A 58377-nucleotide genomic window follows, 5' to 3' on the forward strand; every position below is an offset into this window, starting at 1 on the left:
CCTGCCTATATCATGCAGGTAAACTTGAACTGATCTTAAAAAACAAAAAAAAAAACCCCACCAACAAACAAACCTTGAGATTCAAATGTGCCTTTTCATACAGTAGCAGTTCTGATTAAGTTCAAGTGTAGCCATGATCTCTTGCTAATAAATACTCCACAGCCTATTAGCAATGTGTTACTACTTCTCATAAAAAGTGTGGCAAATTCTTCAGTGAATTCATTTAGATTTTCATTCAGCATACATCTCAAAAGAAATGTGTGCAGCTGTTATTTCAGAATTTACTGGATGGATTTTCTGGGGAGAGGGGAAAAATAGAATCTTTCCTTGTGAGCTCCAGACTGAATTTATTATGATTTAGGAATGGGTTTAATCTTGCCATTTTGGATGGAAATCTGCACATCGGATTTTTTTTTTTTTTTTTTTAAGCACTCTTTTGCTTAACCAGAGGTTTTCATGGCTACAAGGGATCCAACAATAATTCCTACAGATTGTACTGACACTTACTGGTAGAGGGCAAAGCTGATAGGAGAATCTCCAGCTGCTGTTGTACTTGGCAGTCATTAATCGTAAATTCTTCTGCTGGTCTTTTTGCTTACAGACATCTGACAGATGCTTCTTGCAATCTTTAAATAGTTGCATTGCCAAATAAACTACCAGGTTTTGAAACAGTTACTAGAGTTCTCTGATTCCCACAATCTGGGAATGCATGGTGTTTTTAATTTCCTTGAGTTGATAGGTCTAATGGCATCAGCACTCTTTGTAGAGAGGTCTATGTACCAAAGGCTGCATCCCACTGAAGTCAAGGGAATACGTTGGAAGGGACCTTAAAGATCATCTAGTTCCAAACCCCTACCATGGACAAGGACACCTTCCCCTAGATCAGATTGCTGAAAGCCTCACGTAACCTGGCCTTGAACACTTGCAAGGATGCGGCAGCCACAGCTTCTCTGGACAACCTATTCCAGTGCTTCACCACCCTCCGAGTGAAGAATTTCTTCCTTAGATCTAATTGAAATCTGTCCTCTTTCAGTTTAAAGCTGTTGCCCCTTGTCCTGTCATGTGTATTAGTAGAAGTTTCTGTTATCTCAGTGCTACAGCATATCACCTCTGCCTCTCGAATGGCTTTGTATACGCGTGCTAAACCTGTGTTTTACATCTGCAGAGAAAAAAACGTAAATGCCTATTTGATTAGCTGTTAGGGAGTAAATTACCCTTTTGTAGAAGACTGAGAATGTGTTTTTTGCAGCTCATTCTGGATTTTTCTTTTACTGTGTTCTTTTCTTAACTCGAGTGTGCATGCTATGTTGCTGTTTGATGTGCATCTGCTGCTTTTTCAGTCTGCGCTGCCCGTATGCAGTGGCTGTTTGGGTAGCACCGCAGCATTCCATCTGCAGGGTTGTGGTATCTGTAATTATCTGTTTTTATTCTTTCAATCCTAAACATCCAAGGTATCTCATTCCTGGATGAAAACATTCATCTTTTATGAACAGCTCCTAGGCTCTGGGAGGCTGTCCTGACAGTGGCTCATTGCATGATGAGATGCGGCGTCGGTGACTGTGGGGCTGCCCTTGGTGCTGTGTGCCAGCTGCAGTGGTTATTGAAACGTGCTGGTTGTGAGGGCAGCCTCAGCTGGCGAGAGCCTGATTTTTTTCCAAGCCAGTGCTAAATCAGACCTGTATGTGCTGTGTCACATGATACGTGACAAGAACAAGCCATTTCTATTAACTGCTTTCCAGAGCCCTTTTTTCTGTCTCAGTCATCTGCACCTACAGCAGGCTCAGCTCTGATGTACTGTTTCAGTCCTCCTGGTGAAACAGTCTTTGTGTAACTGGCATGATCAGATCCTTTGTTACCAGCATCGAATATGAGGCACTGTGGGAAATGTGGGTGAGATCCTACTCTCATTTGTAGTTGTATGCGTACAATGCAATGCCAAGATTTCAGAGGTATTGTAACTGGGAGCAGCGTAGGAAGCCCTGGGTGATATAGGACAGTGTTTTCAGGATAGCAGGATCAGTATGGAGAGGAGAAGTGAATCTGTTTTGTTCAGTTTACAATTACAGTCTTTGCTGAGGATTGTGCTATCGTCTCAAAGGATGTGTGTCATTTCTGCAGGTTTTGAGGATGTGGTAGGAGTGTCAGAGTGACTGTGTGAACATGAACATGGCACCATCTCAATTCCTGGTCAGCGTTTAGACACATAGACAGAGACATTTTTAGAGAGCTTATTAAATCCATGTTTATTTTGCAAGTAGATGGAATAACTCTTTGTCAGAGGCTGTCAGTCAGTGCAAATAACCAAGACAAATACTAACAAAAACCAAACAAACATTAGGTCTATGGGACAGAGGGACACTCTTGTTCTTAGTGATATGGAAAAACCCCTTGGCTTCCTGATCTGCCTATCTTGGTGATGTGCTTGGGTTTAATCTTACTGTCACTTTGGCTTAGAACAGAATTTTCCCCAAAAGATTCAGTCAGTGGAAACTATTCGTAGAATTTTTATGCATTGCCTTGGGAATGGCAAAGGGAACAACTTCTAGTCTGATAGAGGCTTTTGCATGTTGTTAGTTCTCTGCTTCTGCAGGTACCCAGAAGATGCTGGTGAGGACTTCAGCACTTTGTTTCTCTTCCTGGTGACAGATTGTAACTGTGTTGTTACACAAGTCTTTTGAGTTTGGCACAGGATCTTGGGTGGGAATCCAGAGTTGGGAAGGGTAAGAGGAAGATGTTGTTTGTTGGTAGACCCTTGAGACTAAAGTGCCTGCTTTGTGGTTACCTCAGATTGCAAGGCTTGGATTAAATGACCTGTCCTTTCTAGTCCTGTAGTCTCAACAGCAGCAGTCCTTATGGTAAACTCCGATGTTCATCGCATGGTGCCCCTTTCTGAGAACAGGAAAAGGGTGTACATGGAATCTCCACTAGTACGCCAGACTTATATACAGAAGCCTGATTGTGCCGGGACCTCCCTTGCAGGTTTTCAGACAAGGATTGCAGTGTTTGGAGAAGTGAGCTATCTCTTGTGTTCTGTAACCATGTGAGCTGTCGTGCTGCAGTGTCCACTAACAAATAATAGTATGTCTTATTTCTCACAGGCCTTCCAAAGCGGCTGAGTCCAGGACCTTAAGGAATGTCACACATTAGTTGCTGAACTAACTGGCACTGAAAGGAACAGAAAAACATGGCAGTGCGTATTTGAAATAATTAAACACGTGGACTCACTGATAAGAAACCATGTCAAAAAAAGGACGTAGCAAGGGCGAAAAGCCTGAGGCACTGATTGTTGCCCTACAGGCTGCCAATGAGGAGCTCAGGACCAAGCTAACAGACATTCAAATTGAGCTGCATCAGGAGAAATCTAAGGTGAGTGAGGGTTTGGTTTTAAATAATAGTGTATGTGCTGAAGGAGAGAAACACATGGAAAAATAGTATCACAGAAATCAACAGATGCAACGCAACTCTTTCCTAGAACAGTGGTCTGATTCTTTCCCCGTGTACAATGTTTTTTACTGTGGATGTCCTGTTACTTCCATCTAAAAGACTCCTTTTTACTGAGGTACAAGTTTAAGAAGCCTCTGGCCCTCAAATAGAGCAATGTGTCTTTTGTAATGTCTTTAGCCGTATTCCAGTTAGTAGGTTTCATCCTATCCACTTAGTGTTTGGAAATTGTGTAGTGTTGCTGTTTTTTAAATGGCCGATATTTCAGCAAGACATGCCTTGTTTCAAAATTGAGTGAAGTATGCCTTAAATGTATAGCATGACATTCCATGTCAGCCCTTGTAATCCACCTGCAGTGCAGCGGACTGCATTGTGTGCAATAGGGTATGCATGCATCGTTTAAAGCTTGTTCAGGTACCAAGGATCTGCCCGAGTTACAGTCTCAGGTCTGTAAAGTTAGGCTAAAGCCAGCTGAGGATCACGCACGCAGGGTATAGCCCTGGCTGTGTAGTATAGACTCACCTGTGAAGGTCTGAGCTGCCTCCCATGTACTTGGTGCAACTTGGTGGCTGTGTGCTGCAGCTTCAGGCCTCCATCTTCTGCTGAACTTTCCGCTCTCTGCGTTGTCTATGCTACAGCAGCCCTTGCGAAACACAATATCTCTTTGCACTACTACAGCTTTTGTAGCGTGTAAAAAGGTGATGGGCTGGGTTTTACCCAAGTGTAAAATACTGGCTGTTGTTTTACATCTACTCTGCACGTACCCTGCCCACGTTCTATTAAAATCCTTGCAAGCAGCATCAATTTTCCCACAGATGATGCTGAAGTGTCTTTGCAAAGAAGTGTACTTTTTGCTCTCCACAGTGTTGCTCTCTCTTCATTTATAGAGATGTTTCTAGCAGCAAGCATAATTCATCTGTGTTTTACAGTCAGAAGACAGCTTTCGTGCAATAAAATCTTACATGATAAGTGCTAAAGTTCCCTGAACATGGGTGAGATTAAGGCAGTCGTCAGGTTTAGCCGTGTGTTCTTTATGAGCAGTGAAGATAACAAGTATCTGTTTAATAGCTCCTGGTGATTCTTATGAAGTGGACTGGAGGCAGTGCTACCTTCAGCCAGGCATCCCCCACCTGCAGTCTGGTGGAAGCCGCATTTTCAAAGGATGATGCCTAGTGATATATTGTTTTTTCCAAATGGAATATAATTTAAGTCCATCAACCTGGCTTTTTGAGTTCTTCAGAGATAAGCATATATCCTGGGCAAATAAACCTCAAATGACTTGCCTCTAGCTTCCAAACCTGAATAACCACAAATCCTTCAGCCTCTAAGAGGTCTTTTTGGTAACTTCTTTCGTTTAGAGACAGATGTCCATGCCAATATGTCAAGATTAATCATACTGGTAGTCTCAGGCCACTATTAGGCAGTATAGTGCAAGTTGGTTTGTGTAATTTAAAAGAAGCTAAATGAAAGCAGGAATAGCCAGTTCTGTGTTATATGATGTTCTGAGGATCTCTGGGGGCATGATCCCTTTGCCTACCAGTGAGATTTATAGCCATTAATTTGCAACCTTTTAAAATAGACAAGATTTACAATCTGCAACAAAGCAGACATCATCACTTTTTCAAACTCATTCTGCATCTTTTGCTTTCATAGATGGTTGGTGGCAGTCTTGGGAAGCAAAAATGTTTTTTGATTCTTTTGTTTTCTGTGCAAGCTTTGGCATTTATGTGTTGCACACAGGCAAGACTTAGTTATTCTCTTAAGGAGCCACAGGCTGGCTGCCAGTAAACTGATGACCCAGGGAGCTTCTGTAATGCTTTCCGCTATATCTGAGTCTTGCTGCTTTTGTTATCACTGCAGCTATGGAATTCCAATATGGAAGTTGCCAGTGCAGATTTTTGTTACTAGATACCACTTCAAGGGTGGCCCAAAATAATGAGAGTTAGGAGAGTAGGAAAGTCTTGAAAACAAAACCAAGAAAAGCTTATCTGAAATATATTTAAATGTGCTTCACTAACACTGGAAAGGAAGGAGGCATGACATGAACAAAATCATGAAATTGCTTGCATGCTTCAGTACTTCTTGGGATGCCCATCCATAGGTGCTCTGGTCCATTCCTATGACTAAACCGGGCTAAGTGCTCAATGTATTAAAGAAATTGTCGTCATAGAGTAGTGGGAGACTAAAAACTACAGTCTCAGGAAGTAGATCACACTTCTGAATGGTTCTGCACTTTGAATTGAGAGGAGCAGACATCATTGCAGACTTTGTTTTAATATGGAATTCAGATTTTAGCTCTTTCCTCCTTTTACCGTAGACATAAGCAGGTTCAGATTGGATATCTTGGTACAACCTCATCTGTAAAATCAGGTTAGAAATAGGATGCCAAACTGGGCAGTCACACTCAACGTCAGAAGGAGCCTTAAGAAAGTGTTCATCCCACGAAGGGGTCAAACAAATAGGATCTTTGGACTTTTCCCATCTCTACTAGCAATAAATTCACTCTACTAATGAATCCAAAGCAGGTAGAAACCTCTGGGCCATTGTGGTCTTTTATTGAACAGGTCTCTCTTCTTTCACTTCAGATGTAGTAATCTTTTTCCCACAAGGCCTTCATTCACTTTCCCTTTCTTCCCATCAGAATGGTACATCTACAAGTCAGCCTAAAATCTGATGGTGTTCCAGTTTAATAACTAGGCAGCCTGGAAGCTAATAGCCATAAACCCAGGGATCCCAAAGCTTAGCTAGGGTTGTCCTCAGGCCTTCCCTGGGTCTGCATCATGCCATTGTGGATATCCAAACTACTTTGTTGGAAGTTTAGATGTATCTTTCTATGTCATGCCAGAATGGATCACTTACACTAATTGCACCTTGTTTTGAAGTGCATTCAACCCCCTTTATAATAAACAGGAAGAGATATGTTACAAGGAAGAAAGAGGGCATCAGGCTCATTTTTAGTTATGAGTATTCAAAATCAAGGATGAACCTGGAATGAAAAAGGATTGAAGGCAAACCAAAAACTTGTTCTAAGGACTTGGGTTTTAGGGGGCTAAGGTTATGTGCAGCCTTCTTTTCAGAAGTGATCTATATAATAAAGACATTTTAATATCTCGCATGAATTGTACAGATGTAATTAAGAGACTGCTTTTTAGTCCCTGGATGCAAAATCTTCTTGTTGCGTATGACGTGTGTTATTGCATATAGTTATTGCATCAATAGCCTCTGAAGTCCTCCAGAGAAGTCAGTGGCAGTTGCAAGTGCTGACTCCCTTTAAAAAAAACCATGTATATTGAATACTTTGCTTTGAAAAGTTTTTGTGCATCCTAGAGCCCTGTGGAGGGAGTTCTAGGAGAATCTTTCAGATTTATTTTCCATGGAGCCTTCTGAGGAAGATGCCTCTCATTTTTAGAGTCTGTTACTTGTCAGAATGATTTTGGTGTTGGAAACTGAAGTAAAAGTATGCTTTTGAACTCTTCTAATGGCTTATTTTGGGAAAAGTGTATCTGAAATAGGATGAGGATAGCATGAGAGGAAAAAGAAGAGAAGTCAATCAGCTCTGCATGTAGCCAATAGCACTTCTTACCTTCACTCAGTCCTCTCCAAGTAATCAATTAGGCCTGCGGGCTAGACCACCAGTGTCTCTTGGAGGGCTTTCAGATGACCTGCTACTATATTTATTTATATTGATTCTTTTTTCCTCTGTTTTTTTTTTTCTGAAAGATTTTCTCACTCTTCCTTGTTTTTTGTGGTCTTTATTTAAAAACAAATTAACAAGGAAGTTCCTATCATCTTTGAAACCCCATTCTTTTTCACTGCAAATAACAAACCTACCAGGTTTGCTTTGAACTGAAACCACTCCTTATTTGTTGTTTTCCTTTGGTGTAGGTTCGCACAGGTTGATACTGTGGAATTGCTCAGAGGTGTGAAGTTGCACCTAGAGATGTATTAGTGTAAGTGTACTGAGAACTGGTGGTTTGCTCTGAGACTTTGATTCCAAAGCTATGGACAAAGTACTTTTAAAACTGTTGTTAAAGAAGAGTAGCAGAGGATATAGTTTAAGTAAAGCTAGCTGCTCCATACGCCTAATAACCAGTGAAGCATGCTTTTTTGTAGATATGTGTCTAAGAAGTGACTGTAATTGCCCATTAAAGCTCTATGTATGGGTAAGAACATCTGTAAAAGATGAAGTCTTTCCTGGACTTTCAGACTTGCACCTTACCTCAGTTGGGATCACGTAGAGGCAAGCACTGCTCTCATCTCATTGACTGCCCATAGTCACGAAGGTTGTAGGAGCCTTGCGATTTCTGAGCCCTCTAATTTTCTGGTGAATTTGACTGATGTGTTAAAAAGTTATTAGACAAATGCACGCGTATACGCAGAGTCTTATTTCCTAAGGAAATATTGAAAATACATGTAGTGTCCCTGTGTGAGGCAAGACACCTGGAGAATATGGGGTTGTTTTGGCTTGAGTAAGGCCAGTGTGAAATCTATGTGAATGCCCCAGGAGTTGGCCCATAATTTGTTCTAGGAGAGTGGAAGGTCATCTAGGATCTGCAGCAGGGTCTTCCTCAATTTGACATGGCTGTGTGTCTGGGTGGGCTTGTTTTGATAACATTATGTTGGTAGCAGGTGACTTTCTTTTATCTAAACACAGGTTGCTAAACTTGAAAGAGAGAAGACTCAAGAAACTAAGCGTATCCGTGAGGTGGAGCAGCGCAAGCAGACTGTGCAGATCACGGAGCTGAAAGCCAAGCTCCATGAGGAGAAAATGAAGGAGCTGCAGGCCGTGAGGGAGAACCTCATCAAACAGCATGAGCAGGAGATGACGCGGATGGTGAAAGTCCGAGACAGCGAAATCCAGCGGCTCAAGTCAGCGCTGTGCGCGCTGCGGGATGGGAGCAGTGATAAAGTAAGGACAGCGCTGACTATCGAGGCTCGGGAAGAGGCCAGAAAACAGTTCGACTCTGAGCGCCTTAAGCTTCTGCAGGAAATTACTGAACTGAAGTCTGCCAAAAAGCAGGTAGATGAGGCCCTTAACAATATGATCCAAGCCGATAAGATCAAGGCCGGGGATCTTCGGAGCGAGCATCAGTCCCACCAGGAAGCCATTTCCAAGATCAAATGGGAGAGTGAAAGGGATATTCGCCGCCTGGTCAGTAACCGAAACAGTGCATGTGTTCTCTTACGCTGTAGGGAGTTTGCCTCTGCTGCCTTTTGGCTTTCATGAATAACAGAACTCTGCAATGCACCTCAATTTGCAGAAGTATTGATCACTTCTCATTGTCATTTCTTAGCAGTAAATGTTCCACATATTTTATCTTTAGCAACTGCTAAAAGGCTTTTTGAAGGCTATTTACTCAAATAAGAACCTTGAACAAGGCCAGAATTACTTTTTTCTTACTTACACAAGTGGTTTCCAAATCCATTGTATTGCTATGGGAGTGGAGGAAGTTACATCAGAGTGACATCTAGTTAATGAAGATCAGAATGTAGCTGGACTCATTTGAAAAATATTTTTGGGAGGATCTCAGCAAGCTTAGAAAGCTGCAAGACCAGAAAGTATCTTTGGCAGCCTCAGGCAAAATTTAACATTGATATAACTTTTGTTTTCAGGGAATGATTCATATCGTTCCCAGCTACTAGTACCTTTATTCTGCCAGAGTGATTTGCAAATTCTGGCTCACCAAATCTTCTTGAGCTCTGTGATGTTAGCAGCTTTATACCAATTCTCATGGTTGCAAGGTTTGTATGGGCTGATCTTATTCTAAGTTTTAATCTAAAATTTTTCTCTCAGCTATCATTCTTAAAGTTGCTGTGAGGTGATAGAAGAGGCACTTCTTTTTGTCTTGGATAGTCCTGGGATATTAAACAGAAATGAAGTAACAATAAAATGAATGGCCTTGAGTTTGCACTCAGCAAATGATAATCAGATTTAAGAAATACTGTGTCTGCATAGATCTTCTGTTTGTGAGAATCGGACCGTAACTTCTACTGTCTCAGCTAACGTAGCTCCATTTGCACGAGCAGGAGCTAGGCTAAACTCTTTTGAGTTTGTCAAAGTCTGTGCTTATTTTTCACTAGTATAAATAACTGGCCAAAATGCAGTGTGAAAGGTTGAACTCTTAATCCCATTATCCATTAGCACATCACACCATGCTTATAGTTCCTGGGCTTCGCTCTGTGTAAGGCTGGTGAATGCCAACGTACGGTTCTGGCTGAAGCCTCAAAGTGCATTGTTTTACAAGCCTGATGCAGTATGATATAGCAGATTTAAGTGGTGAACACCACTATTAAGTAAATCGTGTACTATTAGATTGCAGAAGGCTGAAATGCTGTTGTCTCTACACGGTAATATTGTTGTTCTGGTGTTTCTCTCATTCAGATGGACGAGATCAAAGCTAAAGACAGGATCATATTTTCCTTGGAGAAAGAACTGGAGACACAGACAGGCTATGTGCAGAAGCTGCAGCTGCAGAAGGAAGCTCTGGATGAACAGCTCTTCTTGGTGAAGGAGGCAGAGTGTAACATGAGCAGTCCCAAGAGAGAGATTCCAGGAAGGGCCGGAGATGGTTCAGAGCACTGCAGCAGCCCTGTACGCAGGTTTTACTGGCCTCTGCAGAACAGAAACACGACTGTTCCTCTTGCTTAAATATTTTCTCAAGCCCTGTGAAAACATCCCCACTCTTACTCATTGCAGAGGAGCTATGTCCATAGATTCTTCAGAGAGAATGCTAGGGGAACAAAGCTTAAAAGGCTGTTTCTTCAGTTGCTCTTTTTACAAATATAAAATATCTTAAATACTTAATACCCCTTTGAAAGAATCATTCTGTGAACGTAACTACCTGGATAGCATGCATCCTCAAAAACAAATGGAATTGGGAAGATGGGCATGGAAAAGGCTGGGGCAGGAATCCAGGAGGCTATTGGGAGATCCTCCTCTGTCTTATTCTCCACACGCGCAGCCCTTGCTGTCATTCACAAGCCGTGCAACTCACTGGTTGTGTGACTAAATATATGATGTTTACACAACAAACGTGTGTGTATACATAGAATGGTTAGGTTACCCACATATTTATGCATGTACAAATGAGGAATAAGAAAGGAAGTCTCTAAGGTCCCTTCCAACCCAAACCATTCTATGATACTGAAAGAGATGTCCTTACTTTTTCACCTGATACAGTGGCTAAGCAAATAGAAGCAATGTATAGGAGAAAGCAATAAAAATTAGAATCTTTTAGCTTTTTGCTTTTTCTTCCTCATCATAAAAATCAACATCTGTTTGGTTGTTGTCTCTTTATTTTTTTAAACTGAAAATATTCAATAAAGTATCCCCCAAACCAGATACTTTCTTACAAAAATATATATATTTTTGCCAGCATATTCATACTGTAAAAATCCATAAATACGATTTGTTGATAATGACAGCTTAAGTTGACTGGTGTGTGGTTTTTGAGGATTCTTCTCCCAAGCACGTATTTTGAAAAGAATCAGTAACTGTATTTTGTTGTTGCCAGGACTTGCGCAGAAACCAGAAGAGGATAGCAGAGTTGAATGCCACAATCCGGAAGCTGGAAGATAGGAACACGTTGCTTGTTGATGAACGAAATGAACTGGTGCGTGAAGTTTGCGCTGTCAAACGGAGGAGGTCAGGAGCCATGGGGAAAGGCAAAGAGAGGAGTATCAAAGGATGATAGACAGTCATGAGTATGCCTTTTTCATCCATCAGGCTAGCCATTCAGGAAACTGAGGATGATTTTTATCCTAGAATTAAACAGTAATTTCATTGAAGTTATACGAGTACAAAATCACAACAAAAGTTGAGGCAGAGGCTTGTAGATTTCTATATGAATGCTTATGTTCCCTCCTTGACCTTTTGAACATAGAGCAGTGTATGGTGATACTTATCTTGTAAAAGAAATATTGTCTGTAGTCTGAGTATTTGACTAGGTTGAGAACAGTTGAGAACAGTATCTTTCCCATAGATAAAGCCATCTTTCAGAAACAGATATACAGAATTATGCTTTGAGATTTAGATCACTTTGGCATTTTACTGGGACAGTAGTCCCAACAGGGAAGTAACAAAAATACTTCTAACAAAAGAGGGAGAAAAAATATCTTTTATTTGGATTGTTTACAATTATTAATTGCTGTTATCAATCCAGTTGAAGCGTGTCCGAGAAGCTGAGAAACAATGTAAACCTCTTCTGGAAAAGAACAAGTGCCTCACGAAGAGAAACGATGAACTTATGCAGTCTTTGCAGCGCATGGAAGATAAACTCAAAGCAGTCACTAAAGAAAATATAGAAATGGTTGGTACTGAAGAGCAAAATGAGGATTACTGTATGATCTATGTCTGTTATGGTGGCCACATCTGCACAGTGTATGCATGTATATACATAGAGAAAATGTGTTGTGTATAGTGTGTAATACCATAGATAAGATATAGCCATGCTTAAATCTGTATATAATAGCCTTACATACTGTAACATTGTGTATTATGCATACGTGTGCAATATATTTAAGTGAATGCATAATCACAGTCTTTAATACTCTCCTAAAAATTAGAATTTTGAGTTTCAGTTGTTTTTTAAAAAAGAAGAGAAAAAACAATAGTTGTATCATTAACGCCTATCCCAGGGGCTATTTTGCATCTAGAACTCAAAAAGCAAGCTGTTAAGAGCAATGTTTTCAGCCAGCATGATGTTGATCTTTGAATGTCCATGCCCTGTTAGGGCTAATGATGGCAAAGGAGAGTTCTGGCCTGCCACTAAGCTCGTACAATCTTTCCATAAAACATATGCATGGTAGGCGGATGTGGGAAAGGGAGAATGGTGGTGTTACAAATTTGGCTACGTTTATAAATTTCACATATCAGGGCTATATGAAGCAGGATCAAATCAGTTATCTCTGTAGATCATTCAAATGGAATTGCCCTGATTATCAGTCAGAATCCAGTCCCTACACATGCACTAATGTTGCTTTGGCATTAATAAAAAATAAAGGCGGTGGAAGTTTTGGGTTGCCAGATGTAAACTGGCAGGCTGAGAAGACTTCCCCTACTAAGTATGTTTCTGTGTGTTGTCTCTGGCTTGCAGTAGCCACTGTGCTCATCTTGAGCAGGCAGATTGTTCTGCAATGGATGCAGCTTTCCTGCTGATTAGGATGAGACAGTCAGATTCACTTTCTTGTCTTAGAGAAAAAAGGCTTTAGTGTTACAAGGTTAATCCACTTTAAGACTCTGCAATTCACCCATGCTAAGATGACAGATAAACTTGTTGCAGGTGTCACGGGTCAGAATTCTTTGTCTACAGCTGTGCTAGTACAGATCACAGCTGGTCACAGCCCGTTGGGCTCTCCCACAGCAAAGAGAAGGAACGAGGGAATCTGCATGCATTAGACATCAGTGGGCAGCACCACTGGTGCGTGTATGTGCACACAGCACATATGTTCTAACTTAGCTCCCTGATGTCTGCTCTTTGCAGTATAGATGCCCAAATTATGGAAGTTAGCAAGCTGTGGGTGGGTAGAGTAATTCTCACGGGCTGTAGCCATCTCTCTCCCACATTTGCTCAGGAGCAGGCAGGATGTAGACTTCTAGTTAAAATAGATCTGGTACCACATTTTTTGCCCTTCCTCTTCTTCCGACTGGATGCATGTCTTTCGTATGACTAAAGCATGTCCGTTTCCTCACTGTGTTTGGCCATATGATGAGTATCGGCAAGGGCATGGGGTCACGGGAGGAGATACTGTTTGCATACTCACTGGACAGGTAAGGTGCTCAACTGTATTTGCCACATGTTGGGGCATCTTGGTGCGTGGCAAAGGATGAGCTATGGTATATGACCTTTAAGGGCTGCTGTAGAGGCTATATTGCCACACAGTAACTAAATAGATAAAGCTTTGTTTTTCTGGTTGAAGAACTCAGCCTTGCTGTGTTGCTTTGTGGTTAAGAAGTACTAATGGGTATTAATAAAGTTCTAAAAATGATATATCTGAAGCTACATGGGCTGTACAGCTTAAATGAAAGACAATATCTAATTTTTAACTGAAAGGTCATATTTTTGTCTTTCAATTGCTAGATCTTATTTTCTCTTTTTCTTTTTCTTACCACAGAGAGAAAAAATGACGTCACATCCTCCTCTAAAGAAATTAAGATCTCTCAATGACCTGGATCAGGCTAATGAGGAGCAAGAAACTGAATTCTTAAAGCTTCAGGTCATAGAACAACAGAACATAATTGATGAATTAACAAGGGTATGTCCAGAGCACAAGGAAGTAAAGAATGATTCCTGTGTACAGTTCACCACTGATAGTATTTCTTCTTACAACTAGAGGTCTGAGGGTTAATATCTTATCTTACTTTTAACACCTGCACATTTTTTGGTGTAGGTGCACATGGGTGCAGTTTAACTGAATTTCTAGTGAGGCATCAGCCCCTACAACTCAAAAGCATAACTCTTCTGTGTGATTCAAGCTCTAGAAAGGAACACAGACTAAGAACCATAGACCCTGGGAAGATATCTATATGTTCACAAGGCAGGGCTGTGCCAAGCTGTTTACCATTATAACTAAGCTACTGTTGAAGTTTCCTTAACAAGAGGCAGGCACACAGTGTGGTATCATGTGCTGGAAAAGCGTGTGCTGCTAGACAGTGGTTCACTAGCTCTTCTGTCATTTAATACTGACCGTCTCTTTTTCACCTGACTTTGCATTGCGATGTTGAGGGAGAGGAGAAAGAGACTCCAAAACAGGCTGTAGCCTCTGCTGAGACATTGCTAGGAGTGGTAAGATCAACACTACCGTCGTTTAATGACTGAGACAGAGGCAGCATCTCGTCTGCAGGGAAGGCAGAGGCCCACTCATACAAAGCCCGAGCCAGCCTGCTGCAACAGGCCTCCCAGTGATTTTAGCAGGAAACCCATCAGCACCTGTCATTTCACAGCCTGTCAAGGCAACTGCACAGTAAGGTGGTTCTTTTTTTTCAGATATCCCGTCTTCCCTTCTTCAAGTGGTTTTCAGCTGACACACATGCAGGTTTGGGATATGAATCCTTCCTTCCACCTAGAATCAGATTCCTGTTTGAATGTATGAACAGGGAGTCAGTGGAAGCAAAATTATTTATTTCCTCTGTAGGTTTGGCCTTCTACAGCTGCAAACAAGAGGAGAGAGTAACTTTTTAATCTTATTTTCCAGGACAGGGAGAAACTCATTCGTCGCAGAAAGCATAAAAGAAGCTCAAAGCCAATTAAGGTAAGAGGAAAAAATGTTTTCATCTTACAAAAATACTAGTAGACTCTGTAGGAAGACACACTTTAGCAATCTGATTAAAGAGAGCTTTGTGGATTGTAACAATCTCCTTTAGTGATTTGGTTTATAAACACCTTAGTGACTGTGGGAGAGCTTTTTAAGCCCATTTTGAAATTCAGTTAAGGGTGCGTAGCTATTTTATTTTCAGTAAAATGAAGCGTTCCCACCCGCTCTGAAATAGTAATGATCTTCCTTCCATCTGGCTTCTATAAATATTGGTCTCAAGGTCTGTTATGCTAAGATGTGTTTACATTTCCAGAGACCTTCCTATCTCTCTTCTGCTATCTATTTTTCACAGCACATATGGGCTAAAACAAAATCCTTGTGCATCTTCAAGAGGAAGTTTCTGCCTGAGAAACTGTGTCATTCTCTCCTGCTCAGTTCCACAGGCCTTTGGCTACCCCTTGTATTACCTTGAACTGGGTCAAGTCCAAAGCTGGTATAATTTACAACAGTTTTAGAGCTGAGTAGTCAGTGATTCAAATAGCTCCTTTATCAGCTAGATGTGAAGAATGACTTTGCAACAGCTGCATCCCACCTCCAGAAAGCAGAAATACTGCGTAGGAAACAGATCTTGGTTGCTCTTTGTCCTCCTAGAACATGCCTTTAGTATGTCAACCATGTTCTGTGAAGGTAATGCAACACTTTCCTACAAACAGAGAATTTCAGACCAGAAAATCCAAGATGTGTCAGCACACTGTTTCTATATGGGTTTTGAAGCAATGCACAGTGGACAGAGAGTGGGAGACAAGGTCTAAAAAGTATTTTCATCAGTCAACTTTATTTCTAAGCCAGAGGTTATAACATGGGAGCATATGACTGTTGTCTTGACTTGGAAAAACAAGGAACAAAAATGATAACGTATGCACAAGGTTATTAACATCTTTGGTCCATGTTTTTTATGGGAGTCAAATTCCAGGTTTAGAAGGCTGTAACCTGTCAGCAAAAGTGAAAAATGTTGCACAGCAGAAGTGCATCTTAAATGCTGGTCGATCAGTGTGGCTGCAGAATTATTCATAAGCCGAGTATTTAAATGCTCAGATCTGTACCCTGAAACCAAGCCTGCATGGTTAAGCCTCTGTACCTTCGTAGGATATGACTGACAGTTTTCATTTGATATAATTCAGTTATTGAGGTTGGAGATAGTGAGGTGTCAGACATACAACCAAACTGTGGTGTGAGCAATCTCCTACAACGTGTGGCAGTTACGATGGTACTGTGCGTGAGCGTGTGCTTACTGTGCGTAAGTACGATAGTAAGTGTGAGGTAAAAGTTCCTTCATGCAGATTTTGTATTAGCATGGCTTTCACTCAGTTGCTCCAACAGCAATATCAGTGAGAGAAGCACTGAGGTATTAAAAATATCAGCAGTGTCTGTGAGTGAAGGAGGGTTCCCTATTCTGCCCACGTTTCCAGCTCTTTATGGTGTTTGCACACCAGTCTGCATGTTGATAGATGTCTTCTGAACAGCTTTGGGGTTAACAAAAGATTCTGCCTTCCTGCAAGAGCAGAGACTTTTCCTTTAGCATGTTGCTGCTCCCATTATGTTTTCCAAGTTTTAGACTGAGCCAGGTCCTCAGCTTAGAAAAATTAATCAGCAAACTCATTTTCCACCAGTGCAAGACCTAATCTTCAATATGGATCCCTTTGGGTTTGTTTGGAGATGGTAATTGCAGGAGTAGCCCATTGCTCTTTTTTCATGTCTTGCCTTTTTTAAATAACTAGCCATGTGATTTTGAACTAACCTTTCCCCGCCATGAGAAAATCATGCTACCTATTTCCAAAGAGATTCAAAAATCATGTTTTCCCTTCTTCAGAGGCATGTAGTGGATACAGTTTTTGGGTACGATGATGATTCCATGGACTCTGAAACATCCTCTGTGGCCTCATATAGAACAGACAGAACACCAGCAACCCCGGATGATGATTTGGATGAGGTAAGATCTGACTCTTTCTGTAGGCAAGGACAGATTTTTCAAGAGACTTTGACTTCCAAAACAAGTAGCCAGGCTCTCAAAAACACTTAAGTTTTTATAGTGCCTATTGAGTGATAAATTCTTCATTAAGTTTGGCCTTGATTTTGGTTACTGATACACTGAAATGCTGAGAGGCTCTTTTAAAGTCTAGTCAATAGACTCTACAGATATGACTTCATTGCGATCTGAGATGATTTTTTTTCCTCTCCTCCTTCAAGAAAATGAACCTATCACATTTCTTTTAGCCTGAAGACGTATAAAAGCTGTATAAATTCAATATTCTTATTACTTCATATCACAGCAAGCTCACCAAAAAAGGCTGCTTGAATCGAGACCTGTAAATCAACTATTGTGCTTAACAAATCAGACTTGCATTCTTTGCTTTGGCAGTGCTCTACTGTCTGATGCTTAGACATTTCCTTTCTCATCCGTCAGAGTTTGGCAGCGGAAGAATCAGAGCTGCGGTTTCGACAGCTGACAAAGGAGTACCAGGCCCTGCAGAGAGCGTATGCATTACTGCAGGAGCAGACAGGGGGCATCATAGATGCCGAAAGAGAAGCCAAGGTCAGTATTTGTCTGAGGGTAAAAGCGTTTTCTTCCTATCAGGACATGCAACTCCTCGAAGTGACACACAAGGGAATGGAGTTACAACGTCCGTACAACAGAGATATGTTTCACTCATTCGCTGAGTACATTTAAAGAGACTGACAGTTAAGAATGGACACAATCACTCAGTTTACAAGAGGCTGTACCCTACCTGAACCTGAAAACTCTGCAGTTAGGAGGGGATGCCAAAGCAGGCAATTCTGCAGTTTGGCACAGAATGACAAGGGTTTTCTGATCTTTTGCTCAGGTGTGAAGAGGTTGAGTTTTGGAGGTAAATGGAGGCCTGTGGGTTTTCACGAAGGCACATATTGCACCAGCTTTAGGAATGTTTACCTGAATGTTTCTGGCAGGCATGCGAATTACATTCAAATTTGAATGTGATGCTGTTGTGGTTTAGCCCAGCTGGCAGCTAAACTACCACACAGCTGCTCACTTACTCTTCCTCCTTGGTGGGGTGGAGAGGAGAAAAATGTAATGAAAGGCTTGAGGATTGAGATAAGAACTGGGAGGGATCACCCACCAACCATAGCCCTGGGCAAAACAGACTTAGCCTGGGGACAAATCAATTTAATTCGTTATCAGTTCATTCAGAGAGGGTAACAATAAACAAAACCAGATCTTAAAACCACCTTCGCCCACCCCTCCGTTCTTCCTGGCTCTGCCTCCTCCCCTCCAGCAGTGCAGGGGGACCAGGGAGTGGGAGTTGCATGTCAGTTCATCACATGCTGTTTCTGCTGTGCCTTCTTTAAAGAGGGAGGACTCCTTACACTCTTTCCCTGCTGAAATGTGGGGCCCCCTCCTCATGGGAAATAGTCCACGAACTTCTCCAACGTGAATCATTCTTACAGGATGCAATCTTTGTCCATCAGATTGCTCCAGTGCGAGCTTTTCCCACAGAGTCGCAGCTTCTTAGGGTGCAGCCATCCACTCCGGCGTGGAGTCCCTTCTCATGGACTGCAGATGCATCTGTGCTTCACCATCAGTCTCCAGCAGCATGGAAGGTCCTTCCCACAGAGACAATCCTCTAAGAACTCCCTTAGGTGCAGGCATCCCTGCTCTGGCATGGAGTTCTCCACAGGCTGCAGGTGGATCTCTGCTCCACTGTTTCTCTCATGGGCCGCAGAGGGGTGGCCTGCTGTCTCACACTGGCTGCAGGGGAATCTCGGCTCCGGCATGCCTCCTCCCACTCCATCTTCACTGACCTTAATGTCTGCCTAGCTGTTTCTCTCAGAGCTCAGTCCTCTCTCTGCTGCAGCCATGCCAGGCCAGACAAACCTCAGCAGTCCCGACGGGATGAACTCTGCCCAGCAGGCACCCTGAGAGTGGGGCACTTTGGAGCTCTCCAAGCCACGCTGCTGTGATCATCTCCAGCCAAGTGGCGATGCCTCAGTGTGGGTAGCCACCCACCCAGGAGGCTGAGGGGCCAGCCCTCTGCCCCCTGCCTCTCCCCTCTCTTCACTGCAGGTCCCACCTGGCTTGGGTTCCTTTGTCCTCTTCTGGAGCCGCTGATTGGCTCGGCCCTGGGTTGAGGCACATCTGACTTGGCCAGAGACAGGTCTGACTGGTTTTCGAGCTTGGGAAGCTTCTCACATCTCCTTACAGGGGCTATCTCTGCAGCCCCTCCCCTGCCACCAAAACCCCCTTACATAAACCTAGCACGGATGTAGTCTACAGTAAACCTTTCAAGGCTAAATATGTTGCCCCTCTAATAAAATCATAGAATCATAGAATGGTTTGGGTTGGAAGGGACCTTAAAGATGATCTAGTTCAACCTCCCTGCCGTGGGCAGAGACACCTTCCACTAGATCAGATTGCTCAAAGCCTCATCCAACCTGGCCTTGAACATTTCCAGGAATGGGGCATCTACAACTTGTCTGGGCAACCTGTTCCAGTGTTTCACCGCTCTCAAAGTGAAGAATTTCTTCCTTAGATCTAATTGAAATCTTCCCTCTTTCAGTTTAAAGTCATGGCCCCTTGTCCTGTCACTACATGCCCCTGTAAAAAGTCCCTCTCCAGCTTTCCTGTAGGCCCCTTTCAGGTACTGAAGGCTGCTCTATGGTCTCCCCGGAGCCTTCTCTTCTCCAGGCTGAACAGCCCCAACTCTCTCAGCCTGTCTGCATAGCAGAGATGCTCCAGCCCTCCGATCATCTTCATGGCCCTCCTCCAGACTTGCTCCAACACCTTCATGTCCTTCTTCTGTTGGGGGCCCTAGAGCTGAACGCAGCACTGCAGGTGGGGTCTCATGAGAGCAGAGCAGAGGGGCAGAATCCCTTCTCTGGACCTGCTGGCAATGCTTCTTTGGATGCATGCCAGGATATGGTTGGCTTTCCGGGCTGTGAGCGTACATTGCTGGGTCCTGTGGAGCTTCTCATCAACCAGCACTCCCAAGTCCTTCTCCTCAGGGCTGCTCTCAAGCCATTCTCTGTGCATCCTGTATCCATGCTTGGGATTGTCTCGACCCATATGCAGGACCTTGCACTTGGCTTTGTTAAATTTCATGAGGTTCGCGTGGGCCCACCTCTTGAGCCTGTCAAGGTTGCTCTGGATGGCATCCCTTCCCTCCAGCGTGTTGACCACACCACACAGCTTGGTGCCATCAGCAAACGCTGAGAGTGCACTCAATCCCACTGGCCATGTCACTCACAAAGATGTTAAACAGCACCAGTCCCGATACCCTCCCTGTTCCTCTGTGTCATCTGTTTGCCAATATTAGGGATGGCACAAAACATTGCTGAGCCAGAATCTTTGTAACACTTACTCGGCGGAAGCAACAGCATAAACCCAGACTCTGCTCTGTTTGGTATCCTTTTAATATCAGTCACATTGCTGGTTTTGTTACTGTTTAATTCTATGCCTGACTTCAACAGGCTCAGGAGCAGCTCCAAGCTGAAGTCCAGAGATATAAAGCCAAAATAGAAGATCTGGAAAAAACTTTGGCACAGAAGGGGCAGGTAAGCACTTGTGTAATTTATTTTCCTATTTTAGGTCTTACCTGCTCTGCTTACAAAACACCTAGCACAATTTCAGTATAGACTTCTGTGAGATGTGATGTTGCTGTTCAGTAAACAGGTAGGTCTAGCGAGTCCAGAAGCCTTGCTACAGCTTGGTAGACTAATACGTTATTGTTCTGTAAATGATAGCCTGTTCCTGTAGGATTTTAAAGCCTGAATATTGTGCCTTCAGTTTTCAATAGATGTTCCCAAACTCGTGGAGTTTGATTATTCTCTAATAATACTGCTTCATCCAACAGGACTCGCACTGGGTGGAAGACAAACAACTTTTCATTAAGAGGAACCAAGAGCTTTTAGACAAGGTATGTTCCCAAGTTTTGCTTATTCACTCTGAAGGTAATCTGGATCCTGTATTACACTTTTTGGACATGCAGTCTGGTGCTTGTAAGTATAGTATAAGGATAGAACAGCGTAGATTAATATGGACAGGATAACATATGGAAAGACAAGCCGTCTCCGGCTCTGCTTAAGCACTGTTGTTGCTGCCAGTTGCTGATGCACCAGGTCTGCTAGTAAGCTCCAGCCTGAGAGCTTAAAGTTTCACTCATCTTTCTGTCTCTGAGTCGCAGACCTTTGTGTTCCAGTAGCATTTCACTGAAAAGTCTGCTGCTGCACTGGCAGGATGTTTTGAGCTTAGCTTCTGGGTGTGGAACTACGGTAGAAATGCAGTCACCCTTTAACACAAGGACCCTTTCATACTCCTAGTCCCTGTGTATTCTGTATATTTTTAAGGACTTAAAAGTCATCCCTATGTTCAGTGGAACTTGTACCACTCAGTCCCCCGGTACATTTAGGAATAGCATCTGTTTGTGTGCGTATATATATTTAATCACGGAATATAAGGATATGAAAAACCCGAACATTGCTTGCATATCACCAACAGTAACAGCAGTGGCCATATATATGACTGCCATCAGCAAGAGGCCATAACTCACAGCAATAGGTCTCCTGTCTTCTTTCAACTCTCCAGATGAGGTTTCTTAGCCTGTGTTTCTCCCCTTCCATAAACACATCTAACAAGTCTCCCACCCTGTACCATCCTTCCCCACCCAGGCAAACTGACCCATGAGGGCTCGTTTGACCTCAGTCTTACCATGCTTGCTAGCTGTCGTTGTCTGGGACCTACTCAGACAACTTGACTGCAAAATACATGTCCTGGCGCTGGATGGAGACTTGCGTAAGACAGCAGGCTGAGGAGCTAGTGGTGGAGTTGTCCACAACAAACAAGCTATAGACAATTGGCCAATAGGTGGTATTTAAATCTGTCTGCGAATTGACAGAACTACTCATGTGGAGATGATTACCATGCAGTTCACACAAGCACTTGCATGGGATGGGATGCATGGGATGGGACAACTGCTCAGGTAACTGCCTCCACAAAGACAGCTCTCCCTACATGCCATCTGTGCTTCATGTACTACACATCGAGAATCTCTGATCTAGCCCAAGCTCTTCTCCAAGGCAGGTGCAGCTGTTTCTGTGTCCTTCCTGATAGAAATATATCCAACCTGTTCGCAGAGTCCTCTAACAATGGTGTCTCCACATCCCTCCCCAGACAATCTATTCCAGTGCTTTACCATGAGAGCAGTGTCTTTCATAGCTAATGTTGACTAATGTAACTGCTAACTTGACACCTCTGTGGAGTTAACTTCCCTGCTGACCTTCACTACGGTTGGATTGGTTTAGGAAAACCTCCAGCCTAAGCATTTTATGATGTTTAGGATGCTGATGAGCAGAAATTCACCTGTAAACTAAAGACTCACTGAGGTAAAATAGCAAGTAGTGAATCACCGTTAGAGTTTGGATTTTACACTGCCTATGCTACCTGAACTACTACTCACCAAATGTTCAATGTTTCTTGTAACAGTCACACAGATCCTGAATTTACGTATTTCTATTAGATAGAGAAACTGGAAGCAGAAAACAACCGTCTGCAACAGGAGCTGCAGGATGCCCGGGACCAGAATGAGCTGCTGGAGTTCCGCAACCTTGAACTGGAGGTGACGGATAAGCTCATTGCAGTAGAGCTGGTAGCAAATTAAACTAGTGCACTTGCACAGGACACCAACTTTAATCAAATGTTTACACCAGCATTGCAGTGATATAACAGAGTAACAAACAAGCCCAGCGTTTTCAATTGTGATCTGTAGCGTACTTTTATCTCTAATAGGTGAAGAGTAGAGTGTTCTAAGAAGTCAGAAACGCAGGTACAGTTCCCTCTTCAAAGGCCAGTTTCCCCCTATGAAAATCTTGCTGCCAATCTGGAAACACCACTGGCTTTGTTCTTTTTCCCTCTTTCAGCAAGGGTGATGACACAGGGGTTCAAGTTTTATCGAGAGTGTTGTTGTGAGGAGAAGTGCACCTCTCTAGCCCTGCGCTTGAAGGACTGGACGGTTTGAAGTTTAATTCAATAATGATCGATGAAGTGGCATAAAGAGTTATAAGACAAAGTATCAGGCCCAGGGCTGTTGTCATCCAGTACCATTCCAACGGGGATAAAAGGGTTGCACCTTGTCCCCTCTGACGCAGCGAATCTTGAATTCTTTTCTCTGTGGGGACTTGTCTGTGAGAGGAGAGTGGGGGCTCCCCTACCCAAACCAGTCTGTGCTGGGCAATTAGAGCACTCTTCATTGCAGAGGAGAAATGTGAACGTCAGCTCCTGCGGCAGAGGATGCTGCGGCCAGCCCTGTGACAGCCCGCAGGGTGCTCCGGCTCTACTGGGGGATGTCTGTGGATCTCTGGGGCTGCTGGTGTGGGCTGGGCTGTGCTTGAGGCTGGAGGTGTTGGTGCTGCCACCCTGCTGTGAGCACCTCAGGACAGTTAGGGTACAGAGCCAAGGTGCTCAAGGAACGCAGGCTCCTTGGACAAGGGTTTGCAACAGCTTCCGTGCTATTGATTCCTGAGGCACGTTTAGGTTTAGTCTCTGTGTATCTCAGTTTCCTGCCACTGTGGTGGAGATAGGAGGCGTTTTCTACAGGTGAATGTGGTCTTGCTCCTACAGCCTTTATCATCGTTCTTGCCAATGCTGGCATGTGTCAGAAGTCAACAGTGCCTGCCTCCGTGCGTGTAGTGCTTGGCTGGAGTTGTCCTAATTTGTGTGTGGAGACCGTAGGCCGTAGCACAATGAGTAGTGACAACCTATCTGCCCACTTGCAAGCACTGTCACTTTTGCAGACACTGGAAACATTTCCCCCTGAACAGCTTTCCTCGTGGCCTGCGTTAGGTGAGAACGTAGGCAACACCAGAGATTCATGGAGGAGCTCTAGAAGCCTCTGCAGGCAGCCAGAAGACTGAGTTGGACCTCAATCTCCCTCTTCCCAGACTGCTCCTACTTACAGATTCCTGTTATAAGCACCAACCAACAAAAACTTCCACCTGGTCTTTTCTCCAGTACAGGCTGGTGTATTTCTCAGTGTTCTTTTCCGTTGCCGCTCAAGGCCTTATATACTTGTCGTTCAGGGCTTGTAGGTAACATGGAGCCTTTCCTGGCTCTCAGGAATCAGTGCTGAGACAGATTTGTCCCTTATTTATAGATCTTTCATACAGTTTTACCTGACAGCTGTGTTTCCATATGGCATGGAGCTGGACTGATGGAGTGAATTACATGTTCATAAACTAAAGATGTATTTGAAAGTGAAATTTGATCCTCACTTATGTGCTTGCCTGAGTACCTGAAAGGGATGAGAAATAACATCTTCAAATTTTTATTTTTGTCTTTGGTCCTTTAAAACTAGGCAAATATTTGTAGATTTTATGCAATGAAGGTTTATACATAGCTAAGTTGATCAACTTTTTTGAACTTACTACTTTCCGCAGATACTAGAACATAGAACATACCAGGATGAGCAAATGTGTAATCTGAGTATCCTAGTAGTCTTCAGTCAAACACCTGTTTCTAAAGGGAGTGTTTACAACAATATATAGTTGTTCAACACTTTATTAAGCAAATCACTTGAATCTTAGCCAGGTGACAGCCTTTCTGCAGACAATTTGCAAACTGACATAACTCATCAAATAAATAATCTCCTGTAAAATAATTAGCTGGGGTTTAGGATCCTGTCCCACTTGGCACACTGTTCTTCAGAATAAGTCTAAATGTTTCTTTCTTTGACTTGTAAAATGAAGAGCTTGGCCTTGTGAAGCATGATATGAACAGTACCTATGGCATTTAATGAGTTCTGTGTGCATCTCCTTCATTCTAACGTGTTCTCTGGCATCTTTTCAATTTATTTTCAGGAAAGAGAGAGACGGTCCCCACCATTTAATCTCCAGATTCACCCATTCGCAGATGGTGTGAGTGCTCTACAGATCTACTGCATGAAGGAAGGGGTTAAGGTAGGTCAGTTTTATAAGGCAGCACTTCTAACGGCAGGAGTGGTGGATGCTGCCCACATGACCCGTTACATTCATCTCCGTTAATAACTCCACTAAACTTTAAGCTTTTAGACTCAGTCTAATGTAAGAGTGTGTGATGACTGACGCAATTGAATTAGACTCATAATTTTCACCATAATGATAAAACCTGGCTCAAAGGCAACTGAAATCAGTGTGTGATGGACTTCTATAGGATAAAACAGAATGGTTGATTTCAGTATGATTCGTAGGAGGAACAAATATTGCAGCCATGATAAAACGTGCATGCCATGCCTTTACCTTATTCTCTCTTTGCAGGATGTCAGCATCCCAGATCTTATAAAGCAGTTAGACATCCTAGGTGATAATGGGGTAAGTTAAAGTGGGAGATGTTTTCCCTTTACAAGCTGCGTTTTGTACAATAGAGTAAGTGGAATCTATAATTGCCATGACTATTTTCTAAGATATTTCTTAAATTATGTAATGTCAGAACAATTCATTTAAGGAGTGTTTATTTCCATAAGTTAAGGATTTGTGAGATTTCAATAGTCAGAGAACTAGTAATGAAGTAGCCGTTTTAACATCTGGTTTAGCAGACTGGGGAGAATGTCCAAATGCCACTGATACTTGGAACTGGACCTGACTGCACTCCAGTCATTCAGGAAAGCATGTAAATTAGTTTGGCCGTCTGAGCCAGCCACATCTTCATGAGGACTAGGATTCCTCTGCACACAGTTTGATAAATAGGCAAGAATTAGCAAATGCCCTGTGGCTTTCTAAGTGGATATTGCTGCCTGCTTTAGTCATCCAAGTAAAAGAGATCATCCTGTACCTCTGGCCAACATTAGATATGTTTTAAGAAAGTGTATACAAAATAAAAATGAAGGATCATGATTGCCTATTCACATGCTGGTGTAAATCAGCATTATTTTTACAAAAGCTTTGGAAATTCCGGCTTTGTAAAAATAGCATGAAGACAGATAACTGGACAGATAAATTTTAGTTTACATTTCTAATAAGATGTAATGAAATGGAAACATATAGTTCCTATCATGCAGAAAGGTAAAAGCAGTGTTCTTGTTAATATGTTAACAGATTTTGAAAGTTTTGATGGGAATAGAATACTACAGGGATCCTCTGAAAACTGTAGACCTAGCCTGTAGCCTGGATTATCTTTATTCACGCAGGAAACTGCTGCTTATTTTCTTCTTCCTTCCCTTTCTCTTCACAGAATTTAAGAAATGAAGAACAAGTGGCCATAATTCAGGCTTCCACTGTATTGTCCTTGGCAGAAAAGGTAAATTGTGTGCTTGCTTTTCTTATGTGTTATCTAAGGCTCATATAGCACTGGAAATATTCTGCTCTGTTGTTGTCATCAATATAGTCAAACTTTATAGTGTAGGAAGTGATTCCTCAGATGAAGAAAACTGCACCAGCATGGTCCCAAACACCTTGCTAAAGCAGCAAAAATATCAAACTCAACTGGCCCAAGCTGTGAAGTCAAACAAGCCGCAAATACAGAAAGAACGTAAAATGAAACTTGCAATTGAAACTGAATGAGAAACCATCAGATATTTAAGCCATAATTAGTTACAGCCTGGGATTTCTAGTCCTGAGATTTCCAAAGCTTCTGAAAGGATCTGTATGCAAATTTTCCACTGAAAGTACATGTCTTAAGTTCTTTGTTTTGGAAATTAAAAAGAATGTGAGGGGTAGTTAAAATTGATTTCTGTGGCTCAAATGCAGCACACAATTTTGTCAACATGACAGCTTCCAACGATTCTACTCAACAACTCCTCCTCTGCAACGAGAATCACCATCTATCCAGCTAAGCTATTTTTGAGCTACTAGAGCCCTATCATGGACCCTTATCCATGGGATGAAATGGGTTCCCTGTCCATCCAAGGAAGCGTGCTTTTCCATCTTCCAGTGATCTGGTAATGGTGATCCTCTTGCTTCTTGGTCAGGTGAAGACACACACATTGCAGCTGCCCATGTCAAAAGAGAACAGCCGTAAGACGGTCTCGGAAAACTAGCAGTAGGTTACTGAAAATAGATTGACAAGATGCTGTAGATGTCCCACTAGCCACTGCCCAGGTCCCTAGAAAAGACGGCAGGTTACAGCTCTTGTGTTCCCCTCAGTGGATCCAGCAGATTGAAGGAGCGGAAGCTGCTCTGCATCAGAAGATGATGGAACTGGAAAGTGATATGGTAAGCAAACTGTCCTTAATACGCGTTTCAGGGGCAAGACACTGAATGCGTCACATTTACTTGGTGTGCCAAAAGAGAACTGAAAAGGTCTTTGGGCAAATTAAGCATGCAGGCTTTCTCTGATCATTGGTGAATCCATAAAATTGTTACTAATCTGGTTCACATGCAACAGCAGAACAACATAGGAACAGAAACAATGAAGGTTTGAAAACTTTCTCTCTTTCCATGAGGATGACTGTTTATTAATACGTACAGAAGGCTCAGAGGTTACTCAGTGATTTTTCAGAATGTAAATGACCAAACTCTTTGTCTTGTAAGATTCACAGTCTAAACATCAGCTGTTGTATCACATTTTATGTATGTGGGAAACTAATGAATTATCACTGTTTTCTTTCATTACATTTTAAGCCCATACCATCCTAAAGGCAAAACATTCACAGGTGAAATGAAATTGCTATAGCATCAGTAAATTTAGGACCTTAGCCTAATCTTATTCCAGTTAATGAAAGTAACCTACAAGAGCTGGAGAGCTGTAGTGGTTTACATTCCGTTCCTATGGTTCGTCTGTACTGGAGTCAATTCAGCTTAAGGTAGGCTGAGAAGTTAAAGCACAGCAGCTTCCCCCAAATAATGTGAACATGAATATGCTTGTTTAGTTTATTGCACTTTTACACTTCTTCCAAAATAAGAGAAAGCACAAAAGGAGTTGTCCATAATGCCAGAGAAGGTATCTTTAGAAAAATCACACAGAACCCCTACGTTACACTACTGAAATGCCAAGCAATATCACTGAAGTCAACAAAGAGACAATGGATTTAGTTCCACGTAGATCAGATGTATTAGCATACAAAAGCAACCCACAGCTGTTTTCCCTTCCCTCCTTTCTAGCTGAGTCAGATATTAATAACTCTGCAGAGAGTCAGTTGAAGACCAGTCTCCTAGTCCTGCCTGAGTCAGATACCTGTAGCTGATTTAATAAAACTTCCTGAAGTATTTTGAGTAACTAATTATTTTTTCTGTCCAAATGATCCTTCATTGTAGGAGCAATTTTGCAAAATAAAAGGTTATTTGGAGGAAGAATTGGACTACAGGAAGCAAGCTCTTGACCAAGCATACATGGTATGTACAAAGGAAATTCTACAGCACATATTGGCCAGCACTGTGACAGGACACAGACTCCTGTTGGATCAGGAAGAGAGTTTTTTGCTTTTATTTTAGTATCTTTTCTATTTATTTGTTGTTCCTGTTCTTCTAATGCACTGCCATGCAATCTGCACAGCTTCAACATGACACCTAGCTTTTTCATGTCACAGAAAAGCATATCTCCTGAAGTCTGAAACTCTTTTGCCAGTTAAAGGCAGATATTGCTTGTTGTGGTTTTAACCCAGCCAGCAACCAAACGCCACGCAGCCATCGCTCACCCTCCCGCAACAATTTAATAATTGAAATAAAATAAAATAAAATAAAGATCATAATAATGATCATTATTTTTAAAAATACACAAGTGAGTGATGCACAGCACAATTGTGCACCGCCTGCTGACCGGTGCCCAGCCCATCCCCGGCTAGCGATCCTGGGGAGAAATCCTGAAACCGCAGTCCCAGAAGAGAGAGAGACAGAACTTCCAGGCCAACCCTCATTTATATATTGAGCAGGACATCGCATGGTATGGAATATCCCATCGGCCAGTTTAGATCGGTTGCTCTGGCTACGTTCCCTCCTGTGTTCCATCCCGATGTTTGGAAGTTCTGCCACCCCTCGCTCTCAGTGTAGTTTTTAGCCGTCTATTGTGTTGTTCAATCTTCCTGGAGGCTGGTGCATGATAAGGGCTGATGTACGCACTCAATGCCATGCTCTTTGGCCCAACTATCTACAAGATTGTTTCGGAAATGAGTCCTGTTGTCTGACTCAGTTCATTCTGGGGTGCCGTGTTGCCACAAGACTTGCTTTTCAAGGCCAAGAATAGTGTTCCAGGTGGTATTTTTAAAAATAAAAGTTCATATCCTTTTGTCAAAACACTGAACCATTTTATGAGTTCTGTTTTTCACTTTTTTGCACACTTGGGTACAGGGGCTACCTCTCATGCAGGCGCCTGAATCTGCCACCAACCCCCCAGTTCCCACTGTGCTTTAAACAATGTTTCATCTCTAATTGGCTTTTGGTATTGCATCAACCAGAGGATCCAGGAACTTGAAGCCACCTTGTACAATGCTTTGCAGCAAGAAACGGTGATAAAGTTTGGGGAGCTACTCACTGAAAAGCAGCAGGAAGAGCTGAGGACAGCAGTAGAAAAGTTAAGACGTCAGATGCTGAGGAAAAGCAGAGAATATGACTGCCAGATTCTTCAGGAGAGGATGGAGCTGCTCCAGCAGGCTCATCAGGTAAGAAAATTAGGAACCACGCACATGCATATCTACTCAGCTTTGCTGTATAAGAACATAAGTTGAAGTCAAATTTAGGCAAGCTCCAGGTCATGAGGGAGCCTGGCATCTAGTTTTTTAAGTTGTTTCATACCTTGTGTCTTTACTGTGTACACAAACACAGGTGATATTAGCTTGTGGATGATTGTTTTAGCATATTTTGAGTCTTGAAATTCCAAACCAAACAGTTTTCATCCAGAATTCTGTCTGCATAAATCTAGTTTTGTAATAAAAATGGTAATCTCCAGTTATTGTACTGGGCACAAGAGGAACAGTATGAACGCTTCTGGCTCGTGGTGCACAGGAGAGCATCTTTTTTCCAGACACTTCTGTGCAAATGTGCAAAGCTGCGCAAGCTGTGAGGTCCCAGAGCAAAATGGCAAACAGTCACAGCATGCTGATTAATGTGACAGCTGCATGATGAAACAAAACTTACTCAAATGTTTATGGGAACAAGAGGAAGCATGTGCCCAGTGGTTAGAGTTTCTGGCTCACAGGAAGACTTAGTTTTCAGAGTCCTGCCTGATCCCAAGTTGGAGACTTGAGACTGGTCCACCCTTACTTCGTTTTACCAGACCTTTGTGGTGCAAGGAGCTGCCTGATTTCAGCCGTGACTGCTGCCCTGGTTAACGCTGCCACAGCATTTCTGGCTGCTTTGAACAACTCTTGGCCAGCCTCAGCTGCAGATGGGGGCGGGAGAGGCTGAGAGGCGAGGAAAGGAGGAGGTGGTGTTTGAAAGCTGCTATAAGCTAGTCTTCTCATCTCCAGACAGTTAGGGAGGTGGTTACAAGGGTGCCATCTGCTTTCCAGGTGCCAGGGCCTCCAGGTGTCTCCTGGTTTGCCCTGTTGGATCTCTGCAGTTTGCTGGCCAGCTGTCTTATGCCCCAACTAAATAGAAAAAAGACACTGAGATTCAAGGCCTCATTTTTCATACTTAGTAGTTCTGTTACCTGTTCTGTGGGATCTCTCTTCCCAAGGGGCCAAAAGTGTAACTCATGTTACAGAATTTTCCTAGAAGTACCTAGCTCTGCTAAAAAAATACACCTTGTCTATAAGTTACATGTATCCTGCTCACCACAGAATCAATGTTTTCATAGTATAGTATATGTTTATAATTTCAGATCTAATAAAAACACTTTAATCCTTTTTCAACACATCAAACGGTGAGAAATCTTAATGAATCATTCCAAAAAGTATAACCATGATCTTATGCTTTCCATCTGTTTACCACAGGATTAATATAAAATTGATAATATGAAACAGATCCACTATCGATACTAATTTCCAGCATATAAGGATACAGTCACATATATGCAGTAGCATATTTTGAGCAGTTGTGCGCATGGTAAAGCTGTGGTTAGACAGGGTTAGTGGATGGAGTCCTGGTACCACATATTATCCCTGCTGAAGAAATGGATTTGCTAATTACTAGGCTGTTAGCGCTTGGAACGTTAAGTTGTTCAGCAGAGCAAATATACTGAGAATTCAGTCTAGATGCTTTCTTTTCTGATTTCCAGAGGATCCGAGATTTAGAAGATAAAACTGACATCCAAAAGAGACAAATTAAGGATCTGGAGGAAAAGGTGGGTTCTGTTACGCTTCTGAAGCATGCTGATCAACTTTTTTGAAAGTAATCACTTAGTTCTCTTGAACTACATGACCTTTTTGTTTAGCTGAACCAGCTGGACCTGTTGGTATTCTTCTACTATGCTTTCTTTCCGTTTGCGTTTCAGTGTATACAGAAACATATCTTATCTTACATAAATAAGACTTTAATCTTAGAGTCTCCTCTGCAACATTTCATTTTAGGAAATAAATGCCAAATGCTTTTAATTATGGTGAATGATACTGTACCAAATGGTGAAGCCTTTACTTGGTGGTTAAATGCTGCGTTGGTAGACAGGCAATGCTTCCGTGCAAGGCAAGGTGAGGCTAGCACGCAGGAAGGACTGAATGAAACGGAGCAAAGATACAAAGATTGTTTTTATCTGGCAGGATTAGGGAACTCAGGTTCTGATGCTGCCCTCTTTACTGAAGTTTGAAGTTGACTATACAATATAAATATGGTACCAGAATCTTGCCCTTATACTGAACTGTCAAAGAACTGTATATGCGCATTTTTTTGTATATACTATACATATATGTGTACACACACACACGCACACTCTGTGTCTCTCTAAAAATATGTACAGCAATTTTTGGTGAATAAGGCCGACTCCGTCACGTTGAGTTTTGCTACTTGTAGATAAGTTAGATAGGATTGTTGAAAAAAGATCATAGCATGGGTACAGAATACTGCTACCAATAATGTGTTTTCTAGATATGCCAAACTGGTGTAAGATGCATCTCCAGTGGTAGCCTTGACAATGTGCTTATATTAGTAAATATCAATGTCCGTGTGTAAACTATAATGTGAAATAATGGCTACATAACTACAATGACAGTAGTGCTAATGAGCCCTTTCAGTTTATGTGTATGTTCCTAAAGGGAAGCAAGTGTGCATAATGCAAATCTTGATACACATGATTCTTTCCACTTTTCTGCCAATATTTTTGTGATACAAGGACTCAGTGTCTTTCTTTCTAATATATATATAACTTGGAAAACTCACCCTGTATTCAGCACTGGTGAGGTCGCACCTTGAATACTGTGTTCAGTTTTGGGCCCCTCACTACAAGAAAGACATTGAGGTGCTGGAGCGTGTCCAAAGAAGGGCTACGAAGGTGACAAAGGGTCTGGAGCACGTGTCTTATGAGGAGCAGCTGATGGAACTGGGGTTGTTTAGCCTGCAGTAAAAGGAGGCTGAGAGGAGAGCTTATTGCTCTCTACAACTACCTCAAAGGAGGTGGTAGCGAGGTGGGTGTTGGTCTCTTCTCCCAAGTAACAAATGATAGGACAAGAGGAAGTGGCCTCAAGTTGTGCGAGTGGAGGTTTAGATTTGACATTAGGAAAAATTTCTTCACTGAAAGGGTTGTCCAGCATTGGAACAGGCTGCCTGGGTAAGTGGTTGAGTCACCATCCCTGGAGGTATTTAAAAGACATGTAGATATGATGTGGTGCTTAGGGACATGGTTTAGTGGTGGACTTGGCAGTGTTAGGTTAATGCTTGGACTGGAGGATCTTCAAGGCTGGCAGTGTTAGTTTAACATTTGGACTTGATGATCTTCAAGGTCTCTTCCAGCCTAAATGATTCTATAATCTGTAATGAAATTAAAAAAAAACCAACAAAGCAAACCTTATGTCATGGTCAAATGGAGACTTTTTTGTGTAAATTTTCAAAAGAGCTTTCAACTCTTCAAAAATTCACATCTCAGAAGGCAATGCATTCATGATTAAAATGAGACATCCAAAAATTTATTATTAAACACTTAATGGTGAGGGTTTGATATTATGCGCGTGCGTGTATATGTGTATATGCATATATATATTCCCAGCCTATTTCCAGCATGGATTGCAGGCGCTGTTTTTTAATGCACTTAAAAATTACCCATGCTATTTCTGATATCCAGCTTTGTGACTTCAGGCAGCTCATGGTGGATCATAGCGATAGTTATATCTCAGGCTTTCAATATGATGCCAATTGTAATTCATCCCCAGAATTCATGGGATCTGTTTTCTAAGCCAGGGAAGTGGTATGGTGCTTACAGAAGTAACTAGGGAAATACACATGCTTTCTGAATGCATAGTTATTCTAATTGTCCTGTAAGTGCAAAAATAATCCTGATGCTTACAATGCCATGACCTTTAGTTTTTACGCAATCTTCTTTTTCTTCTGCAGTTTCTATTTCTATTCTTGTTCTTCTCTCTTGCCTTTATTCTTTGGCCTTGATGTCAATGTGCCTCTTGGAAAGGTAAGACTATTTTATTTATTTCCTCAAAGCTAGCACTTCTTGCACAGAGCTAAGGATCACATCCTTGTGTGTTCTTGTGTATGCCTGGAGTCAGAGAATTCAGCAGGTTGCTGTCAATTTATAATAGTTCACAACAGAGGGTTGTCACGCTGCTGAGTTGCCACAGGGAGCTGCAGTCAGACCAACACTATCAGACCAGCACATGTACAACATACTTGTAAGTGAATTGTCAAAGCTTGCTGGTGATACTATACTATTCAGGCTTATAAAAATAAAAGCTATTAAGAATTTCACAGTATCAAAGTTCAATGTTCATGTTTGCAAAGTGACGCAGAGGGAAAACAGTTTTAAACCTCAACCATATGCACACTATGGTGGGCTCTGAACTGACACTCAGGAAATAGATCAGGAGATTATAACAGGTAGAGCTCAGTGCCTAGGAGTAGGAGAGGTACAAAGAAGGGCAAGGAAGAATGATCAACTGCTGAGAGACAGGAAGAGGGAGACAGGGTCAGAAGGACTTTTCTGGCTCAGAAAGAGACACTGTTAAAAGGAGGTATGGGAGAGGTCTAGAAAATTTGTCATGGAATGGATGGACAGATTGCTATCATTCACTGCCTCCTCCAGTACAAGCAATTATCTTGTGTTAAGTTTAAAGTAAACAAAAATTGACAGTTAATGATGTAGGATGTAAAGTGTTTGCCACAGCATGCTTAGCAGCTGAAAATTCAGAGTTCGAAAAGCACTGTGAAGATGGGGAAATAGAACAGGGAACTATAATGTGCATGGCCTTCACATTATTCCATCTGTGCCTAGCCACTTTCAGATCCAGGATGCTGGGACAGCTAGGAGGATCGTTCTTCTGATCCAGGATAACAGAAGTAGAACATACCCTAGATAATGTTATGTTAAAGACTCAAGAACATGTAATCATAGGTCAAAATTTTCTGATTTGGGGACAGACCCATACCATTAAATTTCTGACTGTATCTCTTGGTTCTTGCTTGAGCTATGTCAATGATAAATTCTTCTGCTCTGCACTTGAAGCAAGCTGAGAATGTGTGCATGGAAGGTGTTCTGCCATGCCATTCCACTATCTGTGCTAGCTCAGCCTTTGTTTCCAGATGCATTTCAAGGTATTGATTATAACTAAGTAGCATGGGTCCAGTTTGGTGGGTTTTCCTTTTCCCTCTAGGAAAAGCCCCTACTTTGTGCTTCATTTCAGCTAGATCAAGGATTTCATTTGCAGTGTTGTGCTGATGCAGAGACAACTCTCAAAATTAGCCACATCAGCTGGAATCCATTGCCTCCTTGGCTGGCCAGACCTCAAAATGTATGTTTTCATGGGCTGAGGCAGCAATATATATGGAATGAATCATAGGCAAGAATCAGAGGAATGTGGACAAACAGTGATCATGGCCCTTGTGAACAGTGGCAAATATCATTATAGAGTTGCTGCTATTTAAAACATACTGCCTTGATCCAGTGAACATTAAACAGAGTAAGTTATGACTGCATACTCATTAATGTTCCTGCCACAGGATTTCTGGAAACCATGACACAGCGTAGCAGCTGTGAAATGTTTTGACTGGCCATGACTGGTGAAAATTTGATTTTACACTTTCTTGTTTATTCATAGTGGGGAAAAAAAAAATCAGAAGGTCTTCTGAAACAGCCAAATTACGTATAGGCTAATTTTAAGAAGCCAAAATTTTCACAGCACACAATAGTAGCAAATAATTTTATATGACTGTGTTTTGCTGTACAGAATAAGCAGCCAACCTAGAGGGAGAGTAAAAACTAAAAACAACAAAAACATCTTGAATTTAACTAGCTGAGAGCAAACCACAGTGCAATCACAGATGATACTTTCTGGTTTCCTTCTCTCTCGAAGTGAGCACAGCACTTGCTGCTGGACTTTTCAGATAAGGAAGGACAAGCAGGAATGAAACGATGTGCAGCAATATCTAGTGTCCTGACCAGAAGCTCTTTGATTCCTGTTCATGTGGGATTTTCGTACATGCATTTTTTTTCTGTGCTTGTGAATATACACATTCACTCATTTGCGATCACATAAGGAAGTCTGATCTCCGTGGATTTTGCACTCAGTGAATTTTACCATGCAGGCTTGAATGCTGAGAGAACAAAGACAAAATATGCCCTTTTTTCCCTGGTTTCAAACCTGTGAAACACAATTCTTTTCCATAGGTAGGGAACGCTTCCTCAGAACAGGAGCAGTCCGCATTTGCCTCATTGCTGCTTTGGCCACAGTTCTGGGGTTGCCCTGACACCGCAAGTTTTTCACCTGCTGCCATGTCTCGTGTCACTGGTGAATTTTAGGCAGCTTTGGTTCAAGAGTCATTGAAACTGGTGCTAACTGTTAATCTGAAGATGCCCATGGGGACCTTTATGGACCAGAGGGCTGTACTTCGTAGGGTTAAATGGACAGGCTTGGCAAATCACCTAGAATTTTCACAAATGCTTTTCATATGGACAAACAGAAACAGTTTGATGCTGATAACTGTAAGAACAGACCTTTTCAACTTTCTGATTGATAGAGTGTATTTGTCAGCTAGGATAGGTAGGTAGAGGAACTTACCACTTATCTGATACAGATGTTGTTCTTTTTTTTTTATTTTTAGAGTGCTGGACCACACAGATAAGTCCTTATAAAGGCAAATGCTTCCACCCCTGCAATGAAGAGAACATTGTTTACACCTACTTTAAAAAGTATAAAAATTAACAACCTGTAGCCGAGACTGCAACCACCTTGTATTTTAAAGCCATCACTCAAGATTTGTTACTTGACAGTTCCTGTCTAAAGCTATGATATATGCTGCATCTAATGAAATTCTATATGTTGAAATCACAAAAGGGGAAGAAAAATAAACTGTGAACCTACATCACTTAGGAAGAACTTAATGGGAAGGAACCACTTTCAGCTGATCAAGTCAGTGTGTCTTGGGCATGGAACCAAAGTTACAACAGAAAAATCTATCCCTGCTGTGCAGGGCAATTGTTTAAATGTGACACTGTCATCCCACGAATGGATTGAAAGTTAACAGGATGGAGCAGGAGAAACACGAGCCGTGGAGAGATGCTGACAAGGCGGCATTCAGTTTGAACTGTCTGGCTTTCTGACTGCAGGGACTCCTCCTCTCCCTCTTTGGTTTTAACCTCAGGAACAATGACTGCTGCAATGCAAGGGAAAGAAAGGAAAAACGCATTCTGGCTTGTTGCAGATGGGCAGGACAAGGCACCATGTTTTGCTCTTGAGATGATAACAAAGCGCCACCCTACTCGGCAAAGGAAGGGAAGAAGAGGGTGTCTGGCATAAGGAGGATTTCTGACAGACTCGTAGCCTTATCTCTTTGCTCTCCCTCCACGAAGAACAGCCTGTCTCTTGTCAGATATTTTTCATACTCTTTAAAGACTGCCATTGAGATAATAATGACCACTATTTGAATAACACACTGAGGATCACTGGATTGGAACTACAGAGTAGCTTCTGAGAAAGAAAATAAATATGTTGGAGGACAGAGGGGGGGAGAAAGCCAACCCTCTCGTCCATGTGGTACGATCCACAAAGCATCAGCTTCCAACTATTTTGTCCTAGCTTGGAACAAATGTTTTGGTTTGGCTTGTCAAACTGACTTTGTTAGCTGGCTTCCTGATCAATGACACATAAACCAAAAATGGGGAAAAGCTGTGTGAACACATCCTTATTAGAAGTAAGAAGTATCACTAGTCTGCTTAGATTTTTCCACAGTTAAGAATAACTAGAAATAGTTTGCATTTCAAAGCTTTACTTACCTCTCTAATCACAAAGCCTGGAACCCAGTCCTGCTGTCTCCCTGAGGCTCACAGGTCCATGCCTTCTGTAGCCAGTACGAAACAAACCCTGAGGAATGTCAGACCTGTGGCAAACATTGCAGAGGTCCTGTGCCAGCTGCACCCATCTTCCCTCTTCTCATGGATGTGCTGTGTGAGCTAGACATGACAATGCACTTGTGTGCCTCTGCTTTCATTTCCCTGGAAATGGAGTCATCCCTGTTTAGACTTCAGGTTCCTGTGGCAAGGCTCCTTATTTGAGCTGTGTCTTCCACAATGGAGCCTTAATTTTAACTGGGAGAAATGGATGTCTGTATTACAAATAGAAAACAAAGGGCCAGAATACAGCCTGTGCATTACTTAAACCTTCAAAACAGGGCTCACGTGTACAAACATCTTACATACACAGACTCTGCCCATCTTCTGCTTTACAAGTGCTTTACAAAGAGCCTCCCCTTTGTTTGCGTATTTATTTTTATAGATGAAGCAACTGAGGCACAAAGCAGTGAAGTAACTTGCCACAGCAACTCAGCAGGTCAAAAGCAGTTCCTTAGCCATAGCAGGGATGAAGTTCCTCTAGTATCAAGGATGCCTGCCCCTCACAGATGTTTTTTGGCCAGAATAGCTTTTAGTCATTAATGTCCATTCACCCAACTGGATTGCAGTGCTGGGCTCTGTTTCTCTACAGAGACTTTCAACATCCTCATTTCTTGCATGCCCTGAGATCATGTTAAGCCTTCCATAAAAGGCTAGAAGCTATTAGCAAGTGATTTTTTTTCCTGCTCTTTAAAATTAATTTCAATTACAGAATGACCACATCATCTTGAAGCAGTCCATTTCAGTCAAGGGGTTTACTGGATTCTGCACCAGCTGTGTGTTTGTTGGTTCATTTTTTTTGAAAACAGGCTTGTAGGCAGATGTGTTAAATGAGTACAGGTACGTTGCATGCTCTTTGTTCGAATTCTTTTTTCCCTGCAGAAGAATCTGTGGATAAGGTGGATGTGCTTTCCCAGAGCGCTGCTAGCATTTCAGTCCTGAAGCTCTGTAGGCAGGCCCCCTTTGCAAGCCTCGTCCCACACCTGTCACACCTTTAGATCACTAAGCAACCTTACAACATCTCGTTAGCTGCAGAAAGTGGGGGTTCCTCTCTGGTTGTTCCCTCTTCCCCCTCTCGCTCTTTTTTCTGTTGCAGCACCAGTTCATTTCATACCACTTGGCTGCAGTGTCCCGCCAAGCAAACACAGGCTGGAAGCTGGTTTCCCAAGCGGTAGGGCTAGCAGTTACAACATTGAGCTCTTGCAGAAGAATGAGCAGCACCTGTTTTCCATGATGGTGCAATAACTTCCAGCTCTGCTTTGGTTTCAAAAAAAAAGAGGAGTAGAAACTTACATTTCAGGCAATCATAGGGAAGGTTCATTGCACAGATAGAAATATCTAGTTTCAGCACATACTGGACTGATCTCGTGGCAGGCTTCATCATTGAGGCCCTCTGAGCCATGTTGGGCACATCTTACTTAATTTTTTTTGCCCTTACTCTTGCCTGTACATATGCATGCAGGTGCTCCATTTCCATGGGCTCAGGGTGAGGTGGGGGGTGGTAAACAGTCTGCAGCTTATCTTGGTCTGCAAACTTTTAAAAGATTCCCTCTGTATTCCCTCCAGAGAGACAAACAACGGCTGCTTTCCTCTCCTTGCAGCACAACATGAGCCATGCCTAAAACACACTTGCTGATACGAGTAATACAAACTTTCTGCTGTCAGCTAGATAAAAATGAGTTTGATGTTTGTGTGTATATATATACACACGTATCTATATAGTGTATATGTACATATATACACATATATATGCATATATCTATATATTCCCTGTTGTATATAGTAAATTGTTGCTATAGCTTATGAAACTATATTTCCAATCCATTATGGGGAACTGAATCTAGACTCATTTAGCTGCCACAACTGGTACATTCCTCGTGGTTTAGTTTTATGTCTCATGGGCAACTAGTTTTTGGATCTGTTTTTCTGAGGTCTCCTCCCCTTCTCTGCCCTGAAGCTGTTTACCCAGTGCTCTCTGCTGCTCCTGACATTCACTGAGGCAAAGTATTGAGAATCGTCCCTCAAATTAGTCACTGCAGCCAACATCTCCTCCCCCAAACCAACCAGCAAAATAAAAATCATTTTATTGCAGCCTTTGAGGACAGCAAATATAGCCCTGGATTCCTCCCATCCATCCATCCTAGTCTGTAGCAGGAGTACCAGCACTCCAGGCTGTCCATTGCCATCAAAGCAGTAGATGAGCCACAAGTCAGCTTGACCAAAATCTGACTTGCTGCTTTTTCTCCATTGATTATGGAGACTATCTCCAGGAGATTTTGAAGGCTATTCTTTCAATTTAAGCACTTCAGATGAAGGCCTAGTTAGGTGAGATTAATTTAGGCAATTGGGATTGCAGAAGGAAAGAGGGCTTCTTGCAGCATTATCAGCCTGGCTCACAGCTCCATCTTCTCTTGTTGATGTGCTTGGAAGAATATGTAGACTTTTTTGTAGATGTGCTTCGTTTTCCAACTCGATGGCCTCATTTCAGTGGGAAACATCCTCTAAACACCCCCGAAGCTTTCTGTTCCATGGCATCCCATGAGGACTGAATAGGCCAGGCTCTCCTTCTCACTGGGGCAAGGTTCAATAAACAGCCACACTGTTGCTGGTGATTCAAAGGGTTTTTTCTTTTCCCCTGCCCTCCCTCACATCAGCACCTGTGTGTTTTTATATATACTTTTTGTTCCCAATTTCTTTGGTGTCTATTCCAGAACAGAATTGTAAATGACTTGGCAGAACGACCCTTTGATAAACACTGGACGTGTATCTGTACTATATATATTAATGTGTAGAAGAGAATCCTTATTGTATGTAAAGTTTTATGAATGGTTATTTTTTAATTTATGTATTTAATATAGGATTCAATGACCTCTGGTGTTTTAGTTTGTATAAAAAAAATAAAACAGCAGCATTTTTTTAAAAAAATCTCACTTTACATTCATGGAGATATTCAGCATCTGTCTGGATTCCGTTCAGAGGAATCGCGTTAAAGCTGAGCAACAGAGACAGCGCCTTCCTTGCCTGCCCTCTCCCTCCGCCGCGCTTGCAGCCCCTGGAGAGGAAGACTGGGGAGGCTGGGCCGCCACACGGCGCACTGGAACACAACTCTATTGAAAAGCTTTAGCGGACGTCCTGTTAGGCGGGGAACGGCCGGCGGCGGCTCGGCGGGCTCTGCTCGGTGACAGCGGCGGCCGCCCGCGGGCCCGGCCTTCCCGGCACGCACGCGGGCTCGTTCCGCACCGGGAGGGCACCGCGCGCGGGCACGCCGCCAGCCCGCAGCCGAGCTGCCCCTGGAGGAGAGAACAGCCGCGCTGTGCCGGTGCCCGCCGCCGCGGCACGCGGGGACAAGCGCGGCGCCGTTACCCGGGGCGGGCCGTACCGGGGCGGGCCGGGCCGGGGGCGGGGCGGGCCATGTTGGGGCGGGCCGTGTTGGGGCGGGCCGGGGGCGGGCCGTGTTCGGGGCGGGCCGTGCCGGGGGCGGGCCGTGCCGTGTTGGGGCGGGCCGTGTTGGGGCGGGCCGGGCCGTGCCGGGGCGGGCCGTGTTGGGGCGGGCCGGGCCGTGCCGGGGCGGGCCGTGTTGGGGCGGGCCGTGCCGGGGGCGGGCCCGCAGAGCCGCCGTCTCGGCACGCCGGCCGGCGGCGCCGCCAGGGGGCAGTGCCGCTCTGTGCCGCTCTCTGCCGCCGCCGCGGCGCGGCTCTGCCCGCCGGTCACGTGGTGCGCCGCCGGCCTGGCGGCCTGGCGGGCGCCGTCTGTGCTCAGCGGCGGCTCCTCTCGCCTTCGCCCTCAGGCCTCTACGCGCCGGGCGCCCGGGGCCGGGGCCGGGGCCGTCCCGTCCCTCCGAGCTCGGGCTGCTGCCGCGGGGCCGCGCCGGGAGTGAGCAATACATCCTCTGCCATTCCCAGGGGGTGCTGGAGCCAAGTCCTTCTGTTGTCTTCTTCAGAGCAAACACTTGCGCTTTTTAAAGCCCAGTCGGCAAAAGCCGGCCAGGCAACTCCGCAAGGAACAGACCCTCAGCCAGACAATTTTGCTGCAGCTTTGCCAGCAGGAACATGACGAAAGCAGCAGTCAAAGCCCAAGCTGCAACAAGCACTGGGCACCCCAAGGCAGTCCAGTTGACATCACCACACTAGGGCCCCTTCGAACGTGCCCCGTTCCCAGCCCCTACCAGACCCCGACTTTACAGCATCCCTGTTCCGAATTACTGGCTTCTCGCCTTTTCAGCACGCGTGGACTTCACCTCACTGCCTAAACCTTGTCCGCGTACCCGAGCTGTGCAATGCAACGAACGCAGTGCCTTAGAGCCGGCGGGCCGGTTGCCACACATCGATACAGCCATTTAGCTCCTTTCTGAAATAGGCCACCCGAGGTGCCAAAGGCCAGCTTCCGCCTCCGCTGACCTGCATTTCCTCTTTTTTGCAAGTGTCGATGGCCCACCGGCCACATAATGGGACTGAACAGCTGGTCATGGTACTGCTGTGCTAGCACACACCGGGAGCAGGAATTCACGGGAGGAAGTTTAAGGATAACTCCTGGGTGCAGCATGCTTGTGGGTTTTCACAGCCACCTTTTGTTCAGGAGAACAGACTGGATTTCTCCCACTTCTGCTGAGGTTTTAATTTTGAAGAATCTTCATGATCGGAAGTGGGGCAGCAGTGAACAGCAGTGCTTTTATTGCATTTGTTGTCAGAGAGACAAAATATTATGCAGCCCTGCTGGGGAAGCCCATAATCCCAGAGGTGAAAGGCAGCACAGCTCTTGGAAGCTGTGTGCACTACAAAAAAAAAGACCTTTTGGAAGAAAATTGTCAAGGAATGTCAGAGGGGAAATGGAAATAAAACACCTTTTGAAAACACAAAGGTGTAGCCAGGTATTTACACCTATCCCATCTTTTTGCTCTCAAATCCCCAACAAATCTAAGCTAAAGAATATTATATTGGTACAGAATATCCCAGTACATGCATATATTCTTTATTTAAAAAAAAAACAACCACAAACCATTCATTATCTTTCCCAAGACCCACAGCAGCTCATAGCTTTAAAGTGTTCTTAGAAGACTGAAACACATTAAATGTGTCCAAGACACAGAAATTTAGATCTAGATTTAGATCTCTACTCTTACAGAGTTCAAAAGTGTTTATCTCCAATCCCTGCACAATAATCTTCAAATAATGAATGAAGCAAAGATCTTTAGCCAAACAGTCTCATTTCCTGTGGCTAGAAAAAATGGAAAGAGCATTTAATAGTAAAGCTCACTAATTCATAATTAAATCAAAGGAAAAATAGATGTATGCTACAGGACCTGTGGCATAAGCTTAACTTGTTTTGTCTAGTGAAGCCAACATGGTGAGGGCATGGGTCTGCACTGTAACTATATCTCACTGACAGAGGGACTTTTTAGCTAAAGGACAAAGTTGACAGGAGAAAGAATGTGTACAAACTATCTGTGGTTATTATTATCTGTGGAAATTAGATAAAGATTCCTGGCTGTACTGTTCTGCTGCGCACTACTCTAGCTAGTGAAGTAAGATCCTGGAGAGTCCTCCAGGGAGGTCCTGCGAGTCGAAGGACTGAAAGTCAGGGAAATGCGATTTGTCTACGGTGTTGCTCTAGCAATCGCTTCTCTGGAGACTCTCCTGTGCCCAGAATGTCGTTACTGAAATGAACCGTGATGCATTTGGGGAAGAATGAGCCGTATTCGATGTTGTACCACTCATGCACAAGGGGAACACTGTTTCATCCACTGGAAGGCAGTTGCTCCGATGAGTTCCAGCTAGTTGCCTGGATATGGTCTACTTGGTCTTTGCTATTCCTAAAGCATATATGCATGTGACATATCATCATCACTACCACTATCTTTGCAGTTCTGACAACTGTGTATAGGTTAATGATTGAACCTATACAGAAAATGAATTCCTTTGTAAGCCTTTCAGTTGGCCCCTTGAGCTTACAGTTGAAACTCACTAGTGGAACAAGTGTGGTGGCGGAGGACTAGAAAAGTAGCTCTGTACCCCAGAATTTCCACAGATCCCACATAAGCGTTGCACCTTGCCTGCCCTGAGAAGGGCTGCTTTGCTTCACTGGACTTTTTCATTTCAAATACCAGCAGTGTGCTAGCTGGCCATGGATGCTGCAGAAATTCTGCAAACCATGTTTCCCCCTAGAGGGCTGTTAGCAACCTCCTGCTGTTACGTGACAGAAGCAGGGTGGCCAGCTCAGAAGGACCTTGCAGATCTTTCCCAGATAAAGCAGTGGAGTGCAGCTCCTGTGCCAGTACAAAATATCCCCTCTACCAAATGAAGCGCAATAAGGCTATTGCTGTGCAACTACCCAGCTACCAGAGATTCATTCACTCTTCTAAAAACTTGTAATAAAACTAGAAGTATATTTCAGGCAGGGTGCTGGCTTGGACCCAGATCAGTAGGGGAGTAGGAAAGCTACCGTGTAAGCTCTGAGCCTGAACTTCTGCTGATGTAAATCAGGAGTACTTTGCTGAAGGAATGAAGATATAGTGCAATGAAACCAGCCTCCTGAACTGATGCAACTCAGAATGGTAAGCCTAGGTGTCAACATCTGTTATGTCTGACTTTGCCATCTCCTGTGCATGCATGGAAGCCTGGCCATCTAAGAGATCATTCTTATGATGATTATGAGAACTCTGACACCAGATTTTGGGTTCAGAACTCCCTGTGTGCTTCTCTGTGACAGCTGCAAGGCGCTTCCAGCTACAAGACAATAGAAAGGATGGGACAATGCGAGGGAGTCCCAGGCTATCCATATGATGGTCAAGAGAGGGAAAGCCTTGTGTGGTTGACCCTGGTACGCGACGGCACTTCAACCTGCCCCCATGTAGAAAGTGCCCCAGTATGATGCTAGCCAGAATCAGGCTGCAGCTGTTTGGGCTGCCCTTGAGGCATGTCCATTTTGTCCAGTCTTTTATTGTTAAAGAGGGCTTTGGCGAGTAAAGAACTGAGCTGTGTCACAGACTGTGCATCCATCAGGGGCAGGGATGGCCAATACTCACGGTTTGTGTAGAAAGAAGTATGACTGCACGTTACAAGGTTTCTGTGTTGTCTCTGCAGCCCATTTGGATGGCAGTAGTTTTCCATTGTTTGGGAGATTGTCTAAACATAGTAAAAGCCCTAATAACTGGCCATGTGCCATCTACTCTGTGTCGAGGGGGGCTGAGCCTCTGAACACAGCAGAAAAATATATTCTAAAGCCCCGTTCCTTCCTGGACAGAGGAGCATCCCACAGCCTGTGCCACACTGACAAGAGGCCATTGTGCAATGTCTGCTCTAGTGTCGGGCCACCAAGTGACAGCCTTGAACAAGCTGCTTTGCACAACAAAGAAAACCCTGTGAAAACCATTTTAGAAGCCTGGAGCAGGACTGAGACTGGAGATATAATGATTTCAGTGTGTACAACAGATGGAGACTTTAGAACATGGAGCCACTAATCTATGGATTACAGACTCCCTAATTATAGACTGACACTTACCATTTCTGAGGCACTACCAGCTGAGGGAGAGATCTTGCAGATGAGTGCCCAACAACCAAATGCCATGTTAAGGAAGGAGCAGAGATCAGAAAATGTAACTACCAACCTCTTGCTTGTTTGTGTCTTTGAAAGCTGCATGTGTTTCTGGTCCGCTGTAGATCTTGAAAAGAGGATAGCAGTGCTGGAAACGGTCTGGAAGAGTCTGGCATGCATGCTCAAAACCACGGCCCACAGCTGCACCTAAGCAGGCTCCTCAGAGACTGGCACTTCCTTGAGGACGAGCCATCAGTCAGGCGCACATTTCTCAACATAAACAGGGGAGTCTGTAAGAACCAGTAACAAAGTCAGATTTTCAGCATCTCCAAACGTGAACCTCGACATTAACCGTCATACTAATCACATAAGGTCCTAGTGACTCCTGGCCTTGGAGCTGTTGAAAACTCATTGCTCCTGCTACTTTGTGCCTAATTCTGTCCCAGTCAGTCATAGAACAAACCATGCTCCAAGATGTACAGATCCCACAAAGCTGGGGATCTCTAACACTGATATTAACTCTAGCACTGCACTTAGGTGATGTCTTTGAACCCTGGGACACAAGAGCTAAAGCAATTGGCCACCGAGCAGGTGGCCCCATTGTTATTGGCATGGGGCAAACAAGGGTCATCTGTAAACTAAGGTCATCAACTCTTTTATTCCAGATCCCTAACTCTAAGAACAATCCTAAGCCAGGTTGTCAGCCTGTCCCTGTGACATTTGTTATTTCCAGATTTCCAGCCATGATAATGGCTGGCAGAGAAAATGGCTTCAGCATAGATGAAACTGGAGGACCTACCCAGAACCAGCAGTGCTTTAAGCCCAGAGTCCTAACTGAGATGCAACCACCCACCCTGCTTCCCATCGTACTCAAATTAACGAAAACTCATTTGTTTCCTTCTAGCCTTATCCTATACCGATCTATCCCGTAATTAAGGAATTAACTGCGCTCCACAGCCATTGCTAAACTGAGCACCAGCTGCAGCCTAGCGCTGTACATTGCCTGGATTCCTCAACTGCCTCAGACACAGGAAAAACACCTATATTTGAGACCCGAGCACCTAGCAGGAGCAGGAAATTCAAGCTCTTCAACTTTATACTCCAGTAGACTGTCTATACTCATGCCTCGGGGACATCTCTCACCTACAGAAGTAAATGTAAGGCAATTGCAGAGATTCATAACAGAAACCTGGGATCTGGCAAGACGCAGTTGTCAAGTAGATTTTCAGTGCCTCCAGTCAAAAATGCTGACTTTAACAATAAGCCTGACTTAACTGCCTGTGCGAGCTCCAGGCTGCTGGGAAGCCAGTCGCTCTCGTGCGCACCGGGCCCCCTGCCACCGCACCAGCACGCTGGGGCAAACCCGCGTCCCCCGCTCCCTGCAGAGCCGAACCCGTCTCGTACCGTGCTCTGAGGTCGCTCGCTCCCCAGTGCAAACGCGGACGGCCAGGCGGGACCCGCCAGCTCCCACCCGCTGCAGCCCTGGCACCGAACGTGACACCTTTGGGAGCTTCCGCCTGCCACGGTCGGGGCACTGCCGCGCCGCAGCCACAACACCCGCTGCCCCGTGCCCACGTGCCTGCACTGCCAGCGCGTCCCGGGGCTGGAGCTGTTCTGGGCACGACTCGTGTGCGACGGCACACGCAGAGCACATCTCCCACGCTGGATACTGCAGGGGTTTGGGAAAAGAAAGGGTCGTTCTGTCTCTGGACGCAAATGACGTTTGGTATCATAAGGACTCTAAGCTCTGCCCTGGCAACACAGCAGCATTTGGTTTAGATTTAAAATGTTCTCTCATCTGGAGGAGTCACAAAATTGTAATCTTTCTGCTTATATTAATGCAGATCTCACCCTGACTAATAATACATGGAGTAACCATCTGGCTATTGGAAGGATGTTCCATATTGTCCCTGTGCTACAGGTGACAGAATGATTTATAAATGTCTGTTCAGCTGACAAATGCCACTGCGTTTCCTATGGATGGGTTTTCCACAGGTGGCTGCCTGTCTTTGTTATTCAATAGCTCCATGAGCATCTTCACCAAATAATCCTGACTCAGAGTTTACTCATGAAATATTTATGGAAAATTGAAATTGGACCTGCATAGTAATTATAAATTCTATTACAAAGATCATATATATTTTTAATCTAAATGGGCACATGTATAGCAAGCCAAAAGAAAGTTCCAATTTCAAACTGTGTATATGACAGCTATGTCACACTTCACAGTTCACAGATTAAAATTCACACAGGTATCAACTCTAAAAATGCTTTGGCTGAAAGTCGTGGGCCATCAGGCTATAATTCGCTGTATAGTAATACACATTCTCCTCGATATTTGAGAAAAGCAAACAAAAGAGAACATGGTATATTAAAAGTAAGCCATCATGAACTAGGATAAGTATTTAAACATTAAAATAAATATATTACAGCATTTGCCTGACTGTATGAAAAGGGTTTTTGAGGTCCAGTAACTAATCTCCTGAAGTGCTGCTAACCTGCAATCCTGAGACTGGGATCTCTAAGAGTATGGTACTGGAGGTGTGTGTGCCACTGAATAAATGGCTGAAGATTACTGCATGCCGTAGCTACCAGGAAGAATCTTGGCAAGCTGGGTTAAAAGGTGAGACTTGCTAAGTGAATCTCACTCTGCTTGTAAGACGGTGTTTGTTCTGCGAATAAAGAGCTCTCAGGCCAAGCCTGAACTAAAAACCACACAAATATGCAGATTCATTAGATTTTGATCCTCAGAGGACTCGAGGAGAATGAAAACTTACAAAACAAGGTGACTTGCAGAAAGACTCTGGATATTGTAAAGAAACTGCATAGCATCATCTGGTTTCCTTTAGCCTCCTAAAGCAGAGTTGCTGAGTTCCTGCATTCTTGTTTGATGTCCTACATGAAATCACGTTGTTGAGCCCAGGGACACGGCTCACCACTCCCTGGTCAGCATTTCGCCAGGGCTACAGCGACGGCCACCAGCAGCCTTGCAAACCCCCGGGAACGGGCTTGTTCCTGCCGGGTGCTCCTCCTGCCCCGTGCCTCCCCGCGAAGCTCAGGGGCTTCTTCCAGTTACAGCTGGGACAGTGTAAGCCCGCCGTGAGCACCGGCTCTCCAGGTGCCAGTATTTGAGTGTGAAAAATGTGACAGGAAAGCCGTGATTTTGCAGTGATTTAGGCCAGTCGCAGAACAGGAAAAATATACTTACCTCCTCTACCCATTTTAAAATATCACCAAAAGACACAAAGAAATCTCGAACTACTCTCATAAAAATCGGACCAAAAACTTTTTGTTTAAAATTATAGCAGAAATACAAAGACTGCCAAAACTGAAAGGCAAAACTTGTCCACGCTTGGCTTTAGCAATTGTAAAATGACTGAAATGCTAGAAATCTGACATTAGTTTGGACACTGGAAGAAAGTCACTAAAAATTGTTCTGGAATTGGTTTCCTAACAATTGGCTACATATATAGCTCAATTCATATCCTAAAGAAATGCAGCATAGTGAGTAGCAAAAGCAGGTAAAGAGAAGCCTTCTCCATGCAGAAGAAAAGTCTGTTAAAGTTGGCAGTCTCACCAGCGGACGGGACAGGCCGTGTCCTACGCCAGTGCTGCACGCCGCTGCGCCTGCTCTCTGCCAGTGCTGCATGCACTGCGCCTGCTCCCTGCCAGTGCTGCATGCACTGCGCCTGCTCTCTGCCAGTGCTGCATGCACTGTGCCTGCTCCCTGCCAGTGCTGCATGCACTGCGCCTGCTCTCTGCCAGTGCTGCACACCGCTGCTCCTGCTCTCTGCCAGTGCTGCATGCCGCTGTGCCTGTTCTCTGCGTCTCGCACTGGAAGTGTGTTAGCTGTGGTCTGCTGGACGGACGACGCTCGGATCAGCCAGCAGCAGCGGGAGGAGTTCACCACCACAGTAGACAAGAGTTGCCTTCTTGCAGTCAGCCACCAGCAATGATCTAACTGCTCTAGAATGCCTTTGAAAACTGCAAACACGCAGCCTGGTACCCACCTGCAGAAGACATCTGCTGCAGAGAGACTTGCTGTGCTCCCAGGACGTGCAATCCTTTGCATTAACTAACCTCCTTCTGAAATGCTTCAACTCAGTCTCCAGCAACTACGCCCAGAGCTGGCCAAGGCCGCCCATCCGTACGTCTGGGAGGGGAGGACAGTGAATACAGACCACACAATTACTAATATAACTAGATACGCTGGAGGAGAGGCTTGCTGGCACTGAATTTGCTGAAAGACTCTTGTCTTTACTGATCTACTTTCTTTGCTCTTTATACCCAATGAAACGTGCCCATTTTTTGCCCAGCAATGGCTGGTATAAACATCAAGGAGTTTCCTGAACTGTCTTGTGCTTATTCGTTTCTCACCAGTCTGTTCCAACTGCATCTCAGAGCCTTACTTGCTATACTTGGCTCATGGAATCGGATATCTTTCCTTTGCCAACATCATGTAGCTTTGTTATAAAACATAGCAAGCCTGATTCTGCTTTCTCCTGCGGCAGTTTTGCACAAATGTATCTCCACTGAGCTACATTCCAGTCAATCCAAATTTACACCACGAATGTTAAAATAAGAATGTGATAAACCCCACTCTCCTAGCCAAGTGGAACACAGCAAGGTGAAACCACCGTCATTTTGGATATTTTTGACACCAAACAGCAGTAAGTAGAAATGGAAGTAAAATTTCTCCTGCAGTGTCTTCCTTCAGCAAATGGAGATTTCAGCCAGGACTTAGGTTCATCCTCTGGCCAACAAGGATAAATCTCTCTCTTGTGATTCCTCCCCCCACCCTTGCTTTCCAACAGATGGAAACCAAAACCTTAGTGGTTAACACATGGCTCCCTGCTGTGGCTCGGAAAGAAACGGAAATACTTGCAGACTTTCTTCTGGACTAGCAGCCTTCTGATCTTTGTGGCTCCGTCCTTGCTCAGTATCCACCATCTCAGCACAGTGAGTTCTCTCCAGCTAACGTACTGTGACAGGACAGAGCTCTCAGGTCTCCATCTGCCTTCCACGTCCCACACACAGCAAGTGACGCTCCTCCGTGCGGGGCTGGAGGTGCTCCCCCGCGCACGGCCACGCTGCCCCAGAGATCCCTGTCCTCGCTGGCACAGGGGCTCCCCTGACAGCAGCATGAGTGGCAGAAGCTGGGTCAGCATCAGGCGCCGTCACTGCTCACCAGCTGGTTCCCACCTGCCGAGCGAGCTGGAGCGAGCTGCCCGGTAAGCCCGCCTCTTGCACGTGCGCTGATGCCTCTTGCACACGCGCTTACATCGCTGGCAAGTCACTTATCTTGCCAAATGCAGTTTATCCTAGAAAGTGCCTGACTCCCAGGGAAAAGCAGAGTCCTAAAGCAATGCCAGAGCCAACTTTTTTCTCTTAGGCTTTGCTCAGCTGTTGCTGGTCACTGCCCATGGCTAACGCCGAGCCAGGACTGCTGCTAGACAGCGAGCGGAGCGCGCATCTCTCCCGGCACCATAGGGACCATGACACCCAGTTACCACAGCCTGGCTTTACACATCATTAGAGAACAACCCTTTCCCAACCCAGTTATTTTTCATCTGATCTAGTGAAAGTTAACAAGTAGTCCTGGCCACAGCGAGCACTGGTTCTAGTTCCTGCAAGACATCATTCACCCTGGTTTAGAGAATGTGTTTTTCCTCCAAAGTGACAGCAAATGGCCGGGCAGGCAAGCAGACCGGGATCTCTCAGCCCCAGCCGGGTTGCTGCAGTACTCACACAGCTGAGGTGCATATGCCAGGGGTTACACCAGAGGTTAGAGGGCCCAGATGGCAGATGGCAGCCCTGCCTACGTCACGAGCCTGGCCAAAACACATTTCACCGCTTGCTTCCCTATGGTCACAAGAAAATATATAAACAAACAAGCACATAAACAAACAAACACAGTACCTTTGAATCTGCTATAATTCTACTCTTCTGACATCTGATTACTGATTATAGACATGTAATCACTAATTATCTCTAGATACACTACCTGGTTTTGCTACAGAGCATCAGTGTACTCTCCTGGCACTATGGGCCGGGAGGTTGAAGGCAAAACCACTTTAGGTGTGCAGTGGCCGGTTAGGTCAGTGCACCAACATGTCAACAAGGAAATCTCAGCTTAGTCCTCAAAGTCCTGTCCAGGAATAAAGGCAGACACAGAGAGGAGCAGCTGGTGATCCCTGGGACAGGCTGGAAAGAGAGGGAGTCACACCAGCAGACTGACATTTGGAAGCGGGTCAGCATTTGCATCACGGCAAAGGCCAAAGGCAGAGCTCGTGAGTGAGAATGGCCAAGCTCAGCTTCACAGCCTGGAAGATGCTGGATGGTGTCATCCAGGTAGCCAGGAACAAACAGAACAGGTGGAAAGAGAGGAAGACAGGCGGGCAGGGAGGTGGAACAAGAACTCGGAGGAAGTGGCTGACTGCTCTTGAACTGAATCTAGCACAAATCTGGCAGAGTATTTTGGGCTTTGAATTGATCCAGAATGGATGTTTTCTTATATAAATCTGTCTCATCCAGGCCCTAATGGTCCACTCCACACCAATCCAGACAGGTCTTCCAGTGGCTACAGTCTCACCCTTCCCCAAACTGCGATCCTGAAGATGCCCACTGACCTGCAACCTACAGAAGATGTCTACAGGATTACTTGGTAGTTTCTGGAAGTCTGGAGTTGCATACCTGGGCTGGTCTTGAACTATCCATCTTCAGGAGCAATGGCTCGAGCTTACCTGATGCGCAGAACCTCCTGGGTCATCAGGTGATCCTCCTCATCAGTTCAGGTGGGTCCAGCTAGCTGTGTAGACTCTACCCATGTTGGAATATTTGGGGTTTCGTACTGATGCCAAATATGTACTTCTGAACCTCTTAAAAACATTACTTCTGTTGCCTTGTGAGAGATTTATCTTTGGCACCTTTTGTCTCCAACATCTTCATGACTGACTGGCTCAGTTTGCATCTGATGGTGATGCCTGCAGTGCCACGAGAGTCCTTGGGCACTGAGGAAGAGGTCCTAGTCCCTCCTTAGAGGACAAGGAGAGGGAGAAGAAAGGAGAGGCCAGGTTCCCCACAGGGAAATTTTCATAACTCCTGTTCCACAATTATTATTTGTTAACATTTTGATTATCAGCTCATTTCAGGAGGAAAAAAACACACTTGAAATGTTGGAATTTCCCATAGATTTTGCTCAGCACTACACTAATCTGGGAACAAAAAGCATTACTCCATTTCAGAAATATTCTTGGAAAAACACAGTGCAGAAGATTGTAACTTCCAACTGCTCGTCAGAGTTGTGCTCTCTGTTAGCACGGCAGACTGACAGCACACTGCAGTCAGTCTGTGTGTGTTGCTAGAAGTTATACTCTCCAACAATACAGCAGCATTTTGCAATAGGAATTATCATGCTGTGAACCCACTTTCCTTGTGGCTTTCACATGAAATACTGAACTGGCTTTTGACAGAGTCAAATGGTTCTTCTTTCTAACTCTGCAGTGGTTTGACTGTGGTAAAGGATTCTGTGAAAGAGAGCACCCCGCTGTCCAGCGGCCCATCAGATGACACCTGTGGGGAAACCTCTCCCCACTACCCGATGTAAAGGGTTGTTTCCACGTTAGACAACCATCCTGTTCCCATATTTTCTAGTTTATGACAACACAAGGTATATCCTTCCAGTCTCATCTGTCAGCTTCTCTCATTCAGTGTAGCACATCCAGGTGGACAGGGCAACACGCCGGCCGTACTGCGGGACGCTGCGTCCCGTCACACAAAACGGCACGTTCACAGGCTCACACGTAAACTCGTACATGTAGGAACAGAGACATACCCACCAGCTTTGGAAACTGTTCTGGAAAATAGCGGGTTTAAATCAGCTGAACATCAGCTCCCAACATGGCTTTGTGGTGAAGACAACTAATGCCAGTCTTTGAGCGTGTGAGCAGACATATCGAGTGGGAGGACATATGGATGTATTTAACATTGCTCTACTATTGCCACGCTGCTTCCAGTTCTAGCTGCCCGCGTTTCCAGTGGATGACAAAACTGGCACCCCTCCAGCCACAGTCATAGCAAAAGAACTGGAAAATACGCCTTGTAGTTTATTCTCAAGGACAACAGTACAATCGTCATGTCAAAGAGAAGGTTAGATCAGTCTGAAAGTGCCAACATGGGGGTACGCATACTTGATGCAGGAGGCCCCTGAAGCTCAAGGCTGGATGTGCACAAGAGGTCTAACGGCCTATTGCTGGAACCTGAAGCTGAGCACATTTAGAGGAGATACGGGATGCCCACTTTTAACAGCAAGGGTAGGACTCTGGTTTAGGTCCTTACTGTGCCTGTCACGTACTCCCCAGCACTAAAAGTGTAAATCAAGATCAGATGGTTTCTGAAAGATACACAGAGTTGAGGTGGAGAACCCCTCGATGTTCAGAGCAGCCTGGAGGATCACAAAGGTCTGTTCTGACCTTCTAACCTACTATGTCCAAAAGTTTAGAAACTGGAGCACGGTGAGGGAAGCATCAGCCACTGGCCTTGCCTTGTTGATGGAGACAGCAGGCTCACCAGTTGCCTGCCCTTCATGAACGTGCCACTTCTTGGGGAATGAAAGAACCCACCCATCTCTGACCTCTACCTCTAAATGTAAGTAGGACAAGCAGATTTTCTTGTCAAATTTGGCTCCTTCACTATTTCTCCTGTGTCTGTCCTTAGCCTGACTTTCCCTGAAGCAGTGCTGGAGGCTGTCCTGACATTGCTGCAAGAATGAATCAGCAAAACAATCCTGTTCATCTGGCAGTCTCCTAAAACAGGACACCCTAGTAAATCAGGACTGCAGAGTAAGAGGAGGCAGCTCTGACTTTGCATGAAACAAGATAACTCCAACTAACTTCATCATTGCTACTTATCATGCATGTAATAAAGAGATGTAGTTTTATCAAACCCTGTAGGAAGCAGATGGGGATGAAGAAATCAGTGTTAACCTGCCTCTACCACTGCCCTGCTGCTTCTTGGTGCTTCTCCAGCTGAACCTACAGACCTTAGAAGCAAATGACCTATGAAACCAGACGCATATTTATCATGCTAACAAGGTTTGCTGTCATTATGTCCCTTTCATGCGCAATTAAAGATCTGCCACCTCCAGGCCCACAGGAAAACTCATGTAAAACCATTTTGTATTGATTCGACATCAAAGAAGAAAACGTCCTCACTCAGTACATGGCTCTTCTTTGCTTGAGCTTGTAAGCATTGGTAAAAGAGGGGGTCAAATCTTACCCAATGCCAACAGCTTGTTTCCTTCAAATGACACGACATTCTCCGAGTCTAAGGAGCACTGTTGTCACAGCTACAGCACCCGAGATGCTTCCCTCTCAGCCCTCAACTTTCTTTAAGAGGCTGAGTAACTCCAGAAAAAGAAGTAAGAATAGAAAGCTAAACACTAAATACTGTGAATTTCTGGCATGACTTTGTCCCTACCAGAGCCTTTGTGTTTCTCTGGGGTAGAAGAGGAAGTCCTGCTGACACACCATGCCAGGGAGCACTGGAAGTCATCCCATCCCTGCAAAGTCAGCTTGGCTCCGGTGGGCACGTCTGGACCTTGGCTGGTGCTCAGCTGCCCGAGAGACGGACCGACAGCATCGGTGGTGCAGGGACAGCTGTGGAGAGCTGTACCCAGAGCAGCAGGGGTGACCCTGCGCAGGCACGAGCCCTCCTCAGCAGAGCAGTTGTCTGTGTGGGCGCTGCAGCACCGCGAGGGCTTTGCGTAGAACCTCGGAGGAGGCGTACGGTCGGGAGGAGGCACTGACCCAGCCCCAGGGTCCCCGCTGGTGGGCTGTGTCCCCCGTGGGGATGCCTGGGTGCTGGGGGGCATCACAGCCAAGGGAAAAACCCCCTCGTCTGCAGTGACATCGTATGTCATGTTCTCACCAGTCCCCTGGGAGAGAACACCAGGTCAGCTGTAACACAGAGGCAGACAACAAAAACTTCGATGGTAATAATGAAGGGCATTTAGTTTACCAAAACGGAGACTGAAATGAGGATGTCATTGCTGCCGTGAGACCACCAAAGGGAAAGAACTTCTGCAGCAGCGAGAGCACACGAGCAGCAGCCCCACGCTGCTCCCCAAGGCACCTGCTGTCGTGCATCTCGCTGCCGCCGCACCCTGCTGCCGCTGCACCCCACTGCCGCTGCACCCCACTGCCGCTGCACCCCACTGCCGCTGCACCCCACTGCCGCTGCACCGGAGGCCTCTGGCGTCTCGCGGACACGCACGCACCTCCGCCGTGTAAGTCACTATTGTAGCGTACACAGAAGGAGGGGCTTCCTTTTGGCAGTTTGTTAGATCATGCTTGAAACATGGCATTTAATTTCTGTTTACCGATAGATGCCCATGAAAATCACCTGACTAAAGAACTCCAGATATTTACCATTGATCCTGAAATGATCCATTGATTGATAAAATCTAACAGTAGTATTTAGTATGGTGATTCTGCTTCACTAGGAGTCTAAAATAAAAGTGAGGGCCAGTAGATTTCACCCTGTTAGTGAGACAAGGGAAACAGAACAAGATCATAAACTCCTGGTGTAGTGAGCAGCTTCCAGTGGCACAGGTAACATTATGTGAACAAGAAGCCAGAATTTGGGACATGCTTCACTTTTTTTAACCCTTTTCTGTTTTTATTATAGACAGAATGATGTTGTGTAGAGCATCTAGGAACTGGCAACCAGCACAGAAGTTTGCTAACAGAGGATACAGAGAATTTTTCCAATTAAGATCTGCCTGCCGGCCTGACAAACGGGAAATAAATTAGCAAAATCATCAGAAAATACCCAGCAGAGAACGACAGTGCCTTGGCAGCAGCAGGCGAGATGACCTAATATGACTTCTCTGTCAATACCTTTGCTGTTTGAATGATTCAGTTGGCAATTTAATTTCCCCTCAAACATTTAAAAGACAACACTTAGTAGGTGGGCAGCCTCACGGAGAAAACGCTTGTGACAGTTATACCGGACATTGTGCCTCTCACCGGTTACTCAGCAGATTGGGCAGTTGCCATTTGGAGACGACGATTCCCCTGCATAGGTACTAACGGGAAACCCAGCTGGTGCTCTGACAGCAGATGATGTGAGGAACAAAGGAAACCAACACGGTCTGAGTGCACAGCATAAGAAAACGCCCACCCCAGACAGGGTGATTATGTCCCATCTTATTAAGTAATCCTTTTGCAGAAAGGGATTTGCCTAAAGACCATTTCCAAGAAGACTGCACCACTCCCCCCATTCATAATGAGCACAGTTCACCCATAACGTGACTGATTTCCATCTCTGAGTACTGCTTAATAAAAACAGTTCTTACTCAACTCGAAAAGACACAGTCTAGTTAGATGTAAATTAGAAGCTTGCCACTACAAAACGTAATTTCCCTTAAAATAAATGCTGTTCCCTAAATCAGAATACGAGCCTACTTCATTTCTTCCAAGGTATGACCAGCATTGTCCATCTGGCAGGCTCAGCTCAGACTCCTGAACCATGAGGGACGGGCACTCTTGTTCTGGGGTCAAGATGCAAACGCAGTCCTTGAGCCGAGGAAACGCTCACAGCGCTGCACGTTAGTTCTCGGTAGGTGCTGCAGCAGCACCCGACTACATCAGTTCAAAATCCTGCCATCCCCATCCTCCCTGGGCTCAGGCTGGGGAGACAGCCATTCTGTGGGATCCCCTCCCTGACTGGTATCTCTTGTCTGCTTTGCGCAGTCACGCGAGAGGAGATCTGGTTTGCCGACAGGATTTGAAGATGCGCCACTCATGACTGTTTGCCTCAAAAGCATTTTTGTCAACTAGCATACAAACATGTGATTTAAAGAAAAGCAAATGTGCTTAATTACAGGGGACAGACATTTTGTCATTGTATAATTAAAAGTTTCAAATCTGATCTGAGGCATACATCTACAGAAACACAAATAATGCATTCTGCCAGGCTCAAAAGCAAGGCTATGGCAGTGAACACACACTGAACCCAAACTTACATTCTCATGCTATTCTTGAACTAGAGGCCTTGCAACACTCAACAAAAAGAATCTTACAAATGAATGGCAATTTGAGAAATAAAGAATTGTCTTTTATACAGTGAATAATTTCCATTAAAGGTCAGATTTTAAAGCCTTCACTTCTTAAAAGAGCCCCCTGTGCTCCTTTATTGCTGCAGATAACTTTAATGCAACCAGTTATGCAGCAAAGCACTCGGAAAGATAAACACTAGAATCAGGATTTGAATAAATATTGCTATTAAAGTACAATGCTGAAACTTTTGCACATTTGCAGAACCAGACAAAGGCCAGGCCCTGTTCCAAGGAATTTTAATTCCCCATAAAGCTACACAACCATATGGAGAGGTCCCGCCCAGAACAAGGGGTTCACTCTTAACTTCACCCTGGTCAGTGCACAAAGCCGAGGGGCCGTCTGCGGCTCAGGAGGACGCTTGTTGTCCCAAGAAAGGCTTGCTTCCTCAAGTGCCATTACTTGGCAACTAGAAGACGGGGCTCTGCTCACTGTCTGAAGTATTCCGGCTGCCGGCTCTGAAATCTGCAGATGTGTAAATTTTCCCCCTTGCTAAGGGCAGAAGCTGTCTGAGATACATTTCAGCTTCTGCTCAGTGGATCCAACTTGCAGTGGGAGGACAATAAATTCACTCAGGCTAAGGCAGTCCCTTAGGAAGGTAAAGACCTGGTGGGAAGCCACTTTGTGTGCATCTATTTGGACAGTCCTGGTGGTCTCGCTGCTAAGCATCAGTTACAGAGGGAGAGTGTTTGCCAAGAGACCAATAGTAGAAGAAACTACAAAACAAACTCATTCCTGCTGTTTGGTGGGACACTGCCCTCGTTAGCTGCCAGACACTGCTGCTGCCCCTGCACCTGAAACGTGGCAGTGAGCATCACAGAGGCAGCAGCGCAGGCTCCCGGCGCGCATCCCTGCGTGGGTGAGCAGTGGGGCTCTGGCATGGGCACGAAGCCCATGGTGGTAAATTCTATGAAGCCACAAAGCTGGGGCACCTCCATATTAGAGTTCACTTAAGATTGTGAGAACAACCAAATTTAACTCTCTCTGGTGTTGCTTTAGAGAAAGTAAGGTAGACACTGACCAGTGGTTTACTCTGTTGAGTAACACAATGCTGTTAAAGTAGCTCATCCAAGTTTGCTGACACACTTTGTTCATATTTGGTGCGTCCTCTCTTCTCCTAAACCCTTCAGACCTGAATAATTAGTCAAAAATTCAAGGTCCTGTAGATTGTTCCATGTAGGTGGAGAAAAAAGGGACAGAGTTAATGACACTGGTACAAGTCCAGTTACAAAAGCAGACTGTTTGCCAGAGTGCAAAAGGAAGGAAACAGTCCTAAGCCATTTCCCCCCCTCATAACTTCAAGCCTCTGTCAGCTGGTGCTCACAGACTCCCTCCCCAAGCATAATCACAGGGTCATTGTTCTCCGAGATGGGTCAGGCTCCATGTGAATTTTTCCGTTAAGTGAGAACCACCAGTCCGCAGAGGACTGGCAGAGACAATGGCACTGCTTTGCTTTTGCAAAAATGGTTTGAAAAAGTGCAACTGACACCACCTTGTAACACAAATACGTGATGTGAGAGATTACTTGACAGATGTCAAGCCCAGGTACTATGTACACTCGTTCTGTATAAAGAAATGAGCACTTGGAAAAAGAATTTTAAGATAAAACTCCAGTTTTGGTGCTGCGTG

The 58377-nt window shown here is 44.4% G+C and overlaps 1 protein-coding gene across 2 annotated transcripts; it reads left to right on the forward strand.

Annotated features, from left to right (window-relative positions):
* The first annotated feature begins 3237 nt into the window (after nucleotides 1-3237).
* Nucleotides 3238-33153, forward strand: JAKMIP2 (janus kinase and microtubule interacting protein 2). 2 transcript variants are annotated; one of them, XM_009988242.2, is made up of 20 exons: nucleotides 3238-3366; nucleotides 8096-8593; nucleotides 9824-10033; nucleotides 10956-11054; nucleotides 11604-11750; nucleotides 13555-13695; nucleotides 14635-14691; nucleotides 16565-16684; nucleotides 17159-17287; nucleotides 20197-20280; nucleotides 20580-20642; nucleotides 22242-22340; nucleotides 24577-24675; nucleotides 25012-25065; nucleotides 25925-25990; nucleotides 26836-26904; nucleotides 27946-28023; nucleotides 29082-29285; nucleotides 30842-30907; nucleotides 33103-33153. In XM_009988242.2, exons 1-20 carry the CDS (start codon nucleotides 3238-3240, stop codon nucleotides 33151-33153), a joined length of 2463 nt encoding a protein of 820 aa, XP_009986544.1. The 2 variants fall into 2 exon arrangements, with proteins under 2 accessions (XP_009986544.1, XP_009986545.1); XM_009988243.1 differs by lacking the exon at nucleotides 20580-20642.
* The last annotated feature ends 25224 nt before the right edge of the window (nucleotides 33154-58377 follow it).

Source organism: Tauraco erythrolophus, chromosome 16 (assembly GCF_009769465.1).
Source record: "Tauraco erythrolophus isolate bTauEry1 chromosome 16, bTauEry1.pri, whole genome shotgun sequence".
Taxonomy (NCBI): domain Eukaryota; kingdom Metazoa; phylum Chordata; class Aves; order Musophagiformes; family Musophagidae; genus Tauraco; species Tauraco erythrolophus.

What these genes read in the sequence shown, in the direction of transcription:
- JAKMIP2 (XM_009988242.2), top strand. Translation starts at nt 3,238, where the DNA reads ATGTCAAAAAAAGGACGTAGCAAGGGCGAAAAGCCTGAGGCACTGATT. An exon ending in GAAGCTCAAAGCCAATTAAG is followed by an intron (nt 14,692 to 16,564) that starts GTAAGAGGAAAA and finishes TCCCTTCTTCAG; the next exon opens with AGGCATGTAGTGGATACAGT. An exon ending in TTAAGGATCTGGAGGAAAAG is followed by an intron (nt 30,908 to 33,102) that starts GTGGGTTCTGTT and finishes TTTCTTCTGCAG; the next exon opens with TTTCTATTTCTATTCTTGTT.